This window comes from Rhinolophus hipposideros, assembly GCF_964194185.1.
Source record: "Rhinolophus hipposideros genome assembly, chromosome: 4".
Classification (NCBI taxonomy): domain Eukaryota; kingdom Metazoa; phylum Chordata; class Mammalia; order Chiroptera; family Rhinolophidae; genus Rhinolophus; species Rhinolophus hipposideros.
In genome coordinates this window covers 4,477,866-4,549,954 of record NC_138050.1, presented here as the reverse complement: position 1 = coordinate 4,549,954, position 72,089 = coordinate 4,477,866, and the positions used below count along the sequence as shown (strand labels likewise).

The 72,089-nt window shown below is 43.3% G+C and overlaps 2 protein-coding genes across 2 annotated transcripts; both read left to right on the top strand.

Moving 5' to 3' along the window:
* Positions 1-24,224: 24,224 nt before the first annotated feature.
* Positions 24,225-37,773, top strand: MEDAG (mesenteric estrogen dependent adipogenesis). The gene is made up of 5 exons (XM_081047254.1): positions 24,225-24,730; positions 30,623-30,732; positions 33,610-33,722; positions 34,149-34,434; positions 36,213-37,773. Exons 1-5 carry the CDS (start codon positions 24,468-24,470, stop codon positions 36,335-36,337), a joined length of 897 nt encoding a protein of 298 aa, XP_080903380.1. The 5' UTR covers positions 24,225-24,467; the 3' UTR covers positions 36,338-37,773.
* Positions 37,774-43,282: 5,509 nt separating this feature from the next.
* On the top strand, positions 43,283-68,844 carry TEX26 (testis expressed 26; the record flags this gene model as incomplete). Its single annotated transcript, XM_081046293.1, has 7 exons — positions 43,283-43,343; positions 48,432-48,513; positions 53,619-53,772; positions 55,129-55,282; positions 59,940-60,116; positions 61,774-61,935; positions 68,783-68,844. 7 exons carry the CDS (start codon positions 43,283-43,285, stop codon positions 68,842-68,844), a joined length of 852 nt encoding a protein of 283 aa, XP_080902419.1.
* Positions 68,845-72,089: the final 3,245 nt, after the last annotated feature.

The window sequence follows — 72,089 nt, the reverse complement described above, 5'->3', positions numbered from 1 at the left end:
TGGTCCATCCAATCTCAGTTACTCATCATTTCCGGAGCCCAGGACCCTTCTACCACGAAGTCCCTTTTCAGCTTACAATGCTCCCGCCCATGTTCCCCACCTCCATCCATGCAGATCCTAGTGATTGCTCAAGACCAACTCAACGGGCCTCTTCCAAGAAGGAACAGCGGGTGGGGAACCTTTTTGTCACCTGACCTCCCACAGGACTGCACTCGTGTCCTCCTTGGGCACTTGCCTCTTTCTGTTTTATTACACTTTTATATGTAGTATCATGCTCACTGCTGAACTGAGAGAAGGGACTCTGAAGTACTCACTGGACATGAGCCCCTCGTTTTAGCTACTTCTCACACCTCATTTTAATTCTGGTCTTTTGAGCATATTGTTTCCTAAAGTGTGATAAGAAATAAGCAAGATTGAAAGCCTTGTCGTATTTGGCATTTGCAAGGAACAGACCCACACTCTTGCTGGATTTGAATGCTGGTATCTCCACTTAAGAGCTGTGCAATCTTGCGCAAGTTACTTAACCTCTCTGTGCCTATAAAAGAGGGAAAATAATAGTCCCTACCTCTTGATGTTTAAGGAAAACTGCATCCTCACAGAACAGAGCAAAGCAATATTAAATATCAGTATCTCAGCTTTGGTTATGTTCTGGCTGCATTTCTTATTTCTTGAAACTTTATTCACAACTTTGCACTGCACTGTAACTAAAAGAAAACCAAGAGCTCTCGGCACGTGTCATATAGTGAAGCCTAACGCCCATCTACACATCAGGCACACCAGTCTCCTTGATGACACCGTGGACACTTGACGGGCCAGAACGATGAAAGCGAGGGCGGGTCACAGTGAAAAGCGGTCTTAAACACGAAGAGCTGACTGGGACTCCCACCCCGTCAACCTGAGGTCAGAGAGTCGAGGTGCTGGCTGTCTACACATCTGTGTCCTGTTCTGCGGGACACAGACAAGAATAATACCTAACTCTTGGGGTTGAACAAAGATCAAAGGGAAAGAAATATGTGAAGCATTTAGCAGAGTGTCTAGTGGATACAAAGTACTCAGTATAGACCTGGTGGTGTGCGTGGCCTCCATCTGGAAACATGGAGTGACTGCCGTGGCGGTAAGTGTGCTGGGTGTCCCGGGGAAGGTGCCCTCCTATTCCCTTCAACTGTGGGGAGGCCAATGCCAACAGCTGGAAGAACGAACGGTCAGCTCATACAGATAAGAGGGTGGCTGTTAGCAGCAGAAGTGCTGGCCAATGAAGGCCATTGAGTCAGCTGCGATCCAGACAAGAAATCTTTATTGATCACCGAGGAGAGGACGTGACCTCCTGGAGACTGCCAGGAGAGAAGAGGTCAGAGGCATGGTTCTTCCAGGTGGGCACTCCGGGCCAAGGCTTTGCCCTGCCTGGCATGGCCACTGCACACCTGGACTGGCTCCCTCTGACTGGCGGCCTGGAGAGCCAGTGGTCACACATAGTACAGGGCCACAGTCCCAAGGAAAGGCTCTCCAGGAACACCTGCACCTAAGGCGGACGTCTGTCTTATTCCGCAGACCCCCAAGGGAGGGACTTCCACCAACTTTTCTTGCCATTCTGTGCCAATAATTAGCCATTTTATGTTTATCCTTATTAATATTCCCTGCTCATCTCTGCTCACGGAAAGCTAGCTAAGGTGGTCTGTGTTCCCCTACAGCAAGCCCGTCTCCAAGAGCCCATATGGCACAGATGTCCTCCATTAATATTCACTTTGCTCTTAACCTTCTCCATTTATTTCACTTGTTACGCTTAATATTAAAGCAGAAATAATGCTCGTGATCTTCAAGAGGGCGCCCCCACTGTCCCACCCTCTCCCCTGTGGCTTGCTGAGCCACAGTCCAGTTCTGCAATATCCTTATTTCTGGACGTCTCTTTCCCAGTAGGGAGATGACTAATGCTAAAAACCACGTCTGACACCACGATTCCCAGGCACAGCAAGTGCTCATTGGAGATGTACTTCCAAATTGTACTATCTGTGCTCGGAACCCAACGTTAAATTTCATTAAATAAAGAAGTCCCAACTTTGCCCCACCCCTCTTCAATGTCGGCTCCTAAACCTCCCGGGGATGCAATGAGGGAGATTTCAGAAGTGCGCATGATGCTGTCTCAGGGACATCCAGGCTGAGTTCCCCTGAGGGTGGCGTGGCCTGTAGAGTGGGCTCGCGAGACACTCATCCTTGGTAGAGGCCATCCACATCACCACTTTTGCTCTGTGCAAGTGGATTTCAGTGGCAGCTTAGGGAGGGGCTGCAGCAGGGGTGGGAGGTGATAAGGAGAACCTGCTCAGAGTTCTTCAGCTCCTTCAGACCAGGCTTTACTCTGCGCTGCCATTCCACCCTGACATCTGGGTGGCTCAGGTTTTGAGGTTGTCACTACTCCCAGGCTGATGGCTTGGAGGAGGCCGAGGAATTCCAGGGCACAATCACTTGTGTGGGAGCAGTGTTCACAGCCTCCCAACACTCCCGTGCCAACCAAGCCCGGTCACTGCCCTGCCCTCCTGCAAAGCGGGGGTTGAGAGGGGGATGTGGGGGGTGAAAAACCTGGCTGGACAGACACTTGGTCAAGCTGCCGTGGTCAAAACTGGAGGGGGCCGGGTGCAAGGAGAGGACGAGAAAAGAGAGGGGCTGGGTGTTTGGACAAGTTTAGGGTGGAGTTGTGGAGCAAGACCCCGAGGGGTGGGCTGGAAACACGTAGTGTGCTGTGGGCTGTGTCTAGGGAATCCCTCTAGTTTGGGAGAACAGAAGTAAATGGTTGGAGTGACTTTGAAATCCCTTTTGTTGGCAGGACCATGTTTGTCAGCCGCTCCAGGGGGTCTAGGCTGCATAAAGATCAGTGACATGTGAGTGGGTGACGGCCCCTCATCTCCACAGGGCAGCTAGGGAAGGGTTTCCCAGGGCCCTGGAGGACAACAATAGCCCTGTGAGAAAAGTCAAAGGCTGAGGGAACATGAGGGGACATTGGGGTTTGGGACATATTGAAGGGGCAAGGGTGAGAAGTGGCAGTGGTGATGGGCGTGGCACTGGTTTCCATGCAAATGTGTTTGCTATTAACTTCATATTCATTTGCCAGGAAAGCTGGATTCCTGGTGGCCTGGCTGCTGGGTGGGGTGGGGACCATCCCTGTATCCTGGCTGGGGTTGTCTCTGGTGTTGGCAGCTGTAAATGGGAGGGGACAGGGCAGAGAATGCTGGAGTTCAACACCCTTTTCATGACCAGCTTTTGTTGCTGGCCTCGTCCCTCTTGGAAAAAGACACTGATTCATGACGGAACGATCCTTACCCACTGAGAAAAACTGTCCTCGCAGGCTCTTGGTTGGTTTCTGTTTAACGGAACCTGTGGTTTCCCAAAGCTCTTCAGAAAGTGGCTGAGAGAAATTGGAACAAAAAAATTCATGTTTTTATTTCTGTCTCTTTCTCCTCAAAGATGAGTTTGAAATACTTGCTTCGGGCCATATGGAGTGGATATTCCAGAAGGAAATTATATACTGAGCTCTGTTTCTAATCAACTGCTTTTTTTTCACTTTGTCAAGTGGACCCTTTGAAGCAGCCTTCTCCCGACCTCAGATCTTGACATGAATAATTGTTTAATTGCCTTTCCGTCTACACAAGATAAGGAACCAGGTCTCAAAACTGTATAATTCTCTTAACCAAACAATCGTGGAACCACCCAGAGCAGGTTTCAAAGAAAGAAAAGAATTCCTTACATATGTTAAGCATTTTATTCTTTTCACAGTGCTTGGCTCTGTAGTATTTTGTTAAATTGGATAATGCATACGAAGCACTGCATGTAACAAAAAGGTAAGATTTCATACAATTATTGATTTGATTTTCCATATAAAACACTGAGGCTCAGGGAGGGGAATTTGCAGCCCCTGATCAGAGCAGTTACGCTCAGCCCAGCTGGTAGGGCTCAGACAAGGATCTGTGTGCTCCCCGCCGAACCAGCTGCCTCCCCACAGAGGCCCAGGACCACCTTGGCCCAGAGGCTTCCCAGAGTGTGTGGGCCTGAGGCCAGGCCCACAGGTGTGTTTCCTGATCTGGGTTACCTGGCACTGACCCTGCCATCTCCCCTCGCAGGCTCAGGTTGAGATTTGCCTTTTTATCTGGCTTGGTGCTGCCAGTTACCCTTCAGCATAGCCCTTTCGCTCAGGCTGGGGCAGAGGCATTGTTACATTCCTGGATTTTAAAATATGTAGGTTGCTTTTTCTTTAAAAAAAAAAAAAAAAAAAAAAAAAAAGGTTGTCCCTAAAATAGGCTCCCAAGCCATTTCCGTATTTTAAAAAAGCTGTTAGCAAATCCTCATGGTAAGATGCTATCTTGGCTTCACGTGTGAAGGAGCCAGCTTGGGGCAGCACTGCTGGGGGCTGAAGCACCCACCATTCCCCCACCCTCTGCTAGCATGGAGCCCACCCGGGGGGACGCAGGGTGGAGGGCCCACGAAGTCCCCCAACACGAGCTAACCCCACGGGGAGGGGTGCAGGGGAGCCTGAGGGAAGGGGCTGGGTGCCAGTGGAGCGGCCTTGAAGAGAGGGGTGCCTGTGAATCAGAGGACACGGTCAGCGCGTGAAAGGGGAGCCCAAGAGTGAGAGGGAGTATGGCAAATCACACTTCTGATAAGGGCTTAGTGTCCAGAACGGGCAAAGCACTTGGCTGAGGCGGGGTGGAGACCGCAGAGGTCTACTTCCCTCCCCTCTGACAGTGGTCTGTGAGAAGGCTGCAAGGAACTCGGAGTCAGCAGCACAGTGGTCATCCTGGGCGTCATTCCTTCCAACAGCTTGGTCTCCCCCACAGTGACAGATTGCTTTTTTCTCCATTTACAAGCTTGCGGCTCCTTTTGGACCTTCACTGAAATTCCTATTTTTGGTCCTGAGCAACAGCATCTCAGTCTTATGGAGAGAACTGACATTTTCCGAGGTCAATAAATTATGATGCCGTTGCTGGCTTTGTTCATTAAAACCCTCTACTTTCTCGAGTTCTCTCTGACGACTTAGTAAGGTGGATCTCCAAACCAAACTATTCTAAACACATGTGAATGTAATAATGGCTACATGTTCCACCTGTGGGAGAGGGGCTTTGCAAGTTTTCTATGGGGACGTCTCCTGGATGTGGGTATGCTCCAGATGCTAAAGGCACACGAGGTGAGGAATCCCATTTGCCTCACGTCCATGTGTGGGGGATGCTTGAGTACAAAGGATTGTGGGCAATTTTTCTGTGTGTGGCTCCATGTAGGGCCCTCCTTAGGGCCTTTGAAGTACCTTCATTAAAGATTTATATCCCATCCAAACTTGTAAGGATTTGGACTTTCTTTTCCTTTGGCCGTCTCGCTGTATAAGGCTGGCCTAGGGGTGTCTCAGCCTTCTCCAGATAAATTATTCAGAGGTGAAAGGCATTTTATCTCTTTTGTTTTAATTTATTGGGGTGACATTTATTAGTAAAATTACATAGATTTCAGGTGTACAATTCTGTATTACATCATCTATAAATCCCATTGTGTGTTCACCACCAGAGTCAGTTCTCCTTCCATCACCATATATTTGATCCCCTTTACCCTCATCTCCCATCCCTCACCCCCTTACTCTCTGGTAACCACTAAACTATTGTCTGTGTCTATGAGTTTTTGTTTCTTATTTGTTTGTCTTGTTCTTTTGTTGTTTTTGGTTTATATACCACATATCAGTGAAATCATAGGGTTCTTTGCTTTTTCTGTCTGACTTATTTTGCTTAGAATTATACTCTCAAGATCCATCCATGTTGTCACAAATGTTCCTATATCATCTTTTCTTACCGCCGAATAGTATTCTATTGTGTATATATACCACAACTTCTTTATCCATTCATCTATCGAAAGACATTTTGGTTGTTTCCATGTCTTGGCCACCGTAAACAAAGCTGCAATGAACATTGGAGCACACGTGTCTTTATGGATAAATGTTTTCAGATTTTTTGGGTAGATACCCAGGAGAGTGATTGCTGGGTCATATGGTAATTCTATTCGTAATTTCTTGAGGAACCTCCACACTGCCTTCCATAAGGCTGCACCAGTCTGCATTCCCACCAACAGTGTATGAGGGTTCCATTTTCTCCACAGCCTCTCCAACACTTGTTACTATTTGTCTTGTTGATGATAGCCATTCTGACTGGGGTGAGGTGATATCTCATTGTGTTTTCATTTGCATTTCTCTGATGATTAGTGATGTTGAGCATTTTTTCATATGTCTATTTGCCATTTGTATGTCCTCTTTGGAGAAATGTCTCTTCAGGTCCTCTGTCCATTTTTCAATTGGGTTGTTTGTTTTGTTGTTGTTGAGCTTCATGAGTTCCTTGTGTATTTTGGATATTAGCCTCTTTTTTTTTGCTATTTATTCATTTATTAAAATTTTTTTTTTAAATTTATTAGTTTCAGGTGTACAAGACAAGGTAATACTTAGACGTTCATCATTTATATCCCTCACACTGTGAACCCCCCTCCCCCCATCCACTATCCCTCCGACCTCGCACCAAGCCATCACATTATATATATAAAATTATAGTTGGCATTCATTATTGTTTAGCTTCTGGTGTACAATGCCATGATCAGGCATCCACAGTATCCCTGAGGTGGTCTCCCAAATAGGACGCATGTCCATCAGATGCCCAACAAAATCTTTACAACATTATTTGGATATTAGCCCCTTATCGGAGGCACTGTTTGCAAAAATCTCCTCCCATTCAGTTGGTAGCCTCTTTATTTTGTCGATGATTTCTTTTGCTGTGCAGAAGCTTTTAATCTTCATGTAGTCCCATTTGTTTAGTTTAGCTTTTACTTCCATTGCCTTTGGAGTCAAATTCATAAAATGCTCTTTGAACCCAAGGTCCATAAGTTTAGTACCTATGTTTTCTTCTATGCGGTTTATTGTGCCAGGTCTTATGCTTAAGTCTTTGATCCATTTTGAATTAATTTTGGTACATGGTGACAGATAGCAGTCTAGTTTCATTCTTTTGCACGTGGCTATCCAATTCTCCCAGCACCATTTATTGAAGAGGTTGTCTTTTCTCCATTGTATGTTTTTGGCTTCTTTGTCAAAAATTATCTGTCCATATTTATGTGGTTTTATTTCTGGGTTCTCAATTTTATTCCATTGGTCTATGTGTCTGTTTTTTCTGCCAATACCATGCTGTTTTGATTATTGTAGCCCTGTAGTACAAGCTAAAGTCAGGCAGTGTGATACCTCCAGCATTGTTCTTTTTTCTTAAGATTGCTTTGGCTATTCAGGGTCTTTTGTGGTTCCAAACAAATCTGATGATTTTTTGTTCTATTTCTTTAAAAAATGCCATTGGGATTTTGATGGGGATTGCATTAAATCTGTATATGGCTTTGGGTAATATGGCCATTTTAACTATGTTGATTCTTCCAATCCATGAGCACGGAATGTCTTTCCATTTCTTTGTGTCTTCTTCAATTTCTTTCAAAAATGTCTTATAGTTTTCAGCATATAGGCCCTTCACATCCTTGGTTAAGTTTATTCCTAGGTATTTTATTCTTTTTGCTGCAATTGCAAAGGGAGTTGTTTTTTGTATTTCTTTTTCTGAGATTGCATTGTCAGTATATAGGAATGCAATGGACTTTTGTACATTGATTTTGTAGCCAGCAAATTTACTGTATTCGTTGATTGTTTCTAACAGCTTTTTGGTGGAGTCTTTAGGGTTTTCTATATATAGCATCATGTCATCTGCAAAGAATGACAATTTAACTTCTTCATTCCCAATTTGGATGCCTTTTATTTCTTTCTCTTGCCTGATTGCTCTGGCAAGGACTTCCAACACTATGTTGAAAAGCAGAGGTGATAGGGGACAGCCCTGTCATGTTCCTGAACATAGAGCAAAGGGTTTCAGTTTTTCACCATTAATTATGAGGTTAGCTGAGGGCTTGTCATAGATGGCCTTTATTATGTTAAGGTATTTTCCTTCTATACCTATGTGATTAAGTGTTTTAATCATAAATGGATGTTGTATCTTGTCAAATGCTTTTTCTGCATCAATTGATATAATCATATGATTTTTGTCCTTTATTTTGTTTATGTGATATATCACATTGATGGGTTTGCGGATGTTGAACCATCCTTGTGCCCCAGGGATGAACCCCACTTGGTTGTGGTGAATAATCTTTTTAATGCATTGTTGTATTCGATTTGCTAGAATTTTGTTTAGGATTTTTGCATCTGTATTCATCAGAGATATTGGTCTGTAGTTTTCTTTTTCTGTGTTGTCCTTACCAGGTTTTGGTATCAGGGTAATGTTGGCCTCATACAATGAGTTATGGAGTACTGTCTCTTCTTCAATTTTTTGGAAAAGTTTGAGCAGGATTGGTATTAGATCCTGTTTGAAGGTTTGGTAGAGTTCACTAATGAAGCCATCTGGTCCAGGACTTTTGCTTTTGAGAAGGTTTTGGATGACTGATTCAATTTCGTTACTGGTGATCGGTCTGTTTAGATTTTCCAGTTCTTCATGGTTCAGTCTTGGAAGGCTATATGTTCCTAAGAACTTGTCCATTTCTTCTAGGTTATTGAATTTGGTGGCATATAGTCCTTCATAGTATTCTGGCATGATCCTTTGTATTTCTGTGGTGTCCGTGATAACTTCCCCTTTTCATTTCTGATTTTGTTAATTAGTGTCTTCTCTCTTTTTATCTTAGTGAATCTAGCCAAGGGTTTGTCAATTTTGTTAATCTTTTCAAAAAAGCAGCTTTTTGTCACATTAATATTTTCTATTGTCTTTTTGTTCTTTATTTCATTTAGTTCTGCTCTGATTTTTGTTATTTCCTTTTTTCTGCTGACCTTGGGTTTCACTTGTTCTTCTTTCTCTAGTTCTTTAGGTGTAACATGAGGTTATTTATTTGGGATTTTTCTTGTTTCTTGAGATAGGCCTGTAATGATATAAATTTCCCTCTTAAAACTGCTTTCGCCACATCCCAAAGATTTTGGTAGGATGTATTTTCATTGTCATTTGTTTCTATGTATCTTTGGATCTCTCCTCTAATTTCTTCTTTGACCCAGTCGTTCTTTAAAAGTATGTTGTTTAATCTCCATGTATTTGTGTTTTTTCCTGCTTTCTTTTTGCAGTTGATATCCAATTTCAAAGCCTTGTGGTCAGAGAATATGCTTGGTATGATTTCAATCTTCTTAAATTTGCTGAGGCTGATTTTATGCCCCAATATATGGTCTATCCTTGAGAATGTTCCATGTACACTCGAAAAGAACGTTCAGTCTGATGTTTTAGGATGAAGTGCTCTATATATGTCAATTATGTCCATTTCATCTAATGTGCCATTTAGGGCTGCTATTTCGTTATTTATTTTCTGTTTTGATGATCTATCCATAGCTGTCAATGATGTATTTAAGTCCCCTAGTATAATTGTGTTTTGTTCAATTTCTCCCTTTAATTCTATTAGTAGTTGCTTGGTATATTTTGGTGCTCCCTGATTGGGGGCATAAATATTGATGACTGTTATGTCTTCTTGTTGTATAGTCCCCTTTACCATTATGAAATGTCCATCTTTTTCTCTTGTTATCTTTTTCACCCTGAAGTTTGTTTCATCTGATATCATTATGGCTACACCTGATTTTTCTCTGGGTACCATTTGCTTGGAGTGTCAATTTTCACCCTTTCACTTTGAGTCTATGCTTGTCCTTGTAGATGTGATGTGTCTCTTGGAGACAACATATGGTTGGGTTTAGTTTTTGGATCCAATCCGCACCTCTGTGCCTTTTATTGGTGAGTTCAGTCCATTTACATTTAGGGTGATTATTGATACGTGAGGATTTCCTGTCATTCTACTTTAGTTTTCTGGTAAGGCTGTGTCTCCATTGTTTCTTTGCCTTTTTGTTATTGTCTGTTATTTCTGTGTGGTGGTATTCTATGATGTTTCCCTCTGTTTCTTCTTTTATTACAGTATATATTTCAGTTCTGGATTTTTTTTTTTGAGTGGTTACCCTTAAGTTTATGTAAAAGAAAGTTTGATATTTAGAGTATTCCATTTTCTTCAGCACGCTTACTTTCTCCATTCCCATATTCCGGTTCAGGCCTTTACTCTCCCCCTTTTAATGTTCCACAAATTGTCCCTGTTGATGGTGGTCAAATAGCATCTTTTAGTATTTCTTGTGGTGCAGGTCTTGTATTAGATAATTCCCTCAGCTTCTGTATGTCTGGAAATGTCTTTATTCCTCCTTCGTATCTAAAGGATATCTTTGCTGGAGATATTATTCTTGGCTCATAATTTCTTTCTTTCAATAGTTTGAATATTTGGTTCCACTCCCTCTTGGCTTGTAGAGTTTCTGCTGAAAAAGCTGATGATAATCTAATGGGCTTTCCTTTGTAGGTTACCGTCTTCTTTTCCCTGGCTGCCTTGAGGATTCTTTCTTTGTCGTTGATTTTAGACAGCTTCAATACAATGTGCCTTGGAGAAGGCCTGTTGGGATTGAGGTAATTAGGTGTTCTATTTGCTTCTTGGATTCGAGGATCCAGTTCTGTCCACAAGTTTTGGAAGTTCTCATCAACAATTTGTTTGAATATATTCTCTGTTCCCTTCTCTCTTTCTTCTCCTTCTTGTATGCCCATTATTCTTACATTGCTCTTTCTGATAGAGTCAGAAAGTTCTTGTAGAGTTCTTTCATTTCTTTTAAGTCTCAAGTCTCTTTCTTCTTCCATCTTTGTAATTTTCAGGTTTCTATCTTCGATGTCACTGATTCTTTCCTCCATCTGGTCAACTCTACTACCTAAGCTGGTTATTTCATTCTTAATTTCTTCTATTGAGTTCTTAATCTCCAGAAATTCCATTTGGTTCTTTTTTAAAATTTCAATCTGTTTCGTAAAATGCTCATGTTGTTCTTTGATTGCGTTTCTGAGTTCATTAAATTGCCTTTCTGTGTTTTCTTGCATCTCGTTGAGTTTTTTTCAGAACTGCAATCTTGAATTCTCTGTCATTTAATTCACATATTTCCATATTTTTAAGTTCCTTTTCTGGAGACTTTTCACTTTCTTTCTGAGCTGTCTTGTTGCCTTGGTTATTCATGGCAATTACTTATTTACTATTTCTCTTCCTAGACACCTACAGGAGTGACTTTTGCAACAGGTTGATAGGAAGAGGTCTTTCTTTTGTTTTCCAGTACTTGTTGGTAGAATGTTTTATTTTCTCTCCGACTGCAGCCTTTTTTTTTCCTCTCTCACACAGTAGTGCTATGTTTTCTCTGCACTATTCCAGCTTCTCACACAATGGGGGGATTCCCTGGGAGACAGGCTTCTCCTCTATCAACAGTTCGCCTGGGTCATAGGGCGCCACGTCCCTGTGGGGATGTGGAGAGCTTTTGAACTTCCAAAGCTCTTTCTGTACCAGATTCAGAGCCCATATGTTTCAGCAGTTCTGTTTACTCTTGCAGGGATCTGCCCAGATAGGTGGGGACAGGGGTTGGGTGAGTTGTGAGAGGTGGCCCAGAGCAAAGACGGCGACCACCACAGCTGGTCCTGCTTCCACAGCTCCCTCCCCTTTGCCGGAACTAGTTGGGCTGTGAATCTGTGTCTGTGGTCCACAGTTCTCAGGACAGCAAATATTCTGTTCTTTTGATCTGACACTGCTATTGTTCCGCTTCTAGCTTGGGCAGGTGGGGGCGGGTCAAGCTCTGGGAGGGTAGGGAGGAAGTGGCTAGTCTCACTGCCTAAGGCTTCCGTTCTCTGCTCAGCAGTGAGGGCTTAAACCACCGTTTTCAGCCTTCTTCCTTCAGTCTTTGCTCCGAGGTCTCTGCCTTGAGCGTTGGGTTCAGCCATTATATGCTGCCCCCTCAGCCCTGTGGGCCATAAGTGGAGCCCTAGCAGTCCGAGTTCTTCCCTCTCTTGCAGCTGCAGTAGTTCCGGGATGCAGGGAGCTCGGAGCACTGAGCTAGGTCTGCGTCATGCGCCTGCGCTGTTCCGTCTCCGCACTTCTCCTCTCCCTCCTCCCCCGCTCGCGCGATTCTCTCACCTTTAGGTGAACCAGTAGTGGGCCTGTTCATTTTGCCTGTCTGCTGTGCAGGGAGTCCTTTGTGGAGTTATTGTTGTCCGATTAGTTGTAAATTCCAGGGGAGCTTTACAGAGGCTCACCTCACGCCACCATTTTGATGACGTCCCCCTGCATTTTATCTCTTTAAAGAAATGAGAAATCATCATAACTGACTAACTAGTGATTTGAATAAGAGATTTAAACAGAAAAAAATTAAGTCTTTGAAAGTATCTTTCATCAGATAGGCAGACCGTTATTTTTTCTAATAATTTTGTAAATGTCAAAATTCACTTAAACTATATGGCCATTATTTGGAGTAACATAGTGGGTTATGTCAACACTTCTGTTAATTATGTTAATTTTCAGAACCCTATTTATATATCTATTATACCATAGAATGCCTCTAATTTTTCTAAATATTGAGTGCTTCTTTGTTTTATTTTAGTTCACCTGGGACCATAAAATTGATTTCAGGTAGCATTATCGGTTGACTCTCGCTTCAAAGGCAGCTAATCCAGCAGTGTGTTGGCTGCATATTCATCATCCATTCCCCTCCATCATCATTCTCTTCCCAGCACACTTCCTACTGGGGGTTCCATGAAGTTCCAGGAAAATTAGTTCAGGGGTGCAGCATGTGGTCTAGGCTAAGGCAATCATCGCCTTCCATTCCTCTGGACACAAGCATTGGTTGCAGAGTGGGCATGTGACCTAAAGAGGCTCAATAAGAATGAATCTTCAGATTTTTCTTGGAAAGGCTGGGCAGGGATGTTCTCTCTCTTCTCTTCTGGACTAGAATATGGAAGTACCAGCCCTGTAAGCTGCTAGAAGCCATAGGGGACCTTAGAGGGAGTAAGCCTTAGACTATGACACCAAAATAGGCAACGTGAAGAGCTGGAAAGAAATTGGATTCTTGGTGGCATTGTTGACTGACTGGATCAAGCCTTCTGTGAAGCCGATATAACCCCCAGCATTTTCAGTTACTTGAGCTAACAAATTCCCTTAATAGTTTCAAACAAGTTTTGTGTGTGTGAAATCTTTCTCTTACTTGTATTCTAACTGATAGAGTTTATCAATGATAGATTAGTACACAATTTAACAGTTTACAAATCACATTATCCTACTTCATTTTTACATTTCCACAGGGATTTTCAGAAAGTTTGTTATTTCTCTTGTTTTACAAGAAGAAAGGAACCATGAAGGCATTGCCTTAGGTTAAATAAATATGGCGAAGTAGAAAAGTTATGTGAGCACAGGAAGTACGGACATATTTTAAAGTTGTATCTGTGTCTTTTACAGTATTTGTCAACTGGATATAATAAATATTTGTTGAATGAATAACTAAATTGAAGAACAGAGGTGGGATGCTACAAAGAGTAATAAGCTTGCTTTTAACTATTGATTCTTTTTTCCCAAAGGATTATTTACCAAATGCCTACTATGTACCAGGCATGAGACTAAGTGTTTAAATTAAGTACTCTTGGTGGCAGCACTTCCAGTGGAAAAAAGAAAAGAAAGGAAAAGAAAATTGTTAACATTTTTAATATTCTTATGCTCTTTGAAAAGTTTCAAACTGTTAAGAGATTATTTATATTTGAAGTCCTACAATGATTTGCTAGAGAGGATCCTGTGTTTTAAAAATCTTTTCTATTGCTTATATCCATGGTTCCCACCTCGTTTATTTTGAGAATAGACACTTCTTGGGTAGGAAGACATGTGAGTGGTTGTATGTTGTAAGTGCACAGTGTAGCCTGAATACCTCACAAATATTGAATTAGAGCCTCCTCAACGTCTAAGTCTCTCTGATGTACATTAGAATGTCCGCTCATTCAAATCTCTGAGGGACCAGGAAGATTGAATTTGACTATTTTAGTATGCATTATAGTAGATCAAAAGTCCTTACTTAATGGGGGAAGGTATTATATAGACTTGAGACTCTGTCAGATTTACAGTGACAAGAAAGAGGAGGGACGATCACCCTGTGGGATGAGGCACTGACCAGACGTCAGGAAGATAGCCTGATCTGTGAGATGGAAAACTGAAAGAAGACATAACCAAAAATGGAAACAGCAAATGAACACATGATGCTTTCCAGAGTATCAAAATTTCTTACTCAAAATTCAGTCATGGCTCAATAATGCGTGGAGCACTGCCATCTTGTATCTCTTATTACTAAATGGACTAACATTCCTCTGAGAGACGGTGGGAGGCCTCAGTTCACATACTTGAATACCATCCGAAATGTCTCATGTTTTCGATAATGTCTTACAGGACCTTGAGCAAACTAACAATAAAAAAGATGGATGACTGTGGATTATTCAGCAGGTTCTGGGTATCCTTTCAGAAACTTTAAAAACCGTTCCTGAACTGTTCATTCATAAACTTGGTGCTGTTTCCCCTTGGGGAATGTCTGTCATCTTTGAAGCTGAGTGCAGTCAGCTGTCAGGGGCATGATTTATTCATGTTGAGGACTAAAGGCAGAAGCAGAATGGTGGGTGGCTGTTGGCTCGCACTATCGCCCCCTCTGGCCACTCCAGAGCACACTGAATCCTGGTGCAAGGCTTGCTGTGGGTGTGGGTGTGGGTGGCTCTCAGCAGAGTCCAGAGCACTGAGCCAAGTGGGGGGGTGGCTGGCCGTCCACTACTGACCTATTCCTTATCTGCTATTCTGACTAGAGAGAAATGATGAGGTATAAGTTTGCCAATAGTGTGCAATGGAAGTGGGAGTTTTGCATAATACCGATAAAGTTTGTGTGAGGTTTGTGGAGAATCAAAGCAACTTGGGAAATGCAACGATTTTTTTGATGGAAAAACCTGATAATTAACCATTTCTTGTTTTTTTTAAGTTATAGAACTTGATTTTGCTTTTTTTTTGACAATCTATAAAGTCAATGTGGTGATATTCTAAAGGTATAAAATATCATTGACATGTTTAAGCCATTCCTCTATCCCAAACTAACCCCAGTGTCTCCCCATAACTGACATAGGACATTTTAGTGAGTTTATCAGTTGTTAAGAACCAGGGGAACTTATAAGTGAAGATTCTCACTTCTCCTCAAGGTCTTAGAAGAAATTCTCAAAACTTGAGCTTCTAGATCTCACTCCTTTGACATCCTGAAGTTGAATTTGGTAAAAATTGTGTACAGTACTATATCACTTAACACTTTTCATAACATGTTTATTCACAATATACCAAGCAGAGGAGATTTCATTACTTTCACTTTTTGGAGAACACTGATGTTCAAAGAAAGTGACCGACCTGGATAATGACCAGTTTGTAGAATTACTGAGCCTAGAAGAGATACCATATATTCTTAGGTTCTAGTTGCAAAATAAGTTTGAAATAGATTCAATTTTTAAATGTAAACATTAGATTTTAAATATTTTGAAGAAAATAAAAAAGGACATTGTTATAATTTGAAGGGTAATGGTAGAAAAGGACTTTATAACTATAACTCCTAGGACAAAACTCATAATTAAAAATATTGCTAGTTTTGAGTACTTAAAACACACACATTCACACACACCCATGCAAAACTTCTGAATGGCAAAAACATACTCTAACATAGTTGAGTATTTAACAAAACTGAAATGTAAATGATAAACTTCAAAAAAAGGTTAATATCTTTAATATATAAAGAGTTCTGACAAACCAATAAGGAAACGATGAATCCATATGTTAACAATAGACATAAACAGCAAATTCACAGTAGAAAAAATAAAAATAGCCAAAAACATACACAAAAAATTTTAAACTTCTTGGTAACAAAATAAAGATTATAACAACAAAACTCCCCAACCTGGTGAGGTTAAAAAATGGAATAGAATGAAAATACCCAAGGTTGACAAGGATTGGGGAAATAGGCACTTTCACACTGTGCTGTTGGGAATTTAAAGTGGTACAATCTTTAGGAGAGCGATTTGGCATTATGTGTCTAAATCCTTGAAAAAGAGAACATCTGATCCAACTTCTACGGATGAATCCTAAGCACTTGGGATGAATCCTAAATAATCGGTCAAGTTGCTAAAGATCCAAGTGCAAAAATGTAAATGGCAGTATTTTTTTTTACAAAATAGTGAAAAATGAGAAACAACTTAAAATGCTGAGAATATGGTATCATGAATTATAATTTACCTATTAAAAGAAAGGCTACCAAATACCATGAATAATTTGATGTAATTTTATTTAAGAAAAACCATGTATATTAAGGAACACACACACACACACACACACACACACACACAGGGCCAGTCACTGTTCTAGTGCTTTACATATAATAATTCATTTAATCCTCACTGCAACCCTGTGAATTGGGTGCTATAAGGAACTCCATTTCAAATGAGAAACAAATGAGAAAACTGAGGCAGAAAAGGAAAGTCACACAGCTGGCAAGGGCAGACCAGGATTCAAATCCAGGTCCTGTGGCTCCAAAGTGCAGGGTTTTCACTACTAATCATCTACACAGTGACAAACATGCTTTCCACACTCACTTTATACCGAGAGAGAAAGGCTGGAGGACACACAGTAATCATCCTCCAGTGCTCGCCTCTGGGTGGGGGTAGTGGTGGGATGGATGGGGGGTGCGGGGTGCGAGGCCCTATTGATTCATTTTCAAAATTAAATCAATATATTCTGATTTTTTTCTGTACTTAACACATATGACTTAGCGGTAAAGAAGAGCAAGTTTTTCAAAGTGGCAGAGTTCTCACAAACGGTGAGGAAATAGTCATTCCCCCCCTCCTTCCGCTGCTTTGGTGACTTACAGACCAAAATAGGATTAAGGAACAAGCTCAGCTTCCCGAAAGCGCCTCTGCTAAGCCCGTGACTGTAAAACCTCACATAAACACAAAATGTGTTTTTCTTCCTAAAATTTCATTTCTTTCTGAACATTCTGTGCCTGCCATTTTTTTTCTTCTTCTTCCAAAAGGCCGAGGGCGCTGGGCCCAGCATTCCGAAGACCTGACGTCCCCCAGGGTCCGACCTCTTCCCACTGGTGCCAGCCCCGCCTCACCGAGGGCCTCGTTATTTCTGCTGCGTGTTTTCTCCCAGTCCCGGAGGACGGCGCTGAGCGGAAAATTCTCGGGTTTTTTGTGTTTTGCTTCTGACTCAAATCATTTTAGCTCTTGAGACTGTGACGAATTCCAAAGGGCCCAGAGATAGTACAGTTTCTTGGGTCTACATTTAAAAAAAAAAAAGAGTGAACACGCCAGGGGTTGCTTTTTCTGAATCCGCGTGGGCTTTATGTCCTGGGAGGCGGCCTGAGTGGACTCGTGGATAGCAGTACGGGGTGCTGACGTGACGCTTGGTCTCTCGTGTTGCTCTTTGCACGTGAGATTTTACTGCCTGCTCCTAACAGGAAGGGGGTGGAGGTAAGAGCACCCCACCTCTTGCAGGGGCGATGGATGGGTCAAGGCTCAGCAGAGGAAGAACCGGGATCCCGGTCTGTCCACGCCAAAGCCCGTGCCTGAGCCCTGGGCCGGGGTCTGCTCCGTGTGGACACTGAGGGTCCACGCTAGACCGCACCCGGGGATCCATCAGTGTTTGTGGAGTAAGTGAATGACTGGGTGAATGAGTGTGTAAACAGAGCCCCCACGGATTTGCCGATGAATGTGAAAATGGCTACCAAATAAAGTTCCTTTTTTGAGAGAAGGACTTGGGGGACTTTGGGTGTGGGGTTTGGGGGTGGCTTTTATTCTCTTGTGGTCTGCAGTCTCTTAAGTGGGAAGGTACTGCAAGCCCTGGAGAGTGAGGGGCTGTGCTGCCTACCGACGGGAGTGACACTGGAGGTCCGCCACTGACTTGGGACCCCAGTCTGGACTCAGGGGCAGGGGCTGGCACATTTTCTCTGTAAAGGGCCAGACAACAAATATTTCAGGCTCCCAGGGCCCGACAGTCTCTGTTGCAACTGCTCATCCTGCTGTTCTAGCACAAACACACCCAGATGTCAACAAATGAGTGTGACTGTGTTTCAATCAAACTTTATTGACAGACACTGAACTTTGAACTTCATATAATTTTTACATGTCATGAAATACTACCCTTCTTTTGCTGTTTCCAATTACTTAAAAAGCAGTCTTAATCCCAGGCATACAGAAATGGGCAGCAGGCTGGACTTGGCCTGTGAGCCGTAGCTTGCCCACCCTGGTCTGGAAAGAGGGAATCTTTCCACCTAGGGGGTCAGTTCAGCCACTGAAAATGGCAAGTGCTTTTCCATTGTGCCAGCTGTGGAACTCTGGGCAAGTTACTGGAGGTCTTTGTGCCTTGATTTCATCTTCCATAAAATGGGAATATGAATTGTCTGAGCTGGGAGGATTAAGTGACATAATCCATTGAAGATGATTAGAAGAGCGTTGGGCACAGACATGTCCTCACTAAATATTAGCCATCGTTACTGGGGTCATTGTCATGGCTGATGCTATAATTGGGGTGCTGTAGGATGAGAAATCCCAACAGCAACTTGGCATGCTTGTTTCTGCCAGGGGCAGCGGTGATTTGGAGGGTATGATGGGGTTCCCAGGGCCCATCTCTTGGCCTCCCCACTTGCTCATTTTAGAATAGTTAAGTGTTTAGAGGTGGGAGGGTTCTCAGATGCCTTTAGTGCAGCCCACGTGCAAGGCAGAAATCTTATCTGCAGCCACCACTGCACCAACCCTGTTAAAAGTTCTGGCCATGCCACTAGTTGCCCCCTATACTCAATCCACGCTTCTGTTCCTGGGCTGCAAGATCTCTAACCTGACAGTCTCCCCCACATCTGGCTGCCCTCACGTCCCCCTCTTTCCTTCTCTGTGTCCTCCGCCAGCTCTTCCTCCAACAGTCATTGAACACTTGTAGATGACTTGATTTGAGGTCTTGGGTATCCTGTGTCCCCAGCACCCAGCCCATGTAAGCACCCAGTCAGCCTCTATAGAATTGAGTAGTCCCTCTGCTCCCACAGTTGGTTCTCACCAACAGACTCTATCCTCCTCCATCGTTTGCACTTCCTCTAGACTGTCCACGTGCCAGGTGCTCCCAGCGGCTGCAGCTTCCGAACCCACATTTGCCTCAGTGCCATGCCCTCAGTGCCCCCCAGCAACCAAGAAGATGTCACCAAAGTGCTGACGAACGGGAGAGGACTGGCCTGGGTAGGCTTCCACGTAAACTCTGTGCCCAAGAGGGACTGTTTATTTGGGCAGACAGGACACAGTGAACCCAGAGAATAACACAGCCAGAGCCCGATGAGCTAAGCACACAGGGAAGGCAGTAACATTTTCCATCCTAGTTCAGCCATGACTAAAGTTGTCAGGAACCAGCTCAGTCACTTCAACCTTAGCTGGGTGAGTCTCTTCGCAAATCTGGGTTTTTATTTTCCCACATGCTCTTACTTTAGCTTTCATAGGACTTCAACAGATACAATCGCAGAAAAAAAATGATCTGAAACATGGTCGGTGTATTTTTGTTTATTTATTTAACAAACACTCAACAACACACATTCTAAGAACTTTATATATAACCAGGACGCAAGGCTGCCCTTCATTCATTTATGCATTAATTCAATAAAAATAAATTGGATATATTCTGCAAAACCACATTGTACTAGGAATAAAAAGGCATGAGATACAGTTTTTTAAATTTCTCTCATGGATTTAGTGGGAGAGACAGACAAGTAGATCAATAACAATGCCTGTTATAAGGGCATACATAGATGATGCCATTTGTCCTGGGGACCAGCAGGAAGGGCCTGGCATCAGCCCCCAGGAGGTGCTATTTAAACTGCATCTTGAAAGGTGAATGAGGATTTCCTTGAGCAGGGAGGCAATGGAAGTGTAGCAGGAACAGCCCACGTATAGCATTGAGGGAAGGTGAAGGTCAGTCTGTACCTTCAGGGAGCTGCAGGCCGTATTCCAGAAGCCTAAAGCAAAGCTGGGCCCCAGTAATATGGTATTGCCGACTGGGCGGCTTACACAGCAGTCTTTTCTCACAGCATGGAGGCTGGAGGTCCCAGCTCAAAGCTGTCATGACTTTAGGTTTCTCCTGGCTTATCCGTGGTTGCCTTTTCACTGTGTCCTCACATGGTCACCTTTCTGTGCAAGCACATCTGGTGTGTCTTCTAGTTACCAGGACACCCACAAGATTGGATGAGGGACCCACTCTAACAGCTTCATTTTAACTTCATCACTTCTTTAAAGGACTTCTCTCCATATGCAGTCACATTCTGTGGTACTTGGGGTTAAATGGTTTCAACATGTGAAATTGAGGGACACAATTCATCCAGAAGCCATGAGGAAGAGGGATTGAGGGGTGTGAGGCTGGTCCTGTGGCTACTGGAATAGTCCGGGGGTGGGGTGGGGCGGGGTTAGGGATGGAAGGCTGAGAGAACAACAGCAGTGGGGGTGAGAAGAGAACAAGAGGTTCCTTAGATTTGTAAAAGGAGAATCTGGGAGGTGGTGTTGCCAGCTGGCTGGGGTAAAGGGACAGCAGAGGAAGGTGGGTGGATGGAGAAAGTGAGAGTGCAGTGTAGAATGACCTCTGGACAGAAGGAGGGTGATGTCTCCCCAGAATGAGGTGCCATACCCCTAATACCAAAGGTTTAAAACCATAAGACTTCACTGCTGGTGAGAGGACAACTTGGTATAGTTCTTTTTTATTTTTTTAATTAAAGCTTATTGGGGTGACAATTGTTAGTAAAGTTACATAGATTTCAGGTGTACAATTCTGTAGTACACAATTTGGTATAATTCTTTTGGAAGACAATGGTGCATATTTCAAGAACCTTACACATTGTCATATCACTTGTCTCAATAATGTCATTTCTGAGAGTTTGTGTACAGAAACAAATTAAAGTGCAAAGATGTTCACTACAGCATTGTTTATATTAAGGACAAACTAGAACCAATCTAAGTTTTCAGGAAGTGAAAAGAACTGTGTAGACAAACAACAGTACATCCATTGGATGGAAGATAACATAGTAGCTTAACTTACTACTTACAGAGACATTTTGAAACATAATATCCCTATAGCGTTAAGTGAGAAAAGCAGGATAAAAATTCTACCATATGAACACAACTGTGTAAAGAAGCGAACGTTATAAAAAGGACTAAAAAAATATCTTCACTAGCAATAATTTTGTTTGCCTGGTTGGTACTTTGATAATGGAAAAGATGAAACATGAAAAGATCTCTATAGCTCTCCACTGATTAACAATGGCCGACATTACAAGGAACGCTGTTGTACTCTGTTCACTGTTTCATATCCTTTTGGGGCATGTTGGTAGGTATAAGTTATTCACAAAGAAATACAGGCGCTTTCCTGAAAACCAAGTGAAACCTCTAAATGACACACCAGGAAAGCATCTTTAAAATGTTTTTATTCTGCTCCACATCATTTTACTGTACAAAACAATACACACTTGTTTGGAAAATGCAGAAAAATTGTGAAATTAGAGAACTATGGAGAAATAAAGAAAAATTTCATTTAACCTCCTACTCAGATAATAAATGTTGATATTTTACAGTAAAGGAAACAGATTTTGATGGGAGGGACTGCTGTGTTTATCTTCACCAAGTTTATTTATTAATAACTCTGACGTAACACTGATGTTACATTTCACCCCTCAACAAAGCCAAATACCAGTAGATGGTCCAGGTCTAAGGAAAGTCAGCAGTATCGAGCTCAGTCTGTGCAGGGCTGGGCTGAGGTCTGCAGTGGTCCTACCATCATTGACCTTAAAATTAAGAAAGCAACTTTGTAGACATTTTTGTTTTTGAGAGTTTATTCCATCAGTAGATCAGAGACACGCCCTCAGATTTCAGCAGCAAGCCTGGACACACGCCAAAGCCTCGCTGCCCCATCCCTGCATTCTTCCCTGGCAGGGGCACCAGACCACCCTCTGTTTATCACCTCTGAAGCTCCAGCAACCATGGCCCTGGAACGTAGCACGTGCTCAATAAACATTTGTGAAAGTACACTAAAGGCTTGGGTTCAAATTCTGACCTTATCATTTCTCTGGCTTCAACCCCCGTTTTCAAGCTAATGACTTTGAAATTGCCATCATTACCCGTCTTCCCTCTGAGACTCCACACCCAGCTAACCAGCTGCCTCCTGGATTTTTCCACTTGGATGTTCCTTTGGTAGCTGCACGGTCTGTCTAGATATCCAAGCAAAAGACCGAATGTCTTTCTACTCCTTTGACTCACTCTTCCTTTTTCCACTTATTTGCTCAGCAAATCCTGCTGACTCTGGTTCAAACAAATCCCCAATTTGTCCTGTCATCTCCATTCCCACAGTTGCTGCGGTGAACTAACTAGTGGAGACCCTCGTCGTATCATACCTGGATGGTGACAGCAATCTCCTAACTAGTCTCTCTGCCCCCAGTCTTCTGTTTCAAAATATCTTCTAAGAGGTCATAACAAAAGGCATCAATCTAAACTCAGGCATAGTTACATCCCTTCCTTCAAAACATTCAAAGACTCCCCATTAGAATCCAAATTCTTGGACAACTCAGAAGGCCTCTTACAATCTAGCTCCAACTCCCCTTTCTGGTCTCATCTCTTGTACAACTCACTCCTCTCACCCCAAATAGGCCTGGTCTGCTTTAGCCATACAAAATTTCCCACTCTTCCTCAAATAGACCGTACTTTCTCTCTTTACATAGACTGGTCCAGAATCTTCTCTCCCAATTTGTTATCGTCGTGGCTCCTTCCTCACGGAGCTCTTTTCCTGTATTCAGAGTTCAACCCATGTGTCACCTCCTCTGAGAAACCTTCCTGGGGCTTCCCAGGTAGCAGCGACCACTCTCGTGACCTTGCTCTCACAATACTTACTCCACATATCTATTAACAGCACTCATCTTAACTGGTTCTTCATTTTGCTGTTATAGTTTGGGGTACCGGAAGAGCTTAAGGTGGTGCCTAGTGTTTAGCAGTGACCATGTCAATGTTTGGGGCAAGAACACACACCGGCATAGGGGGTGCTGGAAACACAGCCCCAGCCTCTGGGTCCTGCCTGCCTGCAGCCTCAGCCCACCCACACCCACCCTCCAGGCCGTACAGTGGGCCACTGGCCTCGCTTTGCGAAAGAATTGCCTTGACTGCTTGGTTCACAGGCAGATACCTCTTCCTCCCGTAAAAGATTGATTTGGTGGTGACCAATGCATGCTGGGTGAACTAGATTTGTTCAGAGAAGCCCAATGTTGGGGACAGAGCCTGGGGCCAAGGGACCCACGTCTGCAGAGAGAACATGTGAATGGAATTCATTTACATTCTGAGATTTAAGTGAGATAGAACAGGACCCCTCCTTGGACTGGATTAAGTCTATGCACAGGTCCACGTGGGGACACACAAAGACAATTTTAAGGTGCTCCCTAGGTTGTGCTCAACTTTTAGGACTCTAGTAGAGTCCTAAATTATGGGACTTCAGGAAGCCTGCTCAGCTCCTCAGAACCGGGCGGGATTTTCCTCCCATAAACCGGGGCCCGCCGCCCCAGCGGTGCTTTTCGTTGAGTGCCTTGTCCTGACTGGAAGGCTGGACGGTCTCCCCAGCAGCCCAGCAGAGAGTAAGCTTGTGTTTATTCCCTCCAGTCTTCTCAGAGTTTAGCTGATCGTCTGTCTCCTAGTGGATGTTTCAGAAATCGTAGTTTAATTACATTAAATGAAACCGTGCTCCTGTCATACCCGAGGAGACCAAGCCACCCAGTGTGTCTGCAGAAGGAGCACTCATGTCCCCATAGACTGCCAGAACAAACGACTTGCTCGGACTCGGGAAGGCTGGCCCCCTCCATCCCCACTAGGCGACAGGCCCCCTGCGGCCTGTGGTCCCTGCCCCAGAAGTCAGGGGAAGCAACTTGACTCACGAAGTCTTCATGGGAAAGTGACGTGATCCGTGGGGTCTGTAGGAGGAGGGGAATCCGGGGAAAGGAATCGGGGAAAGGAATGAGCGCGAGGAAAGGCTGAGCGGAGCGAGAAATCGGGGTATACTCTGGAGCGAAACCCCAGAAAACTGAGGCCCGGAGCCCGCGGCTGAGAGCTGCGCGTGGCGGGGAGCGGCCATCGGAGGTCGGGCGCTCCCCCCCGGCCCCGCCGCCCCGGGAGAGGACAGCGGCCGAGGGGCGCGGCCTCGTCCGCCCGGCTCGCGGGGGCGCGGGGCCTCGGGCCTGCGTGGGTGCTGCGCCCGCCCCTCACCCAGGGCCCGGGCCCCACCCTGCGGGCGGTGTCCGCCCCGCCCCGGCGCGCAGTCGGGGACCCGAGGGGGATGAGTAACCCTTGGCCGCGGGCCGGCGGGGCCGGAGGCCTGGGGTCGTGTCCGCGGGCGGGCGGGGCGGCCGCACCAGGGCGATAAAAAGGCCGCGCGGCGCCCGCCGCCTTTTCCGCTCTCGGCTGCAGCGCTCCTCGCGGGTGGGCGCCGGAGCGGGCGGAGCAGAGGAGGAGGCCCGGGCTCTCGGAGGCCTCGGCGCGGCGGGGATGGCGACGGCGGCGTGCGAGCCCGCGGCCAGGCCCAGCCTGACCTCCATCTCGTCGGGGGAGCTGCGCAGTCTGTGGACGTGCGACTGCGAGCTGGCCGTGCTGCCCGTGGCCCAGCTGCTGCGCCTGCTGCCCGGCGCCCTCCGGCTGCGCGGCGACCTGCTCGCGGGGCCCGCGGCCGCGCGCGGGGGCTTCAACGTCTTCGGCGATGGCCTCGTGCGCCTCGACGGGCAGCTCTGCCACCTCGGCAGCTACATCAAGAGGTGGGTGGGCTCCACTCGCGTGCCGGCCCCGGGTCCCCGCTGCCCTCCCCTCCGCGGCGCCGCGTCGAGACTGTTCTCTGTGACGTCGCTGGGGCCGCGGCGCTCTCCCGCCCAGGCTTCTCTGCGCCGTCCCCTGTCATGTCGCAGCTGTGCTAGGAGCCGCCCGGGGGCACCGGGGCGCGCGAGGGCGGGAAGGGTGGGGAGGGCGTCACTGGGCGATGATTTCCCCTTTCTGGCTCTGGTCAGACGGGCTCAAAGTGGGGGCACGCCCTTCGGTGGTTTGCAGAGAAGAGACGCACCCTGGCTTTAGATGGGGTGAGGGGGAATGGGGTGGGCTACTCAGTTTGGGGCACTGTGATATGAGCTTTATCTAGTGGGAAGACCCCGTGGAGAAGCGTATAAAAGTTCAGTGTCTCATCTTTGGAGTCCCTTAGTATGTCAAATAAATAAATAAACCATAGGTAAGAACGGAGCAAAGCCCAGTGAGGTCCACCCCAGGGTCCTGTGGGCCCTGGTGTGCGCAGATGACGTTCTGGGAAAGTGAGTGTAATGCACGTGTGCGCGTCTGTGTGCGTGTTTGGGGCGGGGTCAAATGTGTGCTGCGCGCTGAGCACGGGGCTTGGGCAAGTGCCGTGTACAGCGTGGCCCAGAGACGACGGCGGCCGCTGCTACACAGCCTTTGCTACTGGAAAAGACACGGCAGCGCTGAGCCACCCTGGGTGGGGTGCAGCCAAGAGGGGCAAGCAACCAAAATGACCTAAAACGCCTTCTTCAAAGCTGCTGGCAAAACCTTGTTTGTCCACACAAAGAGAAAGTGAGGCTTTCAATGCCTGAAAAACCATTCCCCACAAGAATTCTCCTTTTCTTTACGAACTGAAAATTCCCACCCATAAGCAGGGGACTGGGAGGAACTGAATTAGAAATCAGATTTGTGAAGATTTCAGAAGAAATATTCATATCTGTGAACAGAATGTGAAAAATGAAAGTGTCCGGAATTAACTGAAGCTAAAGGTGAGGCTTTTGACAGAGCCAGCTCCACCAGTCTGGGCAAGCAGCGCTGCAAAAGGCTCCTGCCTTCCCTCCCCAGGAGCCTTGCTCTGGACCCCTGGCACACTCTGGCCTGCTTTCTGCTCTCAGCTCACCTGGTCCTTGCCACGTGCCCGCCTGCAGGCCTGGAGGCCCGGGTGCGGCCACCCCACTGTCCTGGATTAGCCATGCCTCCTCCTGGGGTCCGCATCTCCATCCTGCTTTGCCCACCCACTGGCGGGACGTTGGGCCTGACAGACCCAACCGCTTCATGTGCCTGTCTCAGCTCAATAAATGCTTCCTTCTTTGCTCCTTCTTATTTAAAATAACTGGAGTGTAAGCCTGTGGATCGTGGACGCCTGCAGGCAGAGAACCATGCATCCCACTGGCATTTGTATGTTGGAACCGTTAATTAGTTTGCAAGCCTTTGAGTGGAGGGACCATGTCTTCCACTAGTGCTTCCCAAACCTGAAGTGAGTGTGCAGGTCTCCTGGAGATTTTATGAAACGTACATTCTGATTGAATAAAGCTGGAGAAGGGCCTGGGAATCTGTAGTTTTACAAGTTCCCACATGCCAGTGCTGTGGGTCCATGGACCGCACTTTAAGAAGCAAGATCTTAGACAGCAAATGTCTGTATCTTTGATTTGAGTCACAGACAGTAGAGTGATAAATCTAAAAATTTTGCTTAACTTCACTAGAGGAGGGACAGAAGGATAGAAAGAAGTGGAGGAGAAGGAACTTTGGAGAACTTGGAGTGAGGTGCTGTATAAAGCTATCGATTTGGCCCTAGAAACCCAGCAGAGCTGTCCTGCCTGCTCCCAAGGGCAGGGTGTCCCCGCGAGCTTTTGCTTGGTGTCCCAGCAAAGGATTATTAAAACTCGAAGCAATTTCTGGGCCTTCTACACAAGGACTATCCCAATATGTGTTCCTCTTTTTCTCTGCTCTTCTGTCCATATTTGTTTAAATGAACACACGCACCCTCAGATGGAAGCCCTGGGCATGAATTCCTGTTTGTCTCTGAGCAGTAAATTGTCAGAGCCAAGGGAAATTTAGAGCAGCTTTTCAGATCAGGCTAGAGATGATATGAAATCTGAAGGGAACTCCAGAAAAAAGGAGGTATCTTAGAAGGTGGGTGATCTTTCAGTCAGTCCTGATTTGCTAGAAGCAAAAACACAGTGTTCTTTCTTGGGCCCAGTTCTCAGATATTGCCTTGATTAAGCTGTCCTCAGTAGCCTTCCAGATGGAAAAGACAAGGATAGAAACTGGAGCAAGGAAGGAGAAATTCTTGCTCACTGATTTTTTTGCAGATATTCATGTTGTCCTCCATACCGAACTTCACTCTGTGGGCAGCAGAGTTGGCCAGGATTAAAGAGACTAATCATGTTTGTTGAGCATCTACTATGGGCCCAAGTCCATATGTCTATGCTGCTTGCACTGCACTGAGTCATCAACAGAAGGCAATACTGTTATGTCCCTTCACAGATGAGGGCGCGGGTTCAGACGGGTTAAGGAACTTACTCAGTGTCACAGTGGGCTGTGGCTGTGGGGCTGAGTTCCTACTACCAGTCAATTAGGACATGGACCAGATCGAATCACTGTGCTTCCCGCCAGTGTGCTGTCCTCTGCTCTTTGTACTGGAGCCAGGTGTAGAAACTGTCAGCCGAGAAGCATTTGGGGGCCAGGGTAAAGGCAATGAAGAAATGAGAATTTAAAGGAACGGTCTTCATCTGTTTGCTTTTCCTCCCTAATGATAACGTCAGCAAATATAATAAGTACCCAGTACACAGCAGAAATATTTGCACAGTAATTGAGGAATGTGCACGATTAAAGATGAAATAATTAGTCCATAAAGCAGTCTAGTAAGACTCCTCTTAAAATAAAACAGGGGATTGGATGTCAGATACTTAAATAATTGTGAGACTTAACACCTCGGTCCTCAATCTTTTTGTATTTTGGTGACTTATATATCCAGATTGTATAACAGTGAATTCCAAAGGAGTACTCACATTTCTTTACTTCACTGGAATTTAGAGGTGTTTAACAATTGGACCGTAACAGAGAGGCTGGGAATGGATGACTGAAGGAGCTATTTCTTATTGGCGACCTGGTTTAAATAGAGAGTTTATTAAGTAGGGATCTTGCCACCATCTCCGGACTGTGAATTCTGTTATCAGAGCTCTCATATAAGCAGCAGCATTTCACGCATCTCCGGTGCAGTGATAACCAGCATGCTCTGTGATGATGTTTACAGGTCCGTGAAGACCCTAAAAGTGCCTCTAAATCATCAAAGAGGGATTAAATTATGTGAGCATAGTTTTATTATTCAAGGCATCTTATCAATTCAGACTTTAAAAGACAGGGATAACTCATGCGTAGGTCAAGCATTAAACTCAGTATGTGGCAATCCAGAAGCCCCGCCCCCCCCTTTCTCTGAGCATGTACCATAGAGTTCCAAAAAGCTTTCCATGGAATTCTGGGGAATTCATGGAATTCTGATTATTTTCATAACCAGTGATCATTTCCAAGTTGAGATTTTTATCTTTTTCCTATGGATGATGCTTTCCATCGGGTGTCATTCGATTTTGTAGGTGGAGGCAAGTATTGTCATGTGTGTCATCAGAATAGTAATGGAAAGTGCAGATTTCTGGCTGCACTGCACACATACCCCCTGCCTGTGCTCACCCTGGGTGGTGACAATCAGGGATGTTAAGAAAGCAGAGGAAACGCTTTGAGGAAAAGCGATTACATGCCCAAATGACTATAAATTAACTCGGTGACAAACAAGGTGGGAGAATGCGAAAATCCACCTTAGGTGGCTCACAGAAGGCACCTGTGAGCCTCCGGTCCCAGCATCACACGTCTATCTTTTTGATGTTTACTTCAGTCAGTCTTGCCTTTTTCTCCTTCTTTTACAAGAGTTTTCATCTGCCTTTCTCCTTCTGTGTCTCCCCCTCAGCCCACCCCTCCACCCTGCAACCACACACCTCTCCTCTTCCCAGGCCACTGTTGTCTGCCTGTCCTTGGCATGTGGGCAGCAGACGGGCTGGGAGAGCCCAGGGGACCCCCTGTGCTGTCACCCTTTACCCTATCCCTCTTGGCCCTGAGCTCCTCAGATGTGATAAGGCCCCAAGTGAATACCTACCTGGGGCCAGCACATTATCGCTGCTGGCTATTAACGAATGTCACTGAACGAATGAACCTAGCAAATGGTGGTCCCCTTTCTCCTTCCTCCTTTGCTCCCCATTTCCACACAGGTGGTCAGTTGGGACAAAGAACACGAAAATTCTCTGTCTGCTGATAAGGAACACAAGTGCTTCTCCCCATCATATGCCCCACCTCACCCCATTCTCCCTCCACACTACTCTGCCCAAGTGAGGGCAAAGGCAGGGGAGGGTCAGAAGAGGAGCCATACAAAATCCCCAGTGCATTTCCATAGGCAGCCCATCCCCTCGTACTCCCCAGGTCCCCGTCTCCTTCTCCACTCCCACCCTCTTCTCCCCTATTCCTGCCATCCTCACCCACACCCCTGAACACAATGCCTACACCCCGTTTCCTCCTCTGGAATGCACCAGCCCCGTGTCCCCTCCCCATCCCAGCCACCTGACTACCACCAGTGCCCATGGGCTGTTCAAAGCCTGTGAATCAGAAGGCAGGAAGCATTTTAGAAGCTCCATCAGAGATTGGGTTTTAATTGCTCTCAAAATCCAGTCTGGCAAGCCCAGAAAAAGATAACGGCACATATTTCTAAGAAACCAAGCTGGGAGACAGACAAGTGGAAGCTGTGTTTTTCTGACTTGGGGGTAGATATTCTCCCACGTGCTCTTGACCTATGCGTGGGTTAAGGTCTTGTGCGCTGGCCCCTCTGAGTGGATTGTGGGACGTGGGCGAGGGAAGGAAGCTGCGGACTGTGTGGCCACAGCTCCCTGCTGCGGGGAGCTCTCCAAGGCTGTCATTTTCATGCCAGACACTGAAAGGACAACAAGCCAGAGAGAAACGCTGGAACCCTCTCTGCCTGTGACTAGATGTCAGAAGCAGACGCCCTGTCACTGGACTGCCCCTTTGCTCCGTGCAGATGGCAACAGCTGGGCTGTCAGTGGAAGCATCTCCGTGGTGAAGGGGAGGCAGCTGCCTCCTGCAGCAGGCTGGACTGGATGCTCTTTGGCTTACCTATATCCACACAGCCCCTGAGCTTGGGTTGGCTTATAAAGTTAGTCTTCTTCTTCAAAGAAGCTAAGTTATATTTGGATCTGCCTTTTTATCACGATGCGAGTAGAGACATAGACTGCTTGGAAATGTGGTAGAATAGGGAGAAAACGCTGGCATACTGGATGACAGGGTCAAAATGCAAAAGCTGTCCCCAGCCTGGAACAGTGAACGAAAACCAAGGAAGCTACATTTAACAGGGCGCTGGGCAAAAGTTCAACATTAGTTATTTTTTTTTAATTGCACAAGCTCAGGATCAGGGAGATGTGAATTCATTCTATGAATATTGGTTTATGTGTAATCTTCAGAGGGGGCTGGGTGTATTTTGAGATCAGAGCAGGGAAGAGCAGAGGAGAAGAAAAGGAAAGTTTCAGACCGGGATGACTGAAACTGGAGAAGACCCAGGTAATTCCACTTAGCGAGTGCAATTCATTCTCAATTCAGAGAGACATAGAACTTGTATAACTTCAAATTAACTCTTCTAGTCCAAAAGATAGAGGGTACTGGTCATTATCTGAGAGCCAAACATTGGGATCAGGCCACCCGAAGGACCATGGTCACCTTTGGGTTGCATGTGGGTCTCAGCCGACCAGGAGAGAGGGATTTATTTCAGTGGTTAAAATATGGTTGCCTCTTCTGCTTTTTTTTTTTTATATATATAGATATGTGGAACTGACCAACTACTGCGATTATAAAGACTACAGGGAAACTATATTGAGCAAACCGATGCTGTTCTTTGTTAATGTACTGACCAGAAAGGATACATCAGAAGGTCGGTATATACATACTTTGGATTGGCTCTGTCTTGCTGGGCTGTGGGCTGTGGCATGCTGACAATGTAGCAGCTGGGCATGGAGACAGCAGGGTGAATGTCGGCCAGTGACAAGGCCGGGAGCGAGAAGCCTGGTGTGTGAGGCCATCTGAAGCACAGCACAAGCCTGCAGAGCAAACCTCTCCACGACCCTGGGCCAGGGCCATCTGTCTTTGAGATTTCTTTCATACTTCCTGTCCGGGCAGGAAGTGATTTGATGTTCTGAGCCTGCAGCGGTTTCAAAAATGATGGAGCGATGAAGATGATACTATAGCATAGTCTACCACGTAGCAAACACTCAGGTAGTCCAGGCATGCTCTAACATCATTCACTGGCACAGCAGTCCAGCAGGCTTACCATCCAAGTGGGAACATTCTCGACCATGAAAGTAGGTGCTGGGACAAAGGTGTAAACTGAGACTGACTCCGGCAAACTAGGATGCAGGGTCATCACACTGTCAGGTGCTCATGCCATCCCCATTTTGTAGATGAGGAAATAATACTTGCAGATGCTTTTAGGTCTTGTGCTATGACATTTGAATTTCAGTTGAAGAAATGTCTCTTTATTGCTTCTTTAAAGAAATCAGACTAACTGATAACAACTGTATTCATTCAAATTCCAATATGGAAATATCTCCATTTCCTCTTTTTCCTTTTGCTCAGAGGGACATGTGGAGGCAATCCTGGACATAATGATAGAAGTAGTCTTTTCTTTTTAAAAAAAATTTTATTGGGGAATATTGGGGGACAGTGTGTTTTTCCAGGACCCAACAGCTCCATGTCAAGTCGTTGCTTTCAACCTAGTTGTGGAGGGCGCAGCTCATTGGCCCATGTGGGAATCGAACCGGCAACCTTAGTGTTATAAGCACCTCGCTCTAAGCACTGAGCCAATTGGCCACCAGAAGTAGAATTTCTTAAGCTAACTTCTAAATAACATTCTTAAAGTGAGTCCAAGATAATAAGAAATGAGCTACAAGTTCTAAAGAAACTTCCTCACTCAGATTCATGGAGCTGCTTGTCTGCTCATTTCATTCCGTCATTCAGATTCTCTGCTCACTTCCTAATTCAAAGTCAAGATGCTGTCAGCGGGAGGGACGTGGAGCACCACACACAGTAACAAGCAACTCATTAGAGCATCCGAGCCCCTGATCGTATTTGGCTTGGTGATGGCCAGGAATCCAGAGAGTTCTCTAGGAATGTAATTCACAGATGCATCAACTACACCTCCTACTCCATGTCTCAGGAGAAATCTTAAGAAACAATAGAGACCTCTCCATTTTAACATTTTAATGACAGGTGGGGAATGGCACAAAGAGGTATGTGTGGGTGGCCTACAAAAGGTACACAGTTGTGTAACTATTGTGGAAGGAAGTACAGAAACCCATTGCTGGTTCATTGTGAAGAAAGCTGTGAAATGAAGAGAGATTCTATGATACCAAAAAAAAAGCTTAAGATGGTCAAGTTTCAATTGAATGAAAATTGTGAATAAGGCAACACATCCGGCCTTGCTGCTATCATAAACTGTACTTTGGTGCAAGTTAGAAAAAACCACCATTAACTCAAGACAATTTACTAATTCTTCCCAGAAGTTTGTCATAATAAATATACAAATAGCCAATGTCTATGAATGTGACTGGCGTCCTTCAGAGCTGTGCAGTGTACAACCTGTGCAACCAGTACAACTGTGGCGTGTGCTCGCCCAGAGCAGGTAATGAACTTAACGATCCTGGTTTGGTTTGTGTGAAAGTTAATTCAAGGTACAAAATAGCTTGCTTGTTTTCATTTGTTTCATTATATTTCACCTCAAAGAGGACATGAAGTACTTTCTATCTAAAGTGCCCAAAAAAATAATTTGAGAGAAAGAAAGACAGGGGTAGGAAAAATAAGATAAATAAGGCCAGTGCAAAGCTTAGTTCAAAATGTGTTCCTCAAGCATGCAACTCATGTTATTGGTGGACTGCAGGTCTGGTGCCTAAAGCCAAAGCAAAATGTTGAGTTCTCAAAATCACCTAATGGGTGGTCCATGGCCTTTAAACAGAGAGTGACAATCTATGTTATGTGTCTCCCTAGAAAAAGCACTTGAGTAATTAAGGCCATAGAGCTTGCTTCTGGAGGCTGGAAAAGTTAAGGGGTTATTGGTTAATAGTATTTCATATTTCCTAATGAGTAAACAGTCCTCTCTTTGCTTATATTATATAGAATTGGACAGAATGAGATTTAAGAGATTATAAAAAAAAAAAAACCACAAAGCAAAACAATGACAAAAACCCAACTGTGGCAGGACACAGACATGGCTTAATTTAAACAATGGGAGGACTTTCCTTCCCACTGGGGATTGTTGGAGCATGGAGGAGAATTGCCTGGATCTGTAGTGCCCTCCACCAGCCCTTTGGCAGAAGAAAGCCAACTCTCTGAGGGAGTAGGGGAAGATAGGGGAGGGGGAGGCATGCGGCAGCCTCCTTCCCTGGACTTGGCTGATTTTCTGCTTTGCAGATGAGGACATGTTGGTGACAGCCACGTAACAATTCACTTCAGCTCCCCGGGCTGCACACGGGTGGAGGGTCTGTTCTCACCTGTGATGATGATGGAACGGAACTTTCCATTTCCCAGACAAAAGTGATAAAGTGCAGCCTTGGGGGAGCTGATTTTCTGACCTGCTTCCTTCCCACCTGCAGAACTCTGAAACGCTTCTAGAAATCTGGTGAGGCTCTGTGACGAGGGAGGCTATAACTGACTAAAATCTCCAAACACAGTGGAATCACTGCTTTGTGAAATACTAAGAAGTACGTTTCTGTCACTCATGCACACTTCTCTTAGAATTATGCTTCCTCATTTCTAGAAAGAACATACGCATTTCTCGTGAACACAAGGCACCCCAAGATCAGAAGGCAAATAGAACAAGGCATGGACACAGTCATTTCCTCAGTGATTGGAGAAAGCTACCGGCTTCAGGTGAGCGCTAGCCTGCCTGGGGCCAGGGCGGCGACACGCCAAGGGGCTCGGGCACTTTGCGCCGGCTGAGTCTCTGGAGCTCAACTGTAAAGTAACTGCCTCCAGACATATGTAGACGGTTGCTGTTGCTTCATCATCACCAATAAAACAAGTCGAATTTCTAGCCACTTATTAGAAATGGTGTAAGGATGAATGTCAGCTTGACCAAGCACCTCAAGGTCTGTAGATGGAATATGCTGCAAATACAAAAACTAAAGGCAACTGTTTAAAAATATCTGTCAGAATGAAAGAGAAATAAGAGGTTGACATTTTGGACATTTGGGCAGTTGTTATTTCTATAATATAATTCTATAATGATACAGAATTCTGGGATATAACATCATCGTCATATGCATGAAACTGATCAAATGCTTCTCTCTCTTTCAGTTTGATTTTCAAGAGGCTGTAAAGAATTTTTTCCCTCCAGGAAATGAGGTGCTTAATGGAGAAAATTTGAGCTTTGCCTATGAATTCAAAGCCGACGCATTATTTGATTTCTTCTATTGGTTTGGGCTTAGCAATTCCAGTGTAAAGGTGAATGGAAAGGTTCTGAATTTGTCAAGTACAAGTCCAGAAAAGAAGGAGACCATTAAATTATTTCTGGAAAAGATGAGTGAACCTTTAATCCGAAGGAGCAGTTTCTCTGACCGAAAATTCAGTGTAACTTCCAGAGGTATGTTAATTCTCAAGGACCCGAGGAAGGTAGCTAAATAAAGGGTAGAATAATATCATGGGAGAGAAGAGACAATGGATGGACAAGGGCAGGCCTCTTGATAGAGGGGAAATATAATATCACAGAATTCATACAGTCCGAAGTGAGAAATGCTTACTGCCGAAAAGAAATTCAGTGCCTTTTCCTGTCAGGCTTCTTAACGTTTGCTGAAACAGCAGCTATATTATGTAGCACACCCAGAAAATAATTTTTCAATATACTATTGGTTTAAATACATATTAACACTCATTTAAATATTATTAGCAATTATTTAAATATCGTGAAGGAATGGTGCTTTCCTAATGTGCATAGTAGGGGCAACAGAATGTGAAAAAAAAGCATCAGCTGAGGGAGGAGTCTACCTGGTAGAGATATCTATAAATTTTACGTCAATTAAAACAACACCAAAAAAAAAAACCTTGGAAAGGTTCTCCAGAGTTTGTAAGACCACAAAAGAATAACTCAAGAATGTTTCACTTAAGAATGACCTATTATATGTGATGCGTTCTAGATTTTAACGTCCAGTGACTCCTCCCGAGGGGTCAGCGAGACTTTTCAGACTTGTGTGGCTGTGAGGGTGACAGAGGTCACCTTTTGTCCGGATTGTCTTCTCTGAGCCTGTTCTCTCTGTCCTGTGCTAGTAGGCTGGAAAACAACTTCCTTGAACCAGGGCTTTTGCAGCTTATTGCAAAAATGAATCCAACAAAAAACCCCACTCCTATGAACCTGCAGTTTTCAAAAAGTTCTGATGTAAAATATAAAAGTCTTCAGTAATTGTATTTAATGACATTTGCTTTCGTCTAATGTTTGTAGCAAAAATGCTTCCTCATAGCTATTTCTTGTCTTAGAAGCAGCCCCTCTCTGTGTCTCTGTCTCTCCCTCCCCATCCTGTTTCCTGCTTTTCCTCCCCACCCCATCTCTGTCTTTCTGTCTGTCCTCCTCTATCTCTGTCTCCTTTCCCTCCCTCCCTCCCTCCCTCACCTCCCACCCTCCACGTTGCCTTACTTTCTGTGTCTGGGTTCCTCACAAAGATTCCTCTGTGCTCTGCTCGCCTGCAGACACGTGTGGGGCTTACATGCTGATCCTTTTGGGGCAAAATGAACTTAGCCAGTGGTAGCAGTCCCAGATGCCTGGTCCTTCCTGTGACACCCCTCCAACCTCACCCACTGGCCTGGGCAGGGTTTTATGTTTCCCCAGGGCTCACCTTCTGTCATGTAAGCCATCCTGGGGACAACCAGGAGCATGTGAAGTGGGTAGTGCTTCCTTGATGTTTACTTACAGCCAGCCCTGGGGCCACTCCCAGTCCAGAGCAGTGGGGAAGGGTGCGTCAAAGCCAGTGGCGGCGCTGGTAGGCGTGGCAGAGGGCATAGCCAAGGTGCACCAGCGGCCCTGGCTTCCTCTGGCCCTGCTTGTGTGAATCAGGTAGCCCAGCTCCACCTCCTTCCCAAACACTGACCTTTGTCTTAGGCTGTCCCCACTGTGGGCCTTTTGTCATCAAGTGAGAAAGGATTCATGCAACTCACTGCAAATCTACTCCAGCCCATGGAAAAGCAAATGGCAATCCATGTCCTGCTGGCCACAAAGGGCTGCCATTTCCGCTTACTTTTCTGAGTGTTTCCGAGGAAGCCAGGATTCTCTCGTAATCATTGAAATGGTGACATTGTGTGAGTTCTGAAGGCACTGCTGGTTTTGTTTCTGTTTTCCACTGATGGTAATCATGCCTGCTTTACTTCTTTCAGGTTCAATAGATGAAGTTTTTAACTGCTACCTGTCATCCAGATCATCTTTGACGGAGCCTCTTTTGGCAGAATTACCGTTTCCAAGTGTTCTGGAATCTGAAGAGACACCCAGCCAATCTCTCTGATTGGACCAAACATTTTGCGGTTCCTCCTACATGCCAGGCCTGAGCCAGAACTGAAGGTTGAGGGGATGTGGAGGAGGTGGGAGGCAGGCCCTTCCACCCACGTGGCCCCCTCTGCCCCTCGGAGCCTCTGATCTCCCCTTTCCGTGGGTGTCGGGTGTCGCCCTGGCAGGCCAGATGCGGCTGACTTCAGGGTGAGTCGTAGGCCCTTCCACCCACGTGGCCCCCTCTGCCCCTCGGAGCCTCTGATCTCCCCTTTCCGTGGGTGTCGCCCTGGCAGGCTAGATGCGGCTGACTTCAGGGTGGGAGGCCTCTGGCCCCGTGGCTGGGCACACCCTCTCCTTTGAACACTTCTCCAAAGAGGCAGAGGGAGCAGTGGGGTCCTGCTATCCTGAGTGCTTTGCTTGGGACCCAGGCACCCTGGGAATTCCCTTGGCAGCCAGAGCAGTCTAGCTTGGGCATTGACCCGTGACGCTTCATAACTCAGGGTTTAGCCCTCTGCTCGGGACACCCTTGTCTGAACCCAGACCCAGCCAGCATGGGGTTAGCTCTGCTGTCCTCTTGCAAACCTGGCTGGGCAAAAAGCCTACAACTCCTTAGGCTGGAAGGCAAGTATGTTTCTCATCTTGCCTGTAGGATACCTTATGAGAACCAACGCAGGTAAGGTATGCTGGCAACTGGCTAGGTGGATAGCATAGTAACCCCACCATCCGCTGCCTAAAATTTGAACTCCCTTGGCCTCCCTCTTAACAAAGTGGCCTGTGTAGAAAAAGGCCAGGTGATGTGGTACCAAACAGTGACAGGGGAAGGATAATGCATACAGCAGTGTCCTCTTTACTGAACGCACATTATGTCAGTTGGGTATTTTAAATAAGCTTTTAGCAATCCTAACAGTAAAAGAAAGCTATAACATTACCATAATACATTGTTACATCAATGCATTTCTCATCTCGTAGCTACAATGAAATTCTTGAAAAAGAAAAAAAATCATCCTATCTACATATAAAAATCTGCATGAATGAATCACTACATATGCTCATAATGAGGAATAATTAAGGGTCCTGAGTATAATTTTTCTATCCTTTTTAAAAAAACGTCCTGTATTTTGATAGCAGTATTAATTGTCCTTTCTTTCATATTTGAAATGTTATATACTATCTTTGTGGAATTAAAACTTTTATCATTCAACATAGAGTTGATTAAATTTGTGGCCAAGTGTTGGTATGATCTTTCCATTGTGCTTTGTGTGTTTGCCTCAGAACTTACTACATTACAATGAGAATTGTGGTTTTTCATAGCCACTTTCTCAAGAAGAGTCTTTTGAGGAGCCAGGCTATACAGTATTTGGAAAAAAGAAACAAAATTTGATATGCTCTTTCAGAGAAGAGAATGCTTCTTACCAATAGAAGAAAATAAACAGTTGTTATTCAATTCAGTACAAAATGATGAGTATTAACAAAAAAATAAGTTTTACGTCGGCACAAACAAATCTTGGGTGGATATCAAATAATAAATTCTTTCCAAAGGAAATAGAAACCCTATTCACAAAAGTTGACAAGATTTTTTGAAAGTAGCTGAGTTAAGAAAACATATCAGTAATCACTCTAGAAATGGACTAAAAGCCTGGAAACTTTCCTTTTATCATCAAACATTTTTTTTCAGTCAATTGTGCACCAAATGCATTCGGTCATTCAATAGTCACTCAGCAAAATTCTATTGACTGCCTATACACTGTGCTAATATATTACGGTGTTTCCCCGAAAATAAGACCTAGTTGGACCATCAGCTCTAATGCGTCTTTTGGAGCAAAACTTAATATAAGACATGGTCTTATTTTACTATAAGACCCGGTCTTATGTAATGTAATGTAATGAACTGTAATGTAAGACCGGGTCTTATATTAATTTTTGCTCCAAAAGATGCATTAGAGCTGATGGTCCTGCTAGGTCTTATTTTCGAGCAAACGGTAGCAAACGTCACACGGAAGTGATATTGGGCGATCTGTAAAATTGGTGAAAAATGTATGGGGACAGATCTTCCTGGGTAAAAATGGCCTCAATCTGGGTGTAAATGTGACCTAATTCAGATATTTTAACAGTTTAAGATCAATAGAAATCTATAGGGCAACAGTGACCTAAGCAATTCATTCAATTCATTCATTCCATCATTCATTTCATCATTTGCTCATTCCACACATAGGAGTGTCTACCACATGCAGTGCTCTGAAGTAGACGCTGGTATATAAAGGTGCCTAACACATGGCCCGAGCGTTCAAGGAGCTTCCAGTCTTGTAAGATAAGACAGGTGTACAGCTAAAAAGAACAATAAAGTAAGTGCTATGAGAGAAGTTCAAGAAGGAAAACATCTACGATGCTTCTGACCCACTTTTGGAGATATAATTAATGAAGTACAACTGTAAACTTTAGTTGTAAAACAAATCTGTAAGGGTTGATTTATCCAAATGACTGACTGAGCTAAGCTCACAGTGAAAGGCTTACCTTGGAGGCTAATGATTTATTCCAACAGGAACGCAAATCCACCATTACGCACGCGGGCATTTTCTTCTCATTACCTCAGGGTTATACATTGATTTTTGGCTGAAGGATATTGTCCAACTGGACCGCCTACCTTCATTATCAGCTCAAGTGTCTTTTTATTGTTTCAGATCAATCTACCACCAAAAAGCAAAGTTATGCCCCTACTTAAGAAATTCAAAAGGAGGAGCATCCATTTCTAGAGGGAGTTTCTAAAGAATGTTTTAATGCCCTAAGCAATGACAGTGCCATTAGGATGAAGTATTGCTTTGAGGAAGAGAACAGTCATGTGGATGGATAAATGCTGATATGACAGATTTAAAATGAGAGTTGACACTTGATGTCCCCACCTGAATAAACTTCTAAGGACTCACAATGCAAGGCGTTGGTAGTTCCCTGATGGCCTGACCAGCTTCCTTTCGAGGAGTCTGGAGATGAGAAAAATAAAGAATCAAATAGAACAGGATGGCCCAGGAAGGAGGTGCCATTTATATAGGATTGATGAGGTTTTGATAGAATCAACACTTTATACTTGCAGTTATGGCTTTATTTGGTATGTAAGTAAGTTTGGTGAGTGGTCAGTTAGAAGCAGAGCTTAGACTTCCCCCCACTAAATTGACTGCTCTAATAAAGCAGAGAATATTATTGAATTTTCTGGATTTTTAAGTAAAAGGATAGCAATGATTCTTGGACTTACTAAACTACAACTCTTCTTAGTGATCATCTAGGAATTAGATGACCCCAGGAAGATCTGAGTCTGTGATGGTTAATTTTATGTGTTAACTTGGTTGGGCCACAGTGGTCAAACATTATTCTGGATGTTACTATGAGATGTTTTTAGATGAGATTAACATTTAAATTTGTGGATTTTTAATAAATCAGATTACCTTCCACAATGTAAATGGACCTCTCCCACCAGCTAAAGGCCTGAATAGAACAGAAGACCCACCTCCCTGAGCAAAAGTGAATTCTGCACTTGAACTTTCAACATCAGCTCTGCCCTGAGCCTCCAGGGACCGCCCTATGGATTTTGGACTTGCCAGGCCCCACAGCTATGAGAATCAGTGCCTTACAATATATTTCTCTTTTTACACACACACACACACACACACACACACACACACACACACACACACACTTTTGGTTCTTTTTCTCTAAAGAATCCTGAATAACAGAGTCCATCAGAGAAATCGAGGAAATGTTAATCAGCTAAAACAAAGGAAGAAAAGCGATACACTATTTTTTCACATGAAGACATTTGAATAGAAGCATTACTGCATACTATGTAGTAATAGGAAGTCTTTTTGCAAATGTCACAACCAAGCCAGAGAAACTTCACTCAGTACATTTGTATCCAAAGCACGTGGGTGTCACTGTGGATGGTCTGTGACCTCTTCTGGGCTTTTGGAAGCAGCCACCTGCCAAGTCTTTCACACCTCCTTTATCAGCTTTCTCTTCAAATTCTCCCAGCGACTCTTTCCCATCCTCCCTCTCGTTCAGGAGACATCCTGGCCTCACATTACCTAAAGCAGAGCTTCATGAATGAGCTAAGGAATCTCTTGGAGGTCTCGTGATGCTGCAGAGCTGGTTCTCCAGGTCGGGGTGGGGCCTGAGCCTCTGCGCCCCTACCAGTGCCCCCACCCGGGTGATGCCCAGGCTGCTGGTCCCTGGACAAGGCTCTACATCTGACCATCTCAAACTTTATCAAGTGCCCGGGATCCTGTTAGGAAAGCAGACTCTCAGGCCCCACCTGACATGGAATCAGGACTGCGGGACCCATCTGCTCTCCTGAGCATCAAGTTCTCTCTGCCTGCTCCTAACCCTCGGCCTATGAACATGGTGACTCCTCTCTCGTCTTAAGTAATAACTCTACCTGACCCACTCCCTCACCCCCAGATAGAGTCTTTCTCCTCCTTCACAGACAAAATGTGAGTCTTCTGTACTTGCCATCTCCTCCGAGGCCCACCCTGCTTCACACCATGTTCCTGTGTGTGTGCACGCACATACATATGTAGAAAGACATGTATTATGATCATTTAAACTGGAAACAACCAATTAACATTTAACCCATTCAATACAATTTCTCAATTGCTTTTGATCAATTCAAACATACCTCTCTAACAGGAATACTAGTAACCTAGAAGTCTTCATTTCTGACTGGGAATGGAACCTTGGGTCGCGGGCTTGGCAGGCGAGAATTCTACCGCCGCACCACTAGGGGAGCACAAGTCTTCATTTCTGAATGAATTACTTATTCTGGCAGTTATGGAACCTTCCTTCTCTTACTCCTGGAAAAAGAAGCCAAAACACTTCTGACCTGACCCCTTCACGCTGTTGCTTAACCCACTCCAGTAAATTCTCCTCGCGCTCAGGGGACGTGCAACCTTCTCAGCGACGCCTGTTGGGCCTACTGCTCTAGCGTCTCCTAGCTTTCGCCCTAACTCTTTACACTATGGCAATACCACGCCACTTGGGCTCTGGAGGAGAGGGCTTTTCCATGCCTCCTGCACCCTTACTCGGCCTGGCACCTCTCCTGTCCCCTGGCTGCCTCAGGCGTCCTGGAGGACTCAGCTGGAGCATTTCTTCCTCCAGGGCAAACTGCCCAAGCTCGCATCATGCCCCAGTGTCGTCATGCGCTCAGTTCCAGTGCAGTCAGTATTTGTGGAGGGAAAGAAGAAAGGGAAAGAATTTTACTTTGTCATTGAAAGGGATTGCCTTGAGCAACCCAAATTCAACCCTCCTGCCCTGTCCTGTAGTGTTTGCTATAAAATAGACCTGAACCAAAAATCCACTTGGAAGGAGAAATGAAAGATAAGAAGAATGAAGATCAGAATAGGAGTATGACAAAGGAGCAATACACCTTGGGTTTTCAGGGCTTTACAACTTATAAATTGTTGGGAGAATTATTAATCTTTACAGCCTGATGAAGTGTGTACTAGCAGACCCGTTTTTCTTTACAGATAAAGAAACGGGGGCTCGGAGAAGTTTCTGCTTCACCACAAGGACCCGCAGGCAGAAAGTACAAGGAGCTCTTGATTCAGTGTAAACCCCGCCATTCACAGCTTATCCAAGAGGAGACAAACCTAAGATATTAATAAGATTTCACTTTTAAAATTCTATGTACTCACTGCTCTATTTTAAAAATATAGTTCTCTTAAATTATACTATGCTAATTAGCTCTCCAATTTCCAGACAGTAATCTGTTATTGAGTGTTACTTTCTTAATTTAGACGCTTGTTACAAAATCCTAATTTAGGCTCATTCCTTTTAATAACATCGACAGAAGTCTATGCCTTCTAAAGTGTTCTGCCATTCACTGCTGTAAAATTTGAGAGTCTAAAATGTGTTCTATTTATTCCATTACATGAATAAGACTCAAATCTCAGAAAATTCTAGTTCCGATCCTCATTTTAAAGAAATTCCTTGCATATACACGTGGAATCCTTACTTTGATAAACTTCGTAGTGTCATTTGGGAATCCTCCGTCTGTTCCCCTTCCCTGCTCCCCTAAGGTCTTATGTTAAAATAATCCCTTTAAGGATAAGGATGGCTGAAAATTACTTTCTAAACATGCTGCCAGCAAGTTTCTACTGCGAGCCACTTGACATCCTCTCTTTCTAAGTGGGTAATAGCTATGCCCTAACCTAGAGGCATTCAGTATTACTAAGCACCTAGATTGTGTCAAATTACAAGGTCTTGCCAAGAATCTGAAGACAAAGGACCTTCCAGATTCTGGTAAAACTAGCATACGTGGAGGTGAGAGACAGAGTTTCCTAGTGGGAACAGAAGAACAATTAAATCTACAATCACAAAACACGATGGTTGGTGCTGGAACTGTCTTGGTGAAAAGGAAAAGAGTCACAAACATGGCTGCCCACTCCTGTGCTGGAGTACACTTTTCACCCTTCTGCTGTCTCCTAATTCCTGGGCTGGGATGACCAGTCTGGTAGCAGGAAACTATCTCGGGAAATCCGGTTCTGGTTCTATCAGATTACTTGGGACTTTTGTCCTCTTGGTTGGTTCCTACTTACTGCAGAGATCAGTGACAACTTTGCCCTCATTCGCTTAAGCTGAAAGTTACCACTAGATGAGAATTTGAAGTGGAAAACCTTCCATCAACTCGCCTGTTCTTCCCCTCCCCAAATACACAAGACAATCCCAGGAAAGCTCCTTGTAAACTACATAAACACATGAAGGCAAGGCACCCATGTACTAGAAGCACATCTTCTTGCTTTCCGCACCTGGTCGGTCCCCCAGCAGGCCGGGTTAAGTCCCCTGTGCCGCCCACGAGTTCGCTAGGCCAAGCCTCGAGAACCGACCTGCGTCTCCATGGCGACGCGTCACAAAGCAGTGGCGCACCCGCAGCACCCAGTCCAGCTGGGGCAAGGCGCCCTGACTGCATGTTGAGACAAGAATGGCACAGCCTGGGCTCAAGGTCATGTGCCCCTCTCAATGCGGCCACAAGATGCGGCCAAGTAAGCCTGAGGTCGCCGCCAGCCACCAGGGTCGGGAGGGTGACTTCCGGGAGGTGGGGTAGCCAGAGCGAAGTCGGCTTGGGTCTTTAAGGGTGTCTGCCTCTCCCTTACAGCGGAATTCGGTTTAAGGCGAGGCTGGGAGTTAGGGAGAAAGAGAGCCCGTTCAGGACCTTGCCCCTTTCCAGCCCCATCGTCATTCTTTTCTGCCAACACGCTGGCAAACCGCTCAGGTGCTTTTAAACACTCCCAAGAAATGCTTGGCTGGGAGGGGACAGGAAAAAGGAGGGACAAGTGCCTTTTCAGAAGAACAAAGACAAAGGGAAGAGAGGTGGGGAAGCTCTGAAGCCTGCCGGCCCAGCAGGAGTCCTGATCCCTGGGAAACAGCTCAGAACTTGAGGAAGTGCGGAATGGAGGGACAGGGTCCCGAGAGGATCCACAGTGTCCCCTCCCCTAGCTGTGGCAGAGGCTGGGATCAGCCTTCAGCTGTCCCCTCTAACCTTGGCTGATTTTCCTTTCAGTGATTTTGTATTTAACAGGCGCAGTGCCTGAAGTACTAATTTGCATGCAAATGCAGCAGCTTTACTAACTCAGCTTTTGGTGTCAGTGGAGGGAGAAGCACTGGCCGTGAAGCAGTGGCCTGGTTACTGCGTGCTCAGCTGCAGCCTGGCCTTGCTCATGGCGGTAATACCGCTTGCAGCCTTCTAGCGGGGTAATTGTGGTTCCACGGTGGCTACAGAGCAACCGGGATGGTTCCACTGCAAATTCCCTAGAACTGTAGTCCCACAAGAATGAGGGAAATGTGTTTTCCATTCCATTGACTCTTTGTAAATTAAGGATAGAAAATGAAAATACTTAATGAGTATTAAAGCTATGTGGAAAGCCCAGTTTCTATACAGTGGCCGGGCAAAGGGCAGAGAGAGGGTCTTTCCCAGGGGAACCCCCCCCCCCAACACACACACCTTTTGGGTCTCCTTTGCTCTTTCCAGTCATCCTGTTTCATTCACGGTCTCCTCTCCCCGTCTTTGTCTGGAAATGGTGGGATCGCCAGGATTTATCCTCCTGGGTTTCTATTCTCTGTGTGAGTGGCCACCCCTGTCACAGGGCTTCAGGTTTATGTAATGGTGCCAATGGCTCTCCGGTCTTTAACTGTTGTCCACCAGATCCACCTGGAATCACAGAAGGGCCTCAAACTCAGCATGCGCAGAATCACCCTCCTTTCCTCTCAGACTCTGGGACCTCAGTTAGGAGGGTCCCAGCTGCTCTGAGTAGAAGGGGAGGCAGCTTCATTGACACCCCAGTTTGATTGATTCTGCTCCAAAGTTCCCTTCTCCTTCCCTTCTTCAAAGTTTGCCTCTTCACGTCCCTTGTGGGGCTTCTCCTAGCCACTCTGCGCTACTCCACTCCGCTGTCCCTTCCAGAAGTGGTGCCCTCCAAGCAGTGGCCTGATGTGTCACTACCCAGGTTTGTCCCCAAACAGGAAGAGGCTTATGGTGACTGCTATGGGCTAACTGCTACTGAACTACCATGTTTCCCCAAAAATAAGACCTAGCCGGACCATCAACTGTAATGTATCTTTTGGAGCAAAAATTAACATAAAACCCAGTATTATATTATATTATATTATATTATATTATATTATATTAAGATCCAGTGTTATATTATAGTAAAATAAGACCAGTTTTTGCTCCAAAAGATGCATTAAAGCTGATGGTCTGGTTAGGTCTTATTTTTGGGGAAACACAGTATTACTATATGCTGGGCTCTTAAGTGTTATATCACTTCTAAGGACTGCCATGAACTCCCACAAACTGGTGGCTTACAACAACAGAAATGTATTCTCTCACATTCTGAAGGCTGGAAGCCCCAAACAGAGAAGTCGGTGGACTACAGTCCCTCTGGTGGCTCCAGGGGACAATCGTCCTTACCTTGTCCAGCCTCTGGGGACTGTTGGCTTCCTTCTGAGCTTCCAATCAGGTTAAATGACGGCTTCTTTGAAAAGCAGCACCATTTCACAATTTCTTCCCACTCACTCGTCCATGCTTGAAATTCTCTGAATTGAGGACATTTAATTCTGCTGTAGGAATAAAATGCTTTCAAGCATAAAGTGACGCCCACTAAACCAGGAGTCTCAAAGGATAATGTCACTTCTCATAGAATGAGATCAGAGAGTGGATATCAGGAGTCTGTGTGAGCAGAAGTGTGTGACGTGTGGGGCTAAGGCTTTATTTAGTTAGAATGGGGAAGCTGCCAGGTGTGAAGACCAGCATGAAGACACCAGGTAGATACTAACAGATGAGCAGACCCAGGGCCTGTTCAATTAAATACAAGCCCTGGTTGGGAGATGATCAATGATAAGAAGTACACCGGTGGTAAAATCTAAATGCTTGGTCAGTGCTCCACGTGCTCGGCAGTGGCATACAGATTTTAAGAATATTTGGAAATTGAAAATGTATTGAAGAAAGATACTTGACAGCCATTGTACGAGGTCTGACAGTTAAGTTCGTGAACTTGCCCCCGTGAGCTCACATTGGCAGCACTGTACAAACAGCTCGGTAAGGTCTCATAAGCTTGGTATATCAGTGTCTCACAGCTGTGTTCGTGTCGACGTGTGGTGGTGTCCTGCTGAGTGGCGTTCATTATTGTTGTTGCATGTTTTTGTGTGCCATCGCAAGAATGTCAGAGCTTGAATTAGAGCAACAAACAAACATTAAATTTCTTGTTAAACGTGGCAAGAGTGGACATGAAATCAGGAACATTTTAGTCCAAGTTTATGCGGATAATGCTATGAAGAAAACAGCAGTGTACAAACGGATTAAACGTTTTTCTGAGTGGAGTGTACACATCATTGATGAAGAGAGGTCAGGGCGGCCAGTAACCAGCAGAACTGATGAAAACAGTGCAAAACTTTGTCAAATTCTGCATTTAAATTGTTGGCTGACTGTGAGAAGCAGAGCAGAGCAAGTAAACATCGATAGAGTAACAGTTAGGAAAATCTTAACTGAAAATCTTGGCCTGAGAAAGGTTTGTGCAAAAATGGTCCCAAAGGAGCTCACCAATGAACAAAAGCAAAGGAGAGTTGAAGTTTGCCAAGACCTTTTAGAGAGGCAAGATGATGTTTTGGGCCATGTTATCACTGATAATGAAACATGGGTGTACCCATACGACCCTGAAACAAAGCGTCAAAGTTCACAATGGAAGTCAGCCAATTCTCCATGACCAAAAAAGTTCCTTCAGTCCAAATCAAGAGTCAAAACAATGCTGCTAACCGTTTTTTGGTATCAGAGGGATTATTCATTATGAATTTGTGCCAACTGGATAGGTTGTGAAGTTTACTATTTGGAAGTGCTGAAAAAGCTGTATGAAAAAGTTAGACGAAAATGACCTGAACTTTTCGACAACAATTCATGGCTCTTGCATCACGACAATGCACCAGCTCACACGGCACTGTCTGTGAGGGAGTTTTTAGCCAGTAAACAAATAATTGCATTGAAACATCCTCCCTACTCACCTGATCTGGCCCCCAATGACTTCTTTCTTTACCTGAAGATAAAGGAAATATTGAAAGGAAGACATTTTGATGGCATTCAGGACATTAAGAGTAATACGACGATGATAGCTGTGATGGCCATTCCAGAAAAAGAGTTCCAAAATAGCTTTGAAGGGTGGACTAGGCGCTGGTGTCAGTGCATAGCTTCCCAAGGGGAGTACTTCAGAGGTGACCATAGTGATGTTCAGCAATGAGGTGTGTAGCCTTTTTCTAGGATGAGTTCATGAACTTAATTGGCAGACCTTGTATTTAGGATGCATGAATGAGAGCAAACACAGGCAAGGACGTGTGACTATAGTGCTCTACAGGTGAGGTGATGGACCCCGGGCAGTGGTTTGTTCCAACATTAAAGATCCCATTTCAACTCAAGTTCTAGTGAAATGTAAAAGGCAACAGGTAACTGCCCAGATGTGAAGAATTAGAGAAGGACTGAATTAAATTTAAAATATGTACTCCCAAGAAATGTGATGGACTTTGATGACAATGGGGGTTGGGGCACATAAATTCTGTTGCTGCCTATGGTCACTGTCCAGTCCTCATCCTCCTGGCCCCAGCCAGCAGTAGGTGCCATAAGCAAGGCCTCCCTCCTCGTGGAAACACTTTCTTCCTCTGGCTTTCAGGACATCACACACTCCCTGTCTTCCTCTCTCACTGACCCTCTTCTCAGCTCCTTCCCTGGCTCCTCCTGTCTCCCCAACCTCTTGTCCATGAGCCCCAGGCTTCATCTCTTCTATCTCTGCTCCCTCCCTTGTTTACCTCACCCACTCTCAGAGCCTTAAACAACATCTATACTGCAGAATCTTGCACAGTCATTACAAAGAATGAATTAGAGCTACCCCAGATCAGTTGGGGGTGCTTCCTGTTCAACACTGTTAAATGACAGAGAGCAGAAACGGACACTGTGTAATATGAGCCCATTTTTGTAAAACAGAATGGTGAGAAGTAAAACCCCATATGTCTATGTATTTATATGTATATATATAAATCTGTGTATGATTACATCAGCAGGTATAAAAGTCTGGAAAGAAACAGGCACACCTGTTAACATGGGCTACCTGGGAGGAGGGATGGAAGGAGGGTGATGATGAACAGGGAGAAGAAGGAGCAAGGGGAAGGGATTCAGGATGAAACCTGACATGTAAACTCCGAGCCCCTTCGTTCACAGTCATTTCGTGTGTTTACAGGTATGTTTCATACATGCAAAATCACTCACTAAATCAGAAATAATGAGTGTCTTAAGACGGTTGAATTTCAAATAAACTTTCTGCTTTATATTTTTACATATTGCTTGAACTCCTTAAAAAAGCATATTGAATTCTCAGGAAAAACAGTACGCCTAGTTTTATTTAAGAGGAAACTCAGATAATTAAGTTGAGCTTCCCCTCTTAAGTAGAGGCTACAAGTTGACCTTTATTCTGTTAGACTCAAAATTACCATCGAAAATGCTTTTCTCCTGCAAAATCATTTTAATTATTAAAACAACATTTGATCAGAATATGCTAGTTTGACCCACTTAAAACTGTTTATTGTACTTTGAACAGGTGATACCCTCTGGGACTCCTACGCCACCACAGTGAAGACTGCGTTCACCCCTAAGACGGGAGCAGTGCCTGCTTTAACTCGGTTCGTCTCTACTTGAGTCAGACTGACAAACACACTTGAATTTGTTCATTTGTATCCTAGCATTCAGAATTCAAAACAAATAGAGTAACCAGAGAAGGCTTATGAAAAATGCACTCAGACCTATCGAATGCACTGTTCTCTAAGCATCAAAGAGCGTGCCCCTCACCACCAACAGTGTGAAAACTGAGTAAACGGACCCATGGATTCTTCATCACATTACTGTGTAACATGGTTTACGATAGAGCCAATAAATAGGTTAATAGCATTGTGCCACCTGAACATTGAGTATGAATTGAATCCATTACCAGATACATAGTAGGCAGGCAATGCCAGTTGAATGAATGGATGAATGACCAGTTGTTAGCACTTTTGTCAACACTATGAGTCTTGGAAGCTGGTAGATAGGCCACAGTCCCCTCACCTTTACCTTCACTGCTTTACTTTTTGCTTCCTAAAGCAACATTGGCTTTCAACATCTCCAGTTCCACCTGAAGTGTGGGTGGCAGGAACTTATGTCTGTCTCTAAGCTCATTGGTGGGTGAGTGAGAGTGGGGTAAGGAAAGCCCCGGCATGTTTCAGGCCATCAGTGGTCGGTGGGAAATCAGCCGGGAGAATTTTCCCTTGCCTGTGTCTCCTCTGAATTGTTTCCAATAAAGAGGGTCTTCTCACCTTAAAAGTTCAAGTTATTTTGAAGTCAGATGGAGTATTGGCAAGACCATGGCTGTGGAGTCAGAGAGAAATGGGTTCTAACCTCTGCTCTCTGCTCTAATCTCTCTTACTTCTGCTACGTTTCCCCAGACAATCAGCTCTAATAGATCTTTTGGAGCAAAAATTAATATAAGACCCAATCTTATTTTACTATAATATAAGACTCAGTCTTCATAATATAATATAATATAATATAATATAATATAATATAATATAATATAATACTCGGTCTAATATTCAAAGGATGCATTAGAGTGGATGGTCTGGCTAGGTCTTCTTTTCGGGGAAACACAGTACCTTTGGCAAGTAACAAGCCATCTGTGGCTCATTTTTAAGGTTGGTCCTTGTTCTAAGGACAGAATGAAAGCACCAGGACAGTGAGGAGTGCGAAGACGTTACCCAGACATTTTTCAGTCATTTCCCCAGCATAAGATATGACAGACTTCCCCAAGTGCAGGACTGCCAGACCCCTGACTTGTAAGTTATTGGCTTGCCCTCTGAGTCACATTATATTCCTTAAGTGGGAGATTTATCATCTGACAGTGATGATTCCACCAGCTTCCCAGACAGTAACAGTTGTCTGAAGAAGAAATGTGAGCTGAATGCCAAAAACAAATGGGTACCATCGAAAGTCTAAATCAGTGAAGTCTCAAATTCACATATTTAAGTTCCCAGAAAAATTTTCATCATAAATTTAAATAGTTGCAAAAGATAAAACTTCTAGCCCATCCTAAATATTGACATTTAAAAACAAAACTGTTCAGTCATTTCTTCGACTATAACCAGTGGGTAATCTTAACACCTTAGCAAATTAATGCATGCTGTGATCCTTTTTCAAAATACACAAACAAGCTCTTCTTTAATAGATAATTTTTATTTCATTCCTTTTCCTTTTTGAACCCTTATTCCCTCTCTACTTCCTCCATAGAATTTTACCTTCCTGTAACATATTTTGTGTTTGAAAGCAACTTATTGACCACTCCATTATACTTCTTGGCAACTATTTTAGTATATTAATTGAAAGTAATTTTTAAGCATGTTATGCGACCCTAAGTATTGAGCTGTCACAATTATTTTTAGTACACAATTGCTCAAAGCAATCAATACAGTACAAATGTTGATAATTACTAACTGCAAAAAGTAAACATTTTGGAACTGCATCTTAATGAGATAAATGGGGCTGTATTGTTTTAAATTAGTTTATGAATCCAGTTTTGAGTGTTACTATTTTTCGAATGAGACCGGATTCAGCATTAATATTTTTCTGCTCCTTTTAAATTTTTTTTTAAGTTTGTAGATGCTAATATTGGGAAGCCTTGTTCACATAATAAGTAGAAGTGAATGAAAGGAGTTTTAGAGGAGCATTTTCATTCAGTACTCTGAACTCTGTGTGAGTTATATGCCAAAAATCACAAAGTGATTTTTAATGATTGATTGGCTGACACCTCGGTTGGGTACTTGTTCAATTTTATTGAAAGCAAATAATTAGATGATTTGTCATCCAGTTATTGAGTTATTTGCTGTCTCATTTTCGGAGAAGCATACCGAAAAAGGTATGTCTTAATAAATGGCTATAAATTACATCTGTTACTTTCTCACTTGGAAGAAACTTGTTTAATATTATATACTCAAAAAGGACTTAGAAAATGGGAGCATTAGTTTCAATAAATGTTTCCCAATGTAATCTTTTTTTATAAAAAGCTTTTATTATCACATACTTGAAACATATTTTTATCAAAATCTCAGAGCTAAATATTTAACATATAATTTATACCTTGTTTACCTAGTTCTTAAAAATCAGTCCTTGTTTTCAAACCAACAAGCAAAATTAGGTTTACTTACTATCAAAATAAAACCTGACTACATTTCCAGTTCAAATAAATGCTATTGTATGTTTTGAGGAATATTATGAAAACTGATAAATTGTGGAATTGAATGCATATTTTAGAGAAGGTAATTAAAAGCAGATGGGGAAGTGTTAAATTCAGGTCTAATATGACTAATTATATTCAAGTAATAAAAATAATGCAATGAAATGTATACCTAAGTATTTTCATTATCTGTTAAGTGAGGAATATGATAAGAAAAATGTGATGTTCCTTCATTAAATATGTTCTCATGTGTGTAGAACTTTGGTGCTTGACTTTTGGGAATAATTAAATAATAATATATAATAATCAGAAACAATTTTATTGATTTCTTTAGACACCAAGTCAAACATTTATGATGTATTTAATGAAGGAGAAAGTTATACATGGTGAAAATTAATGGTCTGGCCAGCACAATATACTGTCACGTATTGTTAATATTTTACAACGTAAAATAGAGGGAAGACTGGCTGTATTGGGATAAATATTTCGTAATAAGATTGGGTTAAAAAGCAAGATATAAATACCTTGTTGACTGATGAATACACAATCTGAGAAACATCACAATATGTTTACATACCAGTTTTACCCAGTGAATCTTTAAAAATTTGGCCGCTTGGGAAAAGATTCCAGTTACATTGCAGAGAACCAGCGTCACCGTCCTGTGCTGCTCCATCTGCTCATAGATGTTTTCTTTCCAGCTAAGGACATATTTTAGAGATTTTTAAAAAGCTGAAAAAATGCTTACCTTTAAATATGTGGGGGGAAAGAGTCATTTTAAACATTCTGTATTCTCTGTCCTTCTCTCAGAGGCTTCTCCCTAGAGAGGGATAACATGTTATAATTGTTAGGAGATGGAAAAGTGTCACCGGTGTTACTCTCCACCATGCCACCACAGTGTAGCTAAATTCAGAATAATCTGCCCAGGCCATAATATCCTGGTTATAGAGCCACCTTTCACCCCCTGGGAAATACGAGTGAGACCTAGGATGGAAAGGGTGAGCCCTAGGCAAGCACTGCCCTGGGATTTGGATGGCCAGGGGGCTGCCCTAAATGTAGCCCAAAGTTTCCCTCCACTGAGCACGTCTCACGGTTGGAGGCTCACACCCTGAGATGCGAGAGGTGTAATGCTCCTTAGTAAGACCCCATGGTAGCGTGGGGAAGGGAGAAAGTGCTATGGGAAAGAAAGGACCGCAGCTACGCAGGTTTACTCTCAGGCAGGTACCTGTTAGGAAAGAGTAGGCTCAGAAATGGAGAGTTGAAAGTCAAGTCCTTTAAAGCTATTTGTGCCGTTCCCTTGGAGACTTTTCGTGTACCTGTGGTCACTTCCGTTGGATTTAAAACTATGGTCCTACTTGATCCCCATGCATCTGGACGACAAGTAAAACAGTCCATCATCCAGATGTATCCACTTTCCAGATGTTTGGTTTCTTACAGACATAACCTGAATCTAACCCAGCCCTCTTTTTCAAAAAAAGTCAATGTGAAATATTTTAGATATACACAATGAATCTCCAGCTAGCACCAAGCTTCAGTAATCAAGAACACATGGACACTTTTATGTATACCTTCCACCCAGCCTTGCCACTGGATAATGTTGAAGCAATTTCCAGGCATTATATATCGTTTCAATTCTAAATATTTTTATATGTATCTCTAAAAGATGAGGACTCTTAAAATACATAACAGTACCATGATCTCACCTAAAACAATCCATAATATCAAATATAGCCAATCAGCAATCTTTTCTCCAATTGTCTCATAATTTAAGCAAAACAGCAATTGGATTGAAATTGATTCTATTTGGTTATTATGTTTCTTACGTCAATTAATCGACAGGTTCCCCCCTTTTTTTCTGAGAATATCTTTGTTAAAGAAATAGATCATTGTTCTGGATTTTTCTGATTTCATCCCCAACATGTCGTTCAAAATATTCCCCATTTCATGTATTTCCTGAGATTCCAAAAACTTCATCAGATTCGGTTGGGTACTTGGGCAAAAATGTTTAATGGGCAGTGGTGTGTATGTCCAGCCAGACCACATACACCTAGTGATCTCTCTTTCTGAGCTGTGACTAGAAACCAAATCATTGCCTACATGCATTGTTTCATCGGGGACTTGCAAACCTGTGATATGCTAATTCTTATATTTCTTCCTTTTATTAACTGAAATAGTTTTATAGAGAGAAACTTTTCTTCACCAACTATATGGTTACACTAAAGTACTGTTTATACAGGAGAGTACACAGCTCTTTAAATACTTTAAAAAATGAATTTAAAAATTACCGAATTTCAGATTTTTGTCTATTTAAATTTCATTTTTGACCTCCCATATTTTTGTGAAGATCCATTTTAAGGTACAGGATTGTTTCTTTTCAGGGAAATCTGGAAATTAAATGATTTCTAGCATCAAGTCTTAAGCTAGCCAATCCTTAAAAAAAAATGTAACGAGTAAAATTATTGACCTGTGTACTGTTGTGAGACTTAGCATTTAATCCTTTACTCAGATTTCCACTATCTTTTCTTGTAGTCCAAAAAGTATGAGACGATTAGGATACACTTATTCACTGAGTGATCCTATCCTCAATCAGACACAGTACAATGATGAGTACACCTGGAAATCATATTCTGAGAAAGAGTTCATCAAAGCCAGAACCCCAAGAGCAACTGGGAGCCCCAGTCAAGTAAGACAATATCTACATATCTGTTGAATTTAATATTGTATCAATAATTTATAATGAGAGTTTGAATATATCCCAAAGATCCTTCGCCATCTACAATTACGGTTCTTCTAAGATTATTTTTGCCCACCTTCTCACATGTGCTTCTAACTATTTCTCCCTATCCCCTCCATTTTAAAAGATTTTTAATTGAAATGAAATTCACATAGAGAAATTGTAAGAGAAAAAGGGGATGGAGAGGGAAACTGAAGATCCTAAGAGACTTGACAAGACAAATTTGGGAGAGTGAGTAAACTTAACTATTCTGAGAAATTTTAGTGTAAAGGCAAACTGAGAAATACCTTAGTAACTGGAGGTTGAAGTAGGGTGAAGACGTTTTTGTTTGTTTGTTTTCCCCTTTCTTCCGCCTCCACCCCCACTCCAGTTCAACGCACACGGTAGCCCGCAGCAGCACTTAGCCGCACTCAGTGGCACTCAGCAGCCAACCTCCGGCTGCTCTGGGCAGCCCAGCTCCAGGAAGAGCTGTTGTTGGGTGTTAGCTGTAGAGGGCGCAGCTCACTGGCCCATGTGGGAATCGAATGGGCGACCTCAGCGTTAGGAGCACAGCGCTCCAACCACCTGAGCCACTGGGCGGGCCCTGTTTGTTTGTTTTTAAGAGAGGAGAAATAAAGGCAGCTTGGATACTGATGGCAACCACCCCAGAAAGGGAGAAACGGAAGTTGTAAGAAAGAAGTGAGAATTGTTCAGGTGATATGTGGAGGAGATTAAAGGCAAGGGACCCCTGTATACTAGGTGGAGTAGGCCCCGCTGGGCCGCTGTATGGTGGGCTAAGGATTTCAATTTTCTCAGGAAAATAGGAAGCAAGAGGGAAGAGAGAAGGAAGACGGAAAGAGGTGGTGGAGGTTCCGAGTTTTATAATCGTCAGATCCCTTTGGAAGCAAAGAGGAGAGAGGGCTTGGGGGTCCGAGGTAAAGGATAGGTGTACACGTGTGGCCAGAACTACAATTCATGGGTCTTCTCTTCCTCTGGCCTGGTCTGAAGAAGCTGGATGGAGGCACAGCTCTTGGCACAACAATCACATTTTTTTTCATCAACAGGAATAGTCAAAATGAAAAAGTGCTGTGTTACAGCTGGGTAAACTGGTGGCTCCTGTTGACAGGCTCCTGTATACACAGCATCTGTAGGGTGGTGCCTGGATGTAATGGACTCTAAAGAATGTGTACACACATTCATGCATGCACACACACACGCACAAACATGCTCACACATGTGCACACACATGCATGCACGCCCACGCATTCTTCATTCCATTAGGTGAACCCCCGTGGAGTTTCTTGAAAGTTGTGTTCCTATTGACAGGCCGTCTTCCACTGGACGCTACCTCCAGGTCACTCAACACCAGTGAAGAGCTACCTCCCTTGGAAAATCGCTGCTTCGATGGACGAGGTCAGGAAGGCCGTGTCTAGTCAGTTTATTTCCCGTACTAGGAGAGACTTTGTGGACACAGCCAAAGGTAAGCGTGTTCGTTTCTCTCCTCCCCCCGCTAACGTGCTAGGCACTGGAGTCCCTGGGGTGGCTTTCCTCAAGGATCTCACAGTGTAGACGTGGCAAAGGCAATTTACCAACAGAAGTGGTCAAGTGTAAAAGGTGCACGCTGTGAAAAACAGGCTGCCGTGGACGCACACGGTAGGACATCGAGCCGAACATGGGAATGGCGATCAGGAAAGGCTTCTTGGGCCTGAAGAACAAGAACCAATAGCCAGGTGAAGATGAAGCGATAGAGTCAAACAGGCTGTTTCCAATTCCTAACAGCTTGGTTTTATTTTTAAAAATTAAAACTTTGATTAAAGTAGTGCATGCATACACTTAAATACAGTATTCTACAGCATTTAAGGGGAGGTACTCACATCTGATTGGAAACGACACAGAGATGGGGCTTGTTAGCTGGTGCTTGACTTAGGTGGTGAGCTCCCTTTTTGTTAGGAAACCCCCAAATACCAGTGTTTGTTGATCAGTTTTTTCAGAGGTAAATGTAAGGCTTACGGCAAGATAATGAGGCTAAGAGAGTCAGGCAGGTTGAGAAAGGTGAGTGCTTTATTCTGCGTTCCCGGGCGAGGTTCACTGGTCCCCAGCCGGGCGGTGAAGTCGCGCCCGGGGCAGAGGAGGGAGGCATACATGCGATTTTTGGGGTGGGGGTTGGCTGAGTGAGGTGGCAGATGAGCAGACCCCCCACCCCCAGCGCAGATCAGGCGTGAGCAACTGCATCCAGAGGTGTTTATCTCACCAGAAATCTGCTGCCTCTTTGGGGAAACACCAGGAGCCCCAGTTTCTGTCATGCTAGGAGGGGTCTGACTTGACTTCTGGCCACTTTGACCGTGCCCATAGCTGACATAACAGTAAACACGTGGCTGTTGGCATTCTGAGAGCAGGGCAGGGGAAGGGACTGAGCAGACTCCTGTTGAATCCCTTTTCTCCAGTCCAGCACCTCACTACACTCTCCTACTATACCTGCTTTTTTTTTTTTTTTTTTAATAGATGGTGTCCCACCATCTATACCTGCTTTCGTTCAATTTTGTGCTGAATACGTCTCTGGTCCGGAAGTGTATGGAATCAAAAGACCTTCAAATTGCAGATACACATTAAGGGTCATGGAAAAACATTTGAACTGTCAGCATTCTTCAAAGACGTCTTTGAGGTTCCAATCAGTTGTTTCAGCATGCGCAAATTACCATGTCCCTATGCGTAGGTAAACACCCAAGACCTGTCAAGAGGCCCTCCTAAATCTCCTACCGCCATCTGCTACTCTCCCTCCCCACAGCCACTGCCTTGGTTCAGGCTGCCATCCCTTGGATGACCTCTAATCGGACTCCCCTTTCTGGGTTTGTCTCCTCTGATCCACTGTCCGTCCATACAATAGCCATAGTGAGCTTCCAGATGTGCAAAGTGACATCACCTTCTAGCTGAAACCCTCCAGGGACTGCCATTGTCCTCAGAGTGCTGTAGATTCTGGTCCTTGGCCTCTGCTCCAGCATTCCCCCTTGCCAGCCCTGCACTAAGGGACTGACTGCCCACCATCTGCCAGGCTCACCGTGCCCCCGGCAGCCTCACGCCTTGGCACACACTGCCTCCTCCCTAGGAATGCCTCTCCCCTTCTTCTTTGAGCCCATGTCTGTCCATAATTTAAGTCTAAATGTAAGCTTCACTCCTCTCCTGGGAGTCTTCTCGGATCCCCCACGTTTGGATGGGTAGCCCGCCCTTATGGTTTTATAGATCCTTTTCTTCACCTCTCCTGCAGCATTTATCACACTATATTGCAATTATCTTCTTTTGTGTCTGTCTCTCTAAGGCTTTAAGCTTTGGAAGCCCAGGGACCATATCTTACCTAGGTATCCTCATTACTGTGTTAAGGCGAATGGGTGAGAACTACTAAAAGGTGCCTGTTTTCTCACTCAGACTTGGAGGACTCTGCTTGGGTGATTTAGAACAGCAGATAAAGACAACAGATCTGGTTCTCACATGGCTATAGATTATGTGCCAAGGGTCCTAGTGGTTTTGGCTGTCCTTGCTGAGATTTACTTTTGGATTAAGCCTTTCAGCAGATGCCATACCTAATCTTCAATGGGCCAGTTTCTCTCGTTGGGCTGTAAGTATATGTCATATATGTAGTATATGTCACCGTTATCAAGTAGAAAAACATTAGTGGGACCTGAGCTCCTGAGGTGCAGAGATGAATTCCTGGAGGAGCCCAGGCCTTGGAACTGGGAGGTGTGATTAGCATTGGGCCAGGCAAGCTCTGAGTCTGTCCAAACGTCAGTACACCTGTGGGGACTTCAGGTGTCGGGGGGGGGCCCTTTCTGGGTCTTCTCTCTGACAAAGGAACTCACTAATATGAATTTTTATAAAAACAATAAAAGCATTAGTTGGGAACAACTAAGAACTAAGTGTTATTTTAAGCATATATCACATAGACGATCACTAGAGTGTGGTTCAGATTAATTGCTAATCCATAGCAATTATGTTCTAATATTTTTCTTTTGTTCACTCATTAATTTAGTAAATATTTAATGAGTTTCATTACTGTGGTTAATACTAACGATCAATGAAGAATATGATTTCATCTTTATCTTCACAGAAACTCTGAGTAAGTCTAGGCCCCGATTAATGTCTTTTCTGGGTCTTCATCTCCAGGTGCTCTACTTCTATGCTGGTCTGTCCTGGTCCACATGCTTCCAGATGCTTCCCAACACTGGCTCCTAACTTACCTCCCCTGCTTCACCCTCAGCTGCTTCTCCCGCCCTGCGTACCTCACGCTCCCACCAACTAGACTACATTCCATGAACACACCCTTTGCTCGTGTTGCCCCTTCATCAAAGCATGACTTCTGCTGGGTCAGCCCTCCAAGTCCTGTCTTCCTTCCCTTCTCTTAACAGAGCTCATCACACTCTCTCTGGGCTCCTTATTCAAGGCTCTGAGTCAGTGATTCTTAAGCAGATGAGAAGCTTATTCTATCAACATAAGTGCCATAAGTGCCGGGTCCCACTTCTAGAGATTTTCAATGTCTGGGATGAGGTTCTGGTGGTATGATTTGGAAAAACCATCCCAGGTAATTCTGTTGGATTATCTCCATGTGAAAACCACAGTTTCAAGTGTTATGGTTGCAAGACATCACATTCCATATGCGTTTGTCCTGTATGTACCTTTCTAATCACACTCATTGGAGGTTGGCTTAAGGTAGACAATGACCTAATTGTCTTTGTCCTTGGCATAGGACACATATAGAAACTGAACACATTTACTTTTGAGTTCGAGCTCTCAAGAAAAGGGATGGGCATATGCATTTAGTATTTCAACTAGCTTTGCTCCTGTAAAACTATTAGTAATTTACAAAAATCAAATGAAGGATGGCGCTTACTAGGAACAATGTCAGATGATTTTCCAAACTATCTTAAAGAGTGTCCTGATTTTGAGCCCTAGATTTTCCTCCTCTCTATAACCTTGTCTTCTCCTTGGGCAGTTTATGGGTTCATTAGGAGGGCCATCGAGTACCTACGTCCTCTCTTCCTGAGTCATCTAAATTAAGAGCATGCTGATCTAGACAGAGATCATTTTTTTAAAAATCAATAATAAAACACTCTTGGATGCCAGCAGATGACATCACATATTGTTTTACATACAATGTACATTTAAATTTACTTTGAAAAGACCTATTGAAAAACTCATTAGGAGCAAGAATTGAGTTTAGTGTCAGTAGTAATTGGCATTGTTTGGACATTGCTCATGAAATCCATGTCTTTAACATCTTTATCCTGAATAACGTTGGGACTGTACAATGTGCCTCTGAACGAATACTTTGTAGCAAGAATTAAGGGTGAACTCATTCTAAGTGAGATGACTTGTGCCTCTCTCTTCTGTGATCTGGTAGTGCTTATGGGACCTGGAGTTCTGTCAGTGCTCAATAGATATTTAATGGTTATAGATTTAATGACAGTTTTTAGCAGAGTTTTTTCAAAGAAATAATAGTGCTATTGTCTACTAATGACCACGTTGCCTAACCCTTCGTCAGTAAGGGATAAGCGTTGCGTGGTTCTTTTCCAGGTAACAGGGGTGATGTGCACTGGACCCACGTAGGGTTGCCAATCACAGCAAATAAAAATACGGGATGCCCAGTTAAGTCTGAGTAACTATATGTAGTAGATAAATAATGAGTACTTATGCAATCTCACACTAAAAAATTATTCATTGTTGATCTGAGATTCAAATTTAACTGGCGTCCTAGGTCTTACACGGCAACCCTAGCTCTCTCTAAAATCTCTCTCTCTGCTCCCCACCCGGGTCTCAGGGATGAGGCAGGCCTTTTGGAGTGAGGAATACCTTCTGTGTCCACAGAGCAAAACAAAGGAGCACTCCTAACGGACATACCATATATTCTTTAGAATCTCCTTCTAATGATGCGAACATATCCTTCTTATGCCTGATAAAGCAGAAAATTACTTTCTGGTTGACATATCCATAAAAAGTACATCGACCATACCTCTAAATACAAAAAGAGCTGGTTTTTGTGTGATAAATTGGAAACTAGTGCCAGAAGCAAAATGGAATGAAAGTATGATGCTATTTAGAAATAGCTTACAAAGAGCAATTGTTTCCTTCTGTCTCTACCCCCACCCCAGCTCAGAAGACTAAGCAAAGGTCTCAGATGGATGTGGAACGGGAAGAGTTACTTCCGCACCCTGCAGACACTGAATTTCGACGGAATTACCAAGTGCCAGCTAAAATTCCTGAGCTTCAAGATTTTAGTTTCAAATATGGATGCTACTCAAGCTTACCAATCGCTTCTCAAGGTCTAGGTAAGTACACCTGTAGCTTTTAAAGCACCTTCGTAGATTCTGTCCCCTTGGTCCAACATTCCTCTGGATCTTGATAAGAGTCATGGAGAATGCCAGAGATCCCTGCGTGGAATTAAAACTACACCTCCATGGCATCTACCCTCAAACTCAGGGAGTGAGCATCTCAGAAGAGAACTGAGTGCTTATGCTGAGAAACCCTCTGCCTGCGAGGGACAGGTATTAGGATTGGCGTCGCCCCCCCCCCCCCGCCTTATAAAATGAAAGGGAGGATGCAGTTGCTATACACTAACAAGGAAAGAGACCAGGTGTCAATTATCCACTGAAAGTTTATCCACAAGCACACCCTTCAAGCATCTTCAGATTTAGCACCCATTCTATTTGAGTCTTTTTTTTTGTTTGATTTGTTTTTTGTTTTGTGTTTTGTGATCCAGATTGCTACTGTTTTCAACAGAAAACAGTAAAAAAGTTTTTAAAAGTTCCATGACCCAGCCACCTTCATGCTACTGGTTAAGAGGAGAACTGGGTATCAGTCTGAGGGAGCGATTTATTCCTGGCATGGAGTTGGGATCCAGTAGTACTTTAGGTGGAAATCACAGAATAGAAGCTTAGCATTTTGGGATTAGGAGGTAGCCAAGAAGTTACTTAGTCTAGACCTCATGTCACGTGCGAGTCACCTCTATACCATCCTTGACAAGGGGTGATATCCTCCTTGCTCAGACTCTTCAGAAGGCTGCCAACCCCCAAGGCAGTGCCTTCATTCTTAAATAGTTCAACTGTTTGAAAGTTCTTCATTGCTAGAATCTTCCTTGCTCAAGTTGTAACATGGCTTCTCTTCTTCCCACAGAGGTTAACCAGTATAAATCTGTTACTCTACGAAAACCTTAGTCCACGCCTTCTAAGTCCTCTCCACTTAGAGCATTTCTAGACCCTACAAACACGCTTCTCAGGGTGTATCAATCCCCTCACCACCCTGGTCCCTCCGTCTGGCCAATGGTCCCTTTAAAGGAGACGCCTGGAACTGAATGTATTTAAGGTGTCCTTAAGGTTCACAACGATTGGACGAGTCGTGGAAATTGGACGAGTGCTCAAGTCGTTTTTGTTGTTTTTTTATGATGATTCCCCAGCTGTCAGGACCACGTTAAATGAACAACATTCTGAATCAACTCTAAGCGTTTTGGTTCTGCCGGAACCTCACGCCTCCATTAGTCTGACTGTGTAATGATGTTAACCGTAGCTATCATCCTTCCTCCAATCTGCTCATCTTACGACGCCTGGGTCCCTGAGGGAGGCCGCTGAGTGTGTCAGTCCACATCTGCCCAGGAGATGGTATGAAAAGGAAACAGCTTGTATGCCGGCATTTGTTTATAACACAGAGGGCGAGGGCTCGCGTCCTGACATGCTGACTAAGGGACAACTTCCTTTCTGAAAACAGTGATCAGACTCAACCTTCTGGCCATCGTGACCAGTCCCTCCTGGTCCAGTGCTGATTCCCTGCGCCCTGCACAGCCCAAGTCACGCACACAGCACCTCCCTTCCCGAGACCATTAGGGTGCTGAGTGTGCACCAGGTAGGGCTCAGGGCCGTGCTCAGCAAACAAGGGCAGGAGTCCTTTGCTCAGCGACAGCCCCCCATTCTGTCCTTTCTTGTGGCCCCCTAGTTCCTGCTGTGCTGTCCAGCCAACTGAGGAATCAGGAATGCACAAAGAAGCAGACCACGTACCAGAGCGATTACGGGCCAGCCTACCTGGATTTCTTAGCGATCTTGAAGTCATTTACGCCCTCTCAAGTCACAGAGTACCTACAAAGTGCTTCCTATAAAGGTAGGACTAGGCCTTGAGTTACCAGGTAATGAGTTCACAGGTCATGCCACATTGCCGTATGCCAAATAGAAAGTGTCCCAACTGCCAGCCACTGAAGTTCAATGTTCCCGAAAACTAGTGCCTCCAAAAAATCCATAGTTTTTGTGAAACCTTAACTCACTGACAATAAATCTTTCTTAAAAGACACCCCAGTGACTAAGTCCCCATTTACTAAAAATGAAATGCAGCTTTTCACTCTTTTCTGATCTTGCTTGTTTGCAGTTGAATTGTTCCAGGGTGACTTTTTCTCACAGTTAATGGACTTCTCCAGTGGCTATTTGTACTATTGCATAGTTTTGTTTTATTTGGTGTAATCTTTATTTCCTGGTTAGTGGCACTTCTTCATGACAGGCTTGTTAGGGTACACGAGAATCTTCATGTATCATATCCTCAAAAAGAGCAGTGCCATTCCCAGGATTGTGTCGGTTCCCTCCATGTAACAAGGTCTTACCCCAGGTTGGGGCTTAGTGATGGGAGTCGTGCTTGGGGGCATCTCAGAGGCACTGGTCAGCCTGAGCACGTGTGAAGTGTCAACTCAGAGAATCAGAGCTGGAGGAGAGGAAACTGAACTCTTCCAACAGCCACCTCTCGTTGCCTCGTGTCAGTGATCACACCCCCATCACGCCTCACTTTTGAGCTCATGCCCCAGTGCAGACATATATATTTATATAAAGTATATCCACACATGACTAAGCTGATGTATTATGTACACTATGAAACGTGCAAAATGCGGAAGAAGGAAGTAAAAAGCAAACATAATAAAGCTTGCTGTGCTCTAGGCTGCAGGGGAGATCACTGCCTAGTTCTGTGTCTCATGGTCCGGCTTAAGCTCAGAACTTCACCATCTACTCAGTAACCCCCCCACTGCAATCTGTCTGCTCTCTCTCTCGAACCCCAACCTGTCCTTGACCTGTCCTGAGCCATGGTCAGAAGAGCTCCTCTGGAATCCTTTTTTATACTTGAACCTCCTGCCCCACACAAGACTGACAAGGGAGTGTGCTTGTGTGTGTGTGTGTGTGTGTGTGTGTGTGTGTGCTGGTGTGTGTGCCAGTGTGTGTGAGCGTGCACGTATCTGTGCATACATGTTCATGCCTGTACGTGAGTGTGTGCACATGTGCGCACACATATTCCTATGTGTGCATATGTGTGTGCCTGTGTGTATACATGTGTGTTTGCCTGTGTGTGTATCTGTGTGTGCCTCTGTGTGTGCCGGTCTGTGTGTACGTGCTTGAATATTGGGTCCCAAGGACATACCAGCAGCAGATGTCTTGCCTCATTCTAAGGCAGAAACTGAAGTCTGTATTTCCCAATTGGAGCTTCATTCCTCTTTCTTAAAATTAAATTTATTGGAGTGACATTGGTTAATAAATTTTATAAATTATTGACTTTCTGTATTTATACTTGAGGAAATTGAAATAGATGTCTGTAGCGACCATTCTGTTTTCAAAATTGTTTTAATGCTCGAGTGATTCAGACCACCCTTTGGACCTCTGTTATGTAATGGGAAAGACATTCATCTCCCCACTTATTACCTCCCCCACCCCCAAAAAGATAAAATTATCTGAAATCTGCTTTACAGAATTTTTCAGCTATGATTTCCTCCCTATCTCTTCCTCCAATGACAACTCCCACGACTATGACTATTCAAAGAATATTTCCTCTCAGGGTATAATTCAGTGTGGTTAAGGATGCATGTACGTTAAACTGAAGGGTAACCACTCAAAACAAATCCAGAACTGAAATACATACAGTAATAAAAGAAGAAACAGAGGGAAACATCATACAATACCACCACACAGAAATAACAGACAACAACAAAAAGGCAAAGAAACAATGGAGACACAGCCTTACCAGAAAACTAAAGATAGAATGACAGGAAATCCTCACGTATCAATAATCACCCTAAATGTAAATGGACTGAACTCACCAATAAAAAGGCACAGAGTAGCAGATTGGATCAAAAAACTAAACCCAACTATATGCTGTCTCCAAGAGACACATCTCAGCTACAAGAGCAAGCATAGACTCAAAGTGAAAGGGTGGAAATTGACACTCCAAGCAAGTACCCAGAGAAAATCAGGTGTAGCCATAATGATTTCAGATGAAACAGACTTCAGGGTGAAAAAGATAACAAGAGACAAAGATGGACATTTCATAATGGTAAAGGGGACTATACAACAATAAGACATAAAAGTCATCGATATTTATGCCCCCAATCAGGGAGCACCGAAATATACCAAGCAATTACTAACAGAACTAAAGGGAGAAATTGACCAAAACACAATTATACTAGGGGACTTAAATACATCATTGACAGCTATGGATAGATCATCCAAACACAAAATAAACAACGAAATAGCAGCCCTAAGTGACGCATTAGATAAAATGGACATCATTGACATATATAGAGCACTTCATCCTAAAACATCAGACTATACATTCTTTTCGAGTGTACATGGAACATTCTCAAGGATAGACCATATATTGGGACATAAAATGAGCCTGAGCAAATTTAAGAAGACTGAAATCATACCAAGCATATTCTCTGACCACAAGGTTTTGAAATTGGATATCAACTGCAAAAAGAAAGCAGGAAAAAACACAAATACATGGAGATTAAACAACATACTTTTAAAGAACGACTGGGTCAAAGAAGAAATTAGAGGAGAGATCCAAAGATACATAGAAACAAATGACAATGAAAATACATCCTACCAAAATCTTTGGGATGCAGCGAAAGCAGTTTTAAGAGGGAAATTTATATCATTACAGGCCTATCTCAAGAAACAAGAAAAATCCCAAATAAATAACCTCATGTTACACCTTAAAGAACTAGAAAAAGAAGAACAAGTGAAACCCAAGGTCAGCAGAAGAAAGGAAATAACAAAAAGCAGAGCACAACTAAATGAAATAGAGAACAAAAATACAATAGAAAAAATTAATGTGACAAAGAGCTGGTTCTTTGAAAAGATTAACAAAATCGACAAACCCTTGGCTAGACTCACTAAGATAAAAAGAGAGAAGACACTAATTAACAAAATCAGAGATGAAAAAGGGGAAGTTATTATGGACACCACAGAAATACAAAGGATCATGCAAGAATACTATGAAAGACTATATTCAATAACCAAATTCAATAACCTAGAAGAAATGGACAAGTTCTTAGAAACATATAGCCTTCCAAGGCTGACCATGAAGAACTGGAAAATCTAAACAGGCCGATCACCAGTAACGAAATTGAATCAGTCATCCAAAACCTTCCCAAAAGCAAAAGTCCTGGACCAGATGGCTTCACTAGTGAATTCTACCAAACCTTCAAACAGGATCTAATACCAATCCTGCTCAAACTCTTCCAAAAAATTAAAGAAGAGACAGTACTCCCTAACTCATTTTATGAAGTCAACATTACCCTGATACCAAAACCTGGTAAGGACAACACAAAAAAAGAAAACTACAGACCAATATCTCTGATGAATACTGATGCAAAAATCCTAAACAAAATTCTAGCAAATCGAATACAACAATGCATTAAAAAGATTATTCATCATGACCAAGTGGGGTTCATCCCTGGGGCACAAGGATGGTTCAACATCTGCAAATCCATCAATGTGATACATAATATAAACAAAGGACAAAAATCATATGATTATATCAATTGATGCAGAAAGAGCATTTGACAAGATACAACATCCATTTATGATTAAAACACTTAATCAAATAGGTATAGAAGGAAAATATCTTAACATAATAAAGACCATATATGACAAGCCCTCAGCCAACCTCATAATTAATGGTGAAAACCTGAAGCCCTTTGCTCTATGTTCAGGAACATGACAGGGCTGTCCCCTATCACCTCTGCTTTTCAACATAGTGTTGAAAGTCCTTGCCAGAGCAATCAGGCAAGAGAAAAAAATAAAAGGCATCCAAATTGGGAATGAAGAAGTTAAATTGTCACTCTTTGCAGATGACATGATGCTATATATAGAAAACCCTAAAGACTCCACCAAAAAGCTGTTAGAAACAATCAATGAATACAGTAAAGTTGCTGGCTACAAAATCAACGTACAAAAGTCCATTGCATTCCTATATACTAACAATGAAATCTCAGAAAAAGAAATACAAAAAACAACTCCCTTTGCAATTGCAGCAAAAAGAATAAAATACCTAGGAATAAATTTAACCAAGGATGTGAATGACCTTTATACTGAAAACTATAAGACATTTTTGAAAGAAATTGAAGAAGACACAAAGAAATGGAAAGATATTCCATGCTCATGGATTGGAAGAATCAACATAGTTAAAATGGCCATATTACCCAAAGCAATATACAGATTTAATGCAATCCCCATCAAAATCCCAATGGCATTTTTTAAAGAAATAGAACAAAAAATCATCAGATTTGTTTGGAACCACAAAAGATCCCAAATAGCCAAAGCAATCTTAAGAAAAAAGAACAATGCTGGAGGCATCACACTGCCTGACTTTAGCTTCTACTACAGGGCTACAATAATCAAAACAGCATGATATTGGCAGAAAAATAGACACATAGACCAATGGAGTACAATTGAGAACCCAGAAATAAAACCACATAAATATGGACAGATAATTTTTGACAAAGAAGCCAAAAACATACAATGGAGGAAAGACAGCCTCTTCAATAAATGGTGCTGGGAGAATTGGATAGCCACGTGCAAAAGAATGAAACTGGACTGCTATCTGTCACCATGTACCAAAATTAATTCAAAATGGATCAAAGACTTAAGCATAAGACCTGGCACAATAAACTGCATAGAAGAAAACATAGGTACTAAACTTATGGACCTTGGGTTCAAAGAGCATTTAATGAATTAGATTCCAAAGGCAATGGAAGTAAAAGCTAAAATAAACGAATGGGACTTATGAAACTTAATAGCTTCTGCACAGCAAAAGAAACCATCGACAAAATAAAGAGACAACCAACTGAATGGGAGAAGATTTTTGCAAACAGTGCCTCCGATAAGGGGCTAATATCCAAAATATACAATGAACTCAATGAACGACCTGAAGAGACATTTCTCCAAAGAGGACATACAAATGGCAAATAGACATATGAAAAAATGCTCAACATCACTAATCATCAGAGAAGTGCAAATAAAAACCACAATGAGATATCACCTCACCCCAGTCAGAATGGCTATCATCAACAAGACAAATATTAACAAGTGTTGGAGAGGCTGTGGAGAAAAAGGAACCCTCATACACTGTTGGTGGGAATGCAGACTGGTGCAGCTGCTATGGAAGGCAGTGTGGAGGTTCCTCAAAAAATTACAAATAGAATTACCATATGACCCAGCAATCCCTCTCCTGGGTATCTACCCAAAACATCTGAAAACATTTATCCATAAAGACATGTGTGCTCCAGTGTTCATTGCAGCTTTGTTTACGGTGGCCAAGACATGGAAACAACCAAAATGTCCTTCGATAGATGAATGGATAAAGAAGTTGTGGTATATATACACAATGGAATACTATTCGGCATTAAGGAAAGATGATATAGGAACACTTGTGACAACATGGATGGATCTTGAGAGTATAATGTTAAGCGGAATAAGTCAGACAGAAAAAGCAGAGAACCCTATGATTTCACTGATATGTGGTATATAAACCAAAACAACAAAAGAACTAGACAAACAAATGAGAAACAAAATCTCATAGACACAGACAATAGTTTAGTGGTTACCAGAGGGTAAGGGGGATGGGGGTGGGAGATGAGGGTAATCGGGATCAAATGTATGGTGATGGAAGGAGAACTGACTCTGGGTGGTGAACACACAGTGGGATTTATAGATGATGTATGCAGAATTGTACAACTGAAATCTATGTAATTTCACTGACAATTGTCACCCCAATAAATTTTTTTTAAAAAGTGCTACTTAAAAAAAAAAGAATGCAGGTATTCACTCAAGCAGCTTCATTGATCGAATACCTTTAATGCTCACTTGATCTTCTCAGGGAACTCTGTGTCAGGGCTGGGAGACAAAGCATAGTCAGAAGCCATAAGTTCTGTAACTGAAGTACTCTTTGGGTCCATTAGCCTATGAGGGGTAATCTCAGCCCTGTGGGTTGCGGTGGGTTAGGGAAGGCTGCTCACAGGAGACCTCCTTTAAGTGTCAAGGATAAATCAGCCAGAACCAGACAAGATTCCTTCATTTTTCAGCCCAGCCAATGGAGGCCAGGGAGTTGAAGGGCCTTGCCATTGTCGGTTATTGCTCAAAAACAGCAAAGCCTACCAACATCTGTGGGCAGAAAAGCAGCCATGGCTTCAATGGAACTTTGTAAATAATAGTTTCTATTATTTGTTGGTCACTCTGTGTTACTGTGTGCTCAATAAAAAAAGGTCTTTACGGACCAGGCACCGTCTTGGTGCCTCACACATAGCTTTCCTAATCCATTCCCACACTTGGGCAAGGTGAGCACCACTACCTATATTCAAAGATAAGGAAATGAAGAAATGGGGAGGCCTGTTGACTTGCTAAGACTTGTGAGCGCAGAACTGAAACCTAAGTCTGTTTCATTCCAAAATCCATGCTGTTTCCATGAAGCCTTACTGATCCCTATTAAGCTATAACTATTAAGTTTGCTGTTTTTAACCAGTAGTTAACCAGTAGCCTTTTTAGCTATTAGACATAATACCTTTCGATTGTTTTGGTCTCATCAAATTTGTATATAGAGTACTATTATCAGGTATTTGCCTCCTTTCTAGAATTTCTCTATTTAGCAATGAAATAATTAAATGGAATTTTTCATCCTGTTTTCTTCAAATTTTCAGACAGACAAATTCTTGATCGCTTTATTCGCTCTTACTGTGATGTTGACAAAGGGATGGAATGAAAAAGGAAAAAAATCCACATGAAGAAAATCTGAAAATCTGTGAAAGTGCTCCTGTGCATTTTACCAAAAATCAAGGAAAAATAATATCCAAATTGTTCCAAACATGATATTCATGACTGTGTAATTTTTTCTTTTTAAACAATAAAATAATTTAAAACTCTACGTCCACACCCACCTCTCAACATAGCTTTATCTATATCTAGTAGATTTTGGTATAAAGTTTTTTCCTAGTCTCTCTTCGATACTTACATTGTGATTTCAATTTTGACTTCCTCTTTGAATCAGGAATTGTGTGGAAGAGGTTTCTTAATTTTCCAATAATTAAAGAATTTTAAAAAATATTTTTATTATTGATTTCCTCTTTGAAAGTAAAACAAAGAAACAAACTCTGCTTTGAGCAATTTAACAGCCTTTTTTAGGCCAAGCATATGATTGACTTGTGTATTACATGAATATAAGAAGAGAAAAATGTATAGTTTATTGTATTTTTCAAATCCCCTAAAACTTTGCCTTAATTATATACTTGAATTGTCAAATGCTGAAAGAATATTCAAAACATCCCACAAGAAAAGTGTTTTCATCAATGTCCCCTTGTATTTCTGGGATTTTTGCTTTTTATCTATGGCTGTTATTTTGTTTATCTATCAATGTTTATGATTTATGCACAACTTGTTCACTGATTAACTTTTCCCCATTACATTTTTCCTTTTTGACATCATTAATACTTTTGGCTTTGAATTACGTTTAATAATATTAATATTGTCATTCATGCTGAGTTCTTTTATTTTCTTTGTATTTGCTTAATATGTTTGCCTTCCCTTAATTTCCGACCTTTCTTTGTACCATTGTTTTGGTGTGTTTCTAGAAACACCTTTGCCTGGGTTTTATATTATAACTAATATCAGAGTCTTTGTATTTTGATAGGAGGTTTTAGTCCATGGTAATTATGATGCTTTGTGTACTTGCTTTTATGATTTCTATATTATTTTTTGTTTGCTATTCTTTGTTCTTTTTAGTTTTATTTTTCCTAATTTTCTTCACTTCTTTAGTACACCATTAATTTTTAGAAGATACTATTTTTTATGATACTAGTAGTTCTTGTTTAATCACACATGGTGATGACTAAATTTGGATGTCTCTACTAACATATAAAAATTACATAATCCTTATGTTCCCAGTACCTTTCTCTATGCAATTCATCCCATCCTCACTTACTGATAGGAGATTGCTCATTTTCCTGTTCTGAATTGTATGTCCCACTCCACCCCTGCATGTGTGTATGCACATGTGTGTACACACACACACACACACACACACACACACACTTCATTGCTGACATAGCTGAAAATTTTTGCTTCAAGCGTTTTTTTTTAATATTTTACATTTTCTTTGAAGCATTTTTAATAAGTTGTAATCTTTTTTGTACAGGACTTTATTGGGGAACAGTGTGCATTTCCAGGACTTTTCTTTCAATTGGGGGGCAGTGGTGTGTTTTTCCCAGGACTCTCATCAGCTCCATTCAAGTCAAGTTGTTGTCCTTTTTGTCTTAGTTCTGGAGGGTGCAGCTCAGCTCCAGGTCCAATCGCCATTGTTAGTTGCAGGGGGCGCAGCCCACCATCCCTTGTGGGAGTCGAGGAATCCAACTGGCAACCCTGTGGTTAAGAGCACTTGCTCCAACCAACTGAGCCATCTGGCCAGCCGGGAGCTCAGTGACAGCTCATTGACTTCATTTTAGTTGCGGAGGGTGCAGCTCGCTGGCCCCTGTGAGAAACGAACCGGCAGCCCTGTTGAGAGCCTGCGCTCTAACCAACTGAGCCACCCATCTGCCCCTGCTTCAAGCTTTTATTAGTGATTTCCTTACAGTTTCCTTTTCTGTTTAAAGAAGCCTTAACACATATTATAAATTTTCACTCACATCATCAAAATCACCCATTTATATTTAGCTATCACTGTTTCCTGCACTCTCTTATTTTCCCAAATCATAAGATCCATGTTCAAATTGACTTTTACTTGGTTACAAGAGTTTCTACATGTTTCCTCAGATGGATTACAAGGGTTACAACACATTGAATCCTTACTTGCTCCAAAATCTCATTCTTTTGCATTAAATTATATCTGGGCTGGGTATAGAGTTCTTGGATCTTACTCCTGTTTTCTCAATAGTCCATTGCCATTCCATTGTCTGTTGGTTTAAAGTATAATTTATAAGTCAGATAACCAGTCAGATTTAATTACCACCATAAGTGATCTGCGTTTTTTCCTGAAAGTTTATAAGGTTATCTCTTTACCCTTGAAGTATTTCTGTAATTTCTCGAGGCTATATTCTGTTTCATTTGGAATCTTTAACTTCAAGAAATTTATTTTATTTCATCTTTTCTTATTATTTTCTTCTCTGTGATATGTTTTATTATTATTTTTCTTCTCTGTGATATGTTTTCTCCTTCTGAATGTAATAATATCTGCATCAGAGGCCTCTTGGATCTGTCCCTTGAGTCTTTTATTGTCTATCTTCTTGTTTACAGTTTTTAGTTTTTAATGTTTTTGACTTCTGTATGAAATTTAATCCTTTTGCTCACTCAGAACATCAGTTTTGTTCTTAGCAGTAATTGTTCTGTTTACCATATTTTAAAATCCAGGCACCAGATTTGATTTTAGCTTTAATTTTAGAAAGTTTTATTTTTCTTATGTTTTGTCCTTTAACTTAATCTTTACCTTCTCCATTGACTCTGCCATTGATTCCTGAGCGCATGGACTCTCATTCCAGTTTCCGTGTTCCAGAATATCCAATAAATTTCTGCTAGTTCAAGGTGTGGCTCACTCATGGACATGGTTTGGTTTTACGTGAATCCTTTTCTTCAAACTGTGCTAGCAAAGCTTTGTCCAGAACTGGAGTTCTCAGCCACTGCAGACGTGTTGGAATGCAACTTAAATTTTCCACCTATCTCCAAGAGGACACACACTGGGAGTCCCAAACAGGACCTCTGACCTCCTAAATGTTTTCTTTTTTATTGTACTTTATATATTAAAGTCCACTCTTTGTGTGCTATGGGTTTTGACAAAAACGTGGTGTCATATATCTACCATTACAGTACCATACAGAACAGTTTCACCACCCTGAAATATCCCTTGTGCTTCACCTAGTCAACCCTCCCTTCCTGCCCCCAACTTCTCGTTACTTCTTTGGAGATGGTTTTGGTGTTCTAACGGGCAGGGCAGCCAAGAAAAGTCAACATCACCTGCATTGC

Bases quoted from the DNA above. Each gene is read 5' to 3' on its own strand.
- MEDAG (XM_081047254.1), top strand. From the start codon at position 24,468: ATGGCGACGGCGGCGTGCGAGCCCGCGGCCAGGCCCAGCCTGACCTCC. The intron at 24,731-30,622 runs GTGGGTGGGCTC...TTATATATATAG, and splicing joins CTCGGCAGCTACATCAAGAG to ATATGTGGAACTGACCAACT. The intron at 34,435-36,212 runs GTATGTTAATTC...TACTTCTTTCAG, and splicing joins ATTCAGTGTAACTTCCAGAG to GTTCAATAGATGAAGTTTTT.